At 42.8% G+C, this 71281-nt stretch overlaps 5 protein-coding genes across 6 annotated transcripts in view; 2 read left to right on the forward strand and 3 right to left on the reverse strand.

Moving 5' to 3' along the window:
- Positions 1-682: 682 nt before the first annotated feature.
- Positions 683-32633, forward strand: afap1l2 (actin filament associated protein 1-like 2). The gene is made up of 19 exons (XM_079182234.1): positions 683-793; positions 11364-11492; positions 14950-14994; positions 16787-16878; positions 24060-24171; positions 25912-26123; positions 26651-26830; positions 26932-27018; positions 27170-27254; positions 27375-27479; positions 27844-28055; positions 29272-29417; positions 29507-29618; positions 30246-30500; positions 30595-30880; positions 31277-31450; positions 31530-31717; positions 31823-32002; positions 32156-32633. The coding sequence occupies exons 1-19, from the start codon at positions 778-780 to the stop codon at positions 32180-32182; spliced, it is 2643 nt and encodes an 880-aa protein (XP_079038360.1). The 5' UTR covers positions 683-777; the 3' UTR covers positions 32183-32633.
- On the reverse strand, positions 17504-19506 carry LOC306712813 (kelch repeat and BTB domain-containing protein 13). The gene has a single exon (XM_079182235.1). It carries the CDS (start codon positions 19433-19435, stop codon positions 17918-17920), a length of 1518 nt encoding a protein of 505 aa, XP_079038361.1. The 5' UTR covers positions 19436-19506; the 3' UTR covers positions 17504-17917.
- Positions 32634-33092: 459 nt separating the features above from the next.
- Positions 33093-43196, reverse strand: vwa2 (von Willebrand factor A domain containing 2; the record flags this gene model as incomplete). The annotated part of the gene is made up of 12 exons (XM_079183112.1): positions 33093-33723; positions 33945-34067; positions 34252-34803; positions 34990-35559; positions 35658-35765; positions 35876-35931; positions 36844-36979; positions 37121-37452; positions 39026-39135; positions 39219-39352; positions 40008-40082; positions 43145-43196. The coding sequence occupies 12 exons, from the start codon at positions 43194-43196 to the stop codon at positions 33593-33595; spliced, it is 2379 nt and encodes a 792-aa protein (XP_079039238.1). The 3' UTR covers positions 33093-33592.
- Positions 43197-46845: 3649 nt separating this feature from the next.
- On the reverse strand, positions 46846-57396 carry tdrd1 (tudor domain containing 1; the record flags this gene model as incomplete). Its single annotated transcript, XM_079182917.1, has 24 exons — positions 46846-46917; positions 47110-47153; positions 47934-48338; positions 48422-48589; positions 50031-50159; positions 50246-50362; positions 50452-50805; positions 51037-51201; positions 51329-51436; positions 51591-51722; positions 51954-52214; positions 52912-53082; positions 54098-54205; positions 54292-54468; positions 54801-54884; positions 55004-55169; positions 55304-55447; positions 55568-55747; positions 55839-55919; positions 56008-56074; positions 56216-56330; positions 56874-56934; positions 57024-57061; positions 57231-57396. The coding sequence occupies 24 exons, from the start codon at positions 57394-57396 to the stop codon at positions 46846-46848; spliced, it is 3513 nt and encodes a 1170-aa protein (XP_079039043.1).
- An 872-nt stretch (positions 57397-58268) lies between these two features.
- Positions 58269-71281, forward strand: part of ccdc186 (coiled-coil domain-containing protein 186) — a 22909-nt gene continuing 9896 nt past the window's right edge. Inside the window, exons 1-13 of one of the 2 annotated variants that reach the window (XM_079182620.1) lie at positions 58269-58385; positions 59857-60856; positions 61297-61423; positions 62290-62418; positions 63594-63806; positions 64159-64278; positions 65241-65345; positions 66108-66206; positions 67627-67713; positions 67817-67959; positions 68915-69170; positions 69465-69654; positions 71058-71156. In XM_079182620.1, the coding sequence (XP_079038746.1) occupies positions 59877-60856; positions 61297-61423; positions 62290-62418; positions 63594-63806; positions 64159-64278; positions 65241-65345; positions 66108-66206; positions 67627-67713; positions 67817-67959; positions 68915-69170; positions 69465-69654; positions 71058-71156 (2548 nt within the window). In that variant the 5' untranslated portion in view covers positions 58269-58385; positions 59857-59876. The remainder of the gene's footprint in view (positions 58386-59856; positions 60857-61296; positions 61424-62289; positions 62419-63593; positions 63807-64158; positions 64279-65240; positions 65346-66107; positions 66207-67626; positions 67714-67816; positions 67960-68914; positions 69171-69464; positions 69655-71057; positions 71157-71281) is intronic. The other variant, XM_079182621.1, reaches the window with a different exon arrangement.

Genomic DNA, 71281 nt, shown 5'->3' on the forward strand with positions numbered 1-71281 from the left:
GGGCTTCATATAAAAACACTCGCATGTCATGCGTAATCGATTTGTGGTAAAACTGCACCGCATTCCTCTCATACCTCCACCACGTCACGGTGCTCCCACGGATGTGTGATCACTTTTCTGTTGCGTTACCAGTGTTTTTTAATAAAGTCACTATATGTGTAACAATAACATCGATATGTTAGTTTTATCCTCAGACACCGTTCTCTCTGTTTCCTTCTGATCCGACACACTCATTTGCGGATTATCTGTGTTTTGACAGATACAATCTGACCTACATGTCAGTCAACAATCACACAAATCTGCAGTCGAACCAGTCAAAGATCGCACGTGTTTGTCTTAAAAACAGGAATTTAGGAAGTCATGCATAGTAGTAAACAAACCAAATCTGAAGATCGCCTAGACGCGCCCCCCCCCCCCCCCCCCCCCCACCTCAGAGTGAGACTCTTCCTCACTTTGTTCCGGGTCCCCGTGAGTGTCTCTGACTGACACCTGAAAAACAAGTCTCCGTCACTTCTTCCAAGAGCAGCCGAGCTGCGGCGCGGATGCTGCATGCGCGAGGAGGTGCGGCAAAAAAAAAAACTAGATTAGGAAGACGAGGAGAGAGCGCTGTTGTTGCGTCAAATCTCGTCAGTGTTGTATTGTTGAAAACGGGAGCGTCGGGGCTGCACTCCGCAGAGTTTCTCCGTACCAAAAAAACTTCTCCGCAAACTTTTTTGGGATTGTTTGATTTATATGAGAGGAGGGAAGCGAGGGCTACGAAGGTGAAACAGCGAGGGAATGGAGAAGCACAAAGGTAAGAGGAGGATTTCTTTTTATTACTTTGTGTCAATAACACGAGCTGCTGACTGCTTGACCGTGTCCATGTCATCGCTGATGAAGCATCTTCATGGAAATGAATGCTTTACAACTATTTTGCAAAAATATTTGACAGTAAATGTTGAAAACAAATATACCAAAATATGACATTTATAGATTTTGGATGCAGAGTCTTTTGTATGTTGCCAGATCCGGATAGAAAGGCTTTTGTTTTTAGTTCAGTTTTTATACCATGGACATATAAAGACATATATATATATATCTCCTGATAAGTACATTTTAGTTTATATTACCTGGTCACCTGTCTCTAAAATGATATAATAATTTATAGGTAGCCTACCAAAATAGTCTGTCATGTCAAACTAGTGAGCTGCCTTTGGGCAACAAGTCCTCAGAGTCAGAGTTGAATGCATCCTGTGTCACCAACGAAATGAGGATGTGTGGCTTATCCTATAACCGCCCCGCCATCCAAGTGGGCTCTATAAAATAGTTTACACTGTGGCCACTGATGAATTCCAATAGCAGCAACATTGTTCCCACAGCATTCCTCAAATGCCTGCGGTTATTTGTCCATGAGGGATGAGCAAGGCCGTTTAATACTTCCTGATTGACAAAAAACAAAGAGTTTGAATGTTGTCAGTAGAATGATTGGCCATGCAGTGCAGTCTCACCTTGCCCGTCTGATCATGTAAAGAAAACAAGCACAGAGGCCAGTTAGAGGGGAGGTTAGTCATCTTTGGAGCTCAGCAACGTGACATGTGGACCAGCATAAACACAGTATGAATCCCCCTCACCGCCACTGGACCGGGTGAGGCAACTGGGTGGACTCGCTGGACTGAAAACAATGAGCGACTAGTCTAAATGGAATGGGATCACCACAATTTGAAATTCTTGCTGCAGCATTCCTGTTCTCCAGCTGACTGGACAGCCCAGTCTGTTTACTCCCACACTGTCCCGGAGTAAATAGCCATTGTTGCAGTTTCTTCATTCATCTATCCATCACACGGAGAGCTGAATAAGACAATAACTTAATCCGCATGTTTGAGTCATTTTCAAGCAAATATTCCCCTGGTTCCAGCTTCTCAAATGTGAAGATGCGCCATTTTTTCTCAGTTTTATAAGATTGTAAATTGAATATCTTTGCGTCTAGGGAATTGTGATGGGGATGTTCCACTCATTTCTGACATTTTTATAGAATAAACCATTCAACGATGAGAAGTTGCAGCCCTAATCATGCTCAATATCTCAGCGTGGAGTGATTTTGACAAATAGTCGGGAGGAGTTGTGCATCTTTTGATTGTTGAAACTAATTTGTTGCGATGGATAGCCTATACGGCACGACGCAATATTGTAAAGTGGTTTTCAAAGGTGTGCATTGCAGCATTAATTTGATTCTGATCAACTGAATAGGGTTTGAATACCTATGGTTCCACTTTCTAAATCACTTCTATCAGTTGAAGACAGGAGCTCCAGTTATGAACCAAAGACATGTAGATCTGAGTTAAGAGGATGTAATTCATAGGAGAGATGGAGACCTGAGGGCAGGTGGAGTGATGCAGGGCAATGATCCTACACCTGGTAGAATGCGCCGGTGTGTGTGTGTGTGTGTGTGTGGCTGAAATAAAGACCGGAGTGTACTCTTTTGGCAGATGTATGCAGCAGCACCGGGACACTGAATTAGATACTAACAGCCACAGGCAGCCAGTGGAGGAGGTACAGTGAAGGGAAACCTGGGAAAAGTCAGGGGGTTGTCAATGACAAGGAGAGGCATTGTTTAGTATTCTGGATATGCTCCATTTGACTCCAACCTGACTCACGCAGGTTTCATTCGAGAGGAACGACTTTTCAGCAGCTCATGTCGCTGATTCTCACACCTTCTGCCAGAGATGAGGATCAGATTAGTGAAACCACCTGGAGCTGTGTTTGGTTTGAGAGTCCTTTGGGCTGTGATGTTTGAGAATCATCGTTGCAGTAGAGGACGTACTTCAGTAGCTCAGCAGACAGATTCATGGCTCATTGGTTACTTTCACCATTTTCAGAACAATAGCCTAAATAACATACAAGTACATATATAGAAATAAAAGAGTGTATTTTCACTAAATATTCCGATGAAGGAAATGGAAATGTTTTTGTATTGTTTTACAAGATCCTCTCCAATATTTATTATCTTCATTTCCTTGTCAGTCAGTGCCTTCCTCCTCATGCCCTTGCTTGTTTTGCTTTCCGTGTTATTATGGATCCCACCAGTTGAATCCACTGTGCCGGCTGCAGGCTCTTTGTCAGCTGGGTTTCACCCAGAAAAGCAGTGATGGGGGGGGGGGGGGGGGGGGGGGGGGTGTTTGTGATGATGGCTCCTTTTCTCGCCTCCAGCGTCAGCCGTCTTCTCCAACAATAATCTGATTCTGTGACCACTGCCAAAATAAAATGCAAGACAAATGGAGGCCGACTGACAGATGTGTTGATGGACATTTTTGAAGTGGATTGTTCGCTTGACACACAAGCAACTGATTAAAAAAACTGAATCTGTCGGCCTATTGATTTGTCTTGGCAGGAAGATCAGGACTGTATTCAGACAGCTTCTGTTGCATGAACTAAATAATGTAAAAATGCAGCTTTCAACCAATTGCACCACTATTTTTATGGTTATGTTTTTTTTCAGCAGTACATGTTTGTGTGCACAGTATTATTTGATGTAGTGTCAAAAACAAAAAACACTTGATCCTGAAAAAGTTATTTTCACTTTTATTATGTGTGTCCCAAGTGCTGGCAATAGTTTCAGAGCTGCTGGTGTTTTATTTGGCCTACAGTCTGTGAACGGCAGGATCCTGTCAATCAAAATGACTTTCAGTCAAAATAAATTGTGCAGTTTGGGTGCTATCAGTTGAAAGTTAAGAGTTTAAAAGGCGCTTTACAGTGTAGCATGACAATGTGACAGAGTCAGTGGGTTTGACCTCCCATGAGCTCAGCAGAGGCAGGCTGAGATGAAGGCCATCAGCGCTGGCATGGGGTCTCCCGGTTCACTTGTGTGTGTGTGTGTGTGTGTGTGTGTGTGTGTCATGGGCTGTACTTGCCAACGGGGTCGGGGAGTGAGTGGGGTAAAGTGCGGGTAATTCAGGAAGCTGGGGCTATAAAAATGATGAAAGAAAGACGGTCTTCCTGATCTGTGGCAGTGCAGCGCTCCGTGTGAGTTTTGGCCCGTTTCGCCCTCTGGGTCTCGCTCCTGTTCATTTACAACACATCAAACATGGCTTTGTTTATTGGATACAGGAGCTCTGGATAAGACCTGTATTGTGTGTGGTTCTTTTCTTTTTTTTTTTCTCTCACCAGGTACTCTTTTGAAGGAAATGGTACTCTCTTGTAATCACGCACACATGCACGCTCACTAGTTGTTACTCTCCCTGCAGCCCTCCTGGCCACTTATCTGTGGGATAATAACCAAGCAGAGAATCTTTTATGTGGGTGACTCTGAGGCGGCATTGCTAGTTAGTTTTTATTTGTCAGCAGCTGCTTCTAGTCTGTCGCTTTCTTTCTCATCAAGCCAAGACTGCGGAGCCTTGTAAAGCTTCACTTTTCCTCCCGCGTGAATCTGCATGGTATATACATACATACACCCCCACACCACACACACACACACACCTCAGAATATCTAGAGGACGATGCCTTTGACTGGGGTCCTGTGGAGCGAGGGAACGTATACAGAGAGAGGAAGATTTAAGGAGGGATGTAGGCAGGGAGCTGCATTAAGAGGAGGAGGTGGAACCACACTGAGCCTCTACTGCACCATGGCCCGAGGCTGACAGAGTTTTCATCTCTGCGATGAGAAATACCAACGGGAGAGAGAAAAGAGTTATGGAGTCACAATATTATCTGTTCCTGGCAAAGTAGATCGCTAACATACATTGAGTTTTCTGCGCGTTGTACTGCACAGATCAGTAATGCAGTTTGGGTATTGACTTGTTTTGGATGTAAAAATATCTTATTTGCCTGGCTCCCATCGAGAAACTGGTCCCCACGTTACACATTTGATCCATTGTTAACATAAGAACATCAGAGCAGTATTCGTATATATTTTATTTATTATATTTCAAATGTTCACTTTCCAATCATGCCACCATTTAACATCGTTTAAGAACACTTATTGGCTTTTGTCCCACAGCAATTGTTAACATTCCTGTACAGTAATATGTAATATAATATGTGCTAACATTGTTAACATTTGACATTAAACTTAAGCTCAATAAATTCATCATAAGCTTCAAAAATCTTGTTAAAGAAATACATTTGTCAGTATAAATCAGTATAAATGGCAGATTCTGGCATGGTCCTTTTCTCACTTCTCACATCTTTGGCTTTTCTCTACACTCTCTCTCTCACACACACGCACACGCACACGCACACGCACACGCACACGCACACTCTTCATGTCATCAACTAAGCCAGAATGTTGAACCTTCAGCTCAAGCATCCATCTGCAGGGACTACAGTAGCATGCGCTGCATCCTAATCAAGATGAAGTTGCTCAAGTACACCAGGGCCCCTTCCTATAAAAAGAAAAAAAAAAAAAAAAAGATTTCCTTGGCTTTTTAGAGCCCATTAGAATGTTTCAGCTATAAAAACTGCCTGATTTCTCCAAGGGCCGAGCTGTAAGCCTCGATATCACCAAGACAGCACAGATCTGAAGAAAGACTGGGAGAAAGAAAAGGCTGATGGGGAAAGATAAAGCGTGAGATGAATAAAGGCGAGATTCAATAGTTGGAACAGAGGGAAGATGAAAGAGGAGAAACTTAAAAAAGAGAGTGGAACTATGCTTTTTAAGTGACTCCTTTACAGCGTGATTGTTTTAACATTTGCAGTCCACATACTCTCTCTAGTCTTTCTTACGTGCAGTGTTTTAAGCCTTCTCCACTCCTTTTTAACTTTGTCCTCGCATGACATAGGAGCTTCTAACCACATTGATAAAACCTGGTTAATATTTAATTGTGCCGTAGCTGCACGCCTCAAGCATATTTTTGCATCTGCCAAAAAAAGAAATTAATAATAATTTAAAAAAACAGTAGACACAGGATGTACTAATAGTTCATTATGAGACTGATTGTTTCAATTTCACCAAACGTACAGCAACTGATTCCGCCGACTTCCTCTTCTCTGGTGGAAGTTGTGTTGAACAGCACAAGGAGCAGCTGCCGCGTTCCGACCAGTGGATTTTACAAACTCTTTGGCCATGACAAAACCGCTGGACAACTCCAAGCTCCTCCTACATCACATTTTTTCCCACAGTGTAAAAAAAACACTTCCTGCCACTAGTAGATGACCTCCTTTCTGACCTCTAGTGACAACAAGACTGACACCGAGGTTTTATTTTTGAACCACTTTAACATTCTAACCATGCCAAAGCTGTTTCCATGATGTTTATAATGGAGGACAATGAGCCATCATTGATTCAGGAATGATGAGCCTGTTTGGCCTCCCCGTTGTCTATGAATGAATGAGTCCTCAAAGCGCTGCTGTATTTCACTCAGGTTGTCAATAACTCTGCAGAATCTGCTGTGTTGCCACAAGCGGATGAAGTGTGGAGGATCTTCTAAAAACCAACACGTCCCAGTGGTTTTTAATCACAGCAACGCACTAAGACAGGAACTTGATGACCGTGCACCTCAACATAAAAGTCACAGTGTTGCGTGTGTCAAGAATCTGAAGTGACACTTTGTTTGCCGTGAATGTGTCTTGCAACCAGAATTTAAACTGACAATGTTGCATGCTAATTTTTCCCACTATTTTCCCACTTTTTTAGTTTTTCGCAAAGTCTTTGTAATTTCTTTCCGCGTACATGCTGTATGCTGATAACAATATTTGCTAACTCTCATTATAGGTGAGGTTTCTTTATTTGCTCTCGCAAACTAATCAAACCTTTTTATGTGAAAACTCAGGGCAATGTTGACTTAATGCTGTGAGAAAAGGACTTCTGTGCTTTTACCTGAAATGTTTGATGTACCATGTTGCTTCAATATATTCTCTTGCTTTTTTTTCCCTCTCTCGTGCCACTTTGTCCACTTCTTTCTTTCCAAAGTTCCTTCAGCGCTGCTATCAGACACAGGCGGCCCCTTCTCTGAGGTCATCAAGCTGACACCCCGCTTTTTTTTGAAATTCAGGTTTCTACGGCAATAACACCAAAACACAGCTTGGATTAATCCAGCTGTGTCCACGTATGTCACTGCCTCACAGCTGAACCCAGTGTGTTGCATGGAGACAGACCAGCGTCTGACGATAGCGATCAAATCAAGTGTTTTGTCCTCTTTCTGGGCCTTGCCATCAGCCAATTATCTGCCACACTCAGCAGAGTCAGGCCAGGCTGGAACAAACCAATCATACGTGGCTCATTCTCTGCGTTGTATTGCATTGAAACTCACCCGAAGGTCATTCGGGTCCTTGGAAGTTTGGTGCGTAAGAGTCAAATGATAAGGAACAAATCTGCTGCTTCAGACAGTTTCTTTCCTGTCTGCTGAAGCAGAAACAGCTTGAATTTGTTGGCGTGTAAACGTTTTAATGTCAGTGTTTGGCCACTGGTTGCAATTCTCCTTCTTTCCACCACTTCCCTTTTAGGTGAACTTGGAGCTCTGTCATTGTTAGTCACAAAATGGCACTAGATAGACTGGGTGCTGGGTGTCATTTGATGTAACTTTGGTGTACTGCATCTACCAATCATTGGTTTCTTTGAAAATGGAATTATGTAAGTGTATTTCCTACCAGGCAAGACAATATTTCTCTTCATTTTTTTGTTGCTGTTTACCTTACCTTAACTAGAATATGATATGATCCCGACCCGTTATAATCTACTCTAGTTTTTTCTTTAATTTCGATGTCACTATTTGTTACTGATAGTTGTTAATGTCTTATACACATTGTTTTTTGAACTAACAGTAAATATGTAACAGCTTTATGGTAAAACTTGAGCTTTTTATGTCTGACACTGGGTCAAAATAACTGTATATTAATTTGGTCTAAAACTCAAACGTATTGTAAAAAAAATATTGTTGAGTCCCTTCAACATGTTAGAGTAAACACTGTAGTGATTTTGTAGGTTTTATGTTACCAATGCAACGTCAGCATCGTTTTCAGATTAATAATATCATTTTTAAATTGTGTGCCCTCATACAACACAGCATTTGCTGCATTAGCTATAAGACAAACATTGATACATTGTAAGAAGGAGTTGTTTTATCATTAATGAAAGGCATAAACATGCTTGAAAACAGCACAAATATTGCATCAGTGAAAAACTGGATATTTCCTGGAGCATAAATTTACATGCTGGAGTTGTTTTGAAAGTAGACAGATGGAGGAAGATGATGTAAAGATGAGTGAAAACATGGAAATTGAGCCTATTTGAAATGAGAAAGAACTGATAAAAGGTAGAAGTACACACCAGTCACATAGATTTGTGTTTGTTTTTGCCTTTTAAAGGACTTTGACGACATCTTATGGGTTTTGTGAACACGCTACTGATTCATTCTCACTGTGATGTCACAAGTTCAAGAGAAAGACCTGACTCTTTTTAGAGCTGAAGTGCCATTCCAAACACGCATTATCATTCAGTATACTGTAGGCACTGTAGGCTGTTGTGAGGGAAAGCTAATTAGATTCTTGTCAGATTATATTCGCCCAGCATGTTTTCCCACTGATCCGACCAAGCAGAGGAAGTATATCAGCAAACCCCATTTAACCTGGAAGCAGCCTGAGTGAAATGAGAGGCCATGCCTGACTCATTAATTTAATAAAGTGAAGATGCGACCCGTCAGTGTTGATGCTGGACCTCAAGCCCCGTCAGAATAAGAAATGCTGCCAGGATCTTGACAAGACCCTCTTGTTGCAGAATGCATGTTTAAATTTAACAAGGAGAATGGTGGTACAGACCCAAGTTCATTCCTCTCTTCTTTGAATGAAAAGCCTTCATTGAGAAATTATTTTGACATGGACTTTGTGAATGCAGTCTATTTCCTGTTTATTTCATTTGCTGACCAAATTTGGGGCTTGTTTCAGTAAGTTTTGGTTCTTAGTGAGACCTTGTTGTCATCTCCGTGACAGACAGGAGGTTAGCAGCTGTGCTTGAAGATTATTAAAGATTAAAGTCTAATTTGTAGTCCAGATGCACAGATAAAAGCACAGACATGCATGCAAAGACATTATGTTTGTTAGTTTTGGTCTAACACAAAAGATTTCCGCCGAAATGAAAGAATGATCCTTTTGTTTTACTGACCACAGTCAGGGTCAGACAAGGTAAACAGATGGAGGCCAGCACTGATAACAGGCTTCAGTAGATCACAACTAATATTGCAGGAAATATTTGTTATGTGTCTTTGATCTGATCTTTTTGCCTTTTATAATGTTGTAGTATCATGGTGGATTCCACTAAAACCTCAGCCAGTGTGTCATTGTTTTACATCCAAAATAACAGCAACAGTCCAAAATTAGTAGTTCTTTTCAGTTTCATACTTCTGTCTTCCTAAGCAGGCATTACGCATACACCTTACTGATCTGCCAACTTATTAGTGCACTATATCAAACACTGAGTGGGTGTCTTTGTGTGAGAGAATTCAAACAAAAACCTTTCTAGTAGCAAAGTAGGAAGTACAACCTCAGGCATGAGGAAGAGAAATTCCCCTAATGCTTGATGTTGTAAATTCTCAAATAGACTGATTATTGACTCAAACTTTATGCTGTTAGGTGTTCTCTTTATTACATTCTTACCTGCCTTTTTACTTTGTTTTGTTGCATCCCAGACATATATTTCTATAAATGACAACACTGTAGCGCTTTGGCTGGCTGATGGTGTCTCCGATTCCTTTTGGCCATTCTACAGAAGTGAATCGTTTATGCTGCGGTCACTCACTGGATGTTCAGTGGGCGTCTGGCCAGCCCGTAGCCCACAGAGACTGCCTGCTCCAGACCTCCCTGTCCTGTCAGCTGACTCTGTTTCCCAGGGTCCTCCAATCCAAAAGGCCATCAGAGTCAATCTCTGCAAACACACAATGAGGAGACGCTGGAAAAATGTTTAGATTCATACTGTGCAGGCAGACATCAGCAGCTAAACAATTACTGGAAATGTAATGAAAGGTTTTGATCATTATAGTAACGTATAACTTTCATTATTTTACATGCCCATATGTGTGTGTGTGTGTGTGTGTGATGTTTTCCATGGTGCAGGTCCTCCTAACGGGGCCTCTCAGCAGACGTTGACTCAGCTTGAGCAGGAGTCATTAAAAACAGCCCAGCTTGCTGTAGCTTTGGGAAAGCCTCTCGTCATCTCCGAGGGGCAAAGCGTACCGGGTTCTGACACCTTATTTTGCAGAAATTCACCCAGCTTTGGCCCTTTGATGTGTGGGAGTGTAGGAAGGAGGGGAGAGGGCATGAATGTACTTCCCCCGCAAGGCCCGGTTAGTGATCTGTGTGAGCCGGAAGGAGCCTCTAAAATAGAGTCGCTGACTGTTTTAAAAGAGTTCAAATGAGAAGTTTACTCTCTTTATAATAGTTGTGAGATTTGCTCATCTCTCTCTAAGCAACAAATAGTTGCTTACGGTGTTTGTTTTTTTATTCCTATTCATAGATGCATATTTTATGCTTGAGTTTTTTACTTGTTTTTAAGTTTAGTTCGAAAAGTGAATTAGACGAATTAAGGGATTTATAAATATTTAGCCAAAATACTCAGTATACAGTAGCCTACTATCATACACTGCTGATTGAAGGAAACTTTGGACATTCCAGTATCTAAGAACAGTATGACATCCCCTTTGATATTAGCCCCACCTTATCCTTTAATAAAGTCTCCCTTCTTTATCCCCTTTCTGTTTTCGTATTTTGGTGAAGTGCTCACACTGAGGCCCACTGTAGCATGGGGGTCTATTCATGAGGCCAAGAGACAGTGAAGGGAAGCACAAAGAGCTCCCCACACGGTGGAGAGGGCTGTGAGCTCAGCGATGACCCCTGAAGGATGTGTGTGGGCTGCACCCAGACACAGAGGCCCTGCCGACTCCAGGCCCAGACTCCTCCCTCCTCTGGACTTCACCTTTCACTAAACCCATGCAACTACCAAAACAACCTCAAACAGACTTGCAGCTGACAATAGCAACTGGATGAGAGTAATGACTCAATGACATAAAGTCTGAATGGTTATCGACTCGTTGCCAGCTCAAAACCTCTGAAGAGTCTCTCCCATGTTAAATGTTGGCCTGGCTTAAGGCGCAAAGGCCCAGCAGTGAGAATGGAATAACTAACAAACTTGCAGCTGAATTCAGTGTTAAGAGACAAGTCATTGAGTTTAACTCCCTGTTCTCCATGAATTAAAGTATAGTATTCTGCCTGGAAACGTCCCAGGATTTATATTGCTCTCAGCTCTTCTCTCTCTTGCTGATGGGAACTGCCACAGCTCTGGTCCAAAGCCATTGTTTTAATACTCCTAAATACTATCCCGCCAAGAAATGTGTAACACTCGTTAGCAAGTGATTTTATTTTTGATGTTCCTCTGAGACCGTCTCGTCTGTCTGTGCTTCCAGTGCTGGACCAGCTCCTGATGGAGCTCCACCGATTCCTGCTCATCCTGGACAAGGAGACCCTGAGTGGGAACGCCACCATCCAGAAGGGCTTGCTCTCTGATCTCCTCCAGTCCTACAGAGCATCCAATGGTATGAAGGAAATACTGTAGTCGATATACAGTACTTACAGTAGAGCACTTATTTGCATCAAAAAGGATTTTGACTAATAGGCTGCTCACTGGCTTAGCTTTGTAAACATTTCATTCAGGAAAGCGCCTGAATGAAGCGGAGCTCAACAGGTAGTACGGGCCAGATCAGTCAGTAAACTATGAGGAGTGCATACCCTAGATCATCTTTCAAAGCCCCATAACTTTATCAACAAATATTAAAACTCGCGGTGTAGATGTATAAGGAAATACAATTCTCAAACTGCTTAACTAAATTTATAGAAGAACTGATGTTGGTGGATATTTGGGGGGAATTTTATTTTTACAAGTGAAAGTGAAAGGTTAGAAACAGGCCGTATAGGTGTGATAATACCTATTTCTAAACCTATCTGGTTTAGATATAAGTGGCTTGATATACTTAAAAGCCTGAAAGAGAATAAATGTAATAATGCAAGCAAAATAACTGCATTGCAAATATCCCAAAATTAGAAATGACATGTGAACTGAGGAACTGTGACTTTTCTTGTCTTACTTCACTGTAAGACAATCTTTCATTCCTTAGAGTGATAGAATCTTGCCTGCTCTGTGTTATGCGTTGACATTTACCTCCCATGAAGGCTGCTGAATGTCTAAGAGTTACTGTGGACTTCCAGCTCCAAGAAATATGAGATAGCACTATTTTATTAATTAAGGCAGGTACATTGAAAAAGTCAACCATAGCAGGTTAGACTTGGTACATAGGGGGTATCAAGTTGAAGGATATTTCCACGAGAGCCATTGCTGAAAAGAAATAGTTAAGTAGTTCCTCAGTGTTCCTCATTTATATTTCTTCATGGTGTGGTATTTGTGATGACATGACAGTTACATTGGTTGAGGTCTAACCCACAAATCTTTAAACATGGATCATTCAAAAGCTTTTGACAAGCAGTTAGTCTGCCTTTATGCAAAGTACCTTATGTAACATGTGGTCAAGCCCTGCTTTTCCCACAATTCAATGAGCTTAGATTGTCGGCTATCAAGCAACCCACTCTGGTATTATTTTAAACTCTCAGTAACCACCATGTAATAATTATACTCTTGCATGCTTCCATTAACAAATACATTTGGGATCTTTTATCCCATTTTGATGGCTGATAACCACACTGCGGTGGCTGAATTTAAATATGTTTTGCCTGCACTTCTACTTCCCTTGCAAAATAATCAGATTGACGTTTTTTAATGTGGATATTTCAGTTTTGTCCTTACAAGCCAGATGCAATCAGAGTGCCTATTGCTTCATCGGGAAATGATGCATGGCCCGTTAACGTATCCTGTCAAACAGCTAAAGACAAGTTTGTTATTCTTGACACTCAACATGAAGATATGGTGACTATGCTGTTGTGCTGGTGTGATTTATGGTACATTCACAATTGTGAACCAGTGCTACACGGAGCCTCAGCTGAGCCTCAGCCCCAAGGTGTGTGATTAACTGGGATTAATAAATTAGCTTTGTGCGATACTTAAGCTATAAAAACATTAGACTGTAAAAATCCTTGTTTTAAGCTAATCTTTCTAACAGTATACTGGAAACTTTCGACCCAATTATGTTACATTCGCTGTCACTTTTGGATTGAAAAAGTTAGCATGAGCTTTGCTACTCCCTCCCTGTCTTTCTGTCTCTCACACACTGACACACGCAACTGCTCACCAACACACACACACACACACACACACCAGCAGTCATGCTTTTCCATGTTCAGGTCCTGGACTCGTCTCTCCGTACTTCCTCTCCTGGCTCCAGGCTGTATCATTTTTCCGAAGCTGCATTTATCCTCTGGGGACGCACACTTCCTTTGAGCAGCAGCTTATAAATAGCATTTCAACTCTGTTCCCCGAAAATCTGTTTTCACTGTGCAGGCAAAACATAGTTTCAATCTGCTGTTGTTTGGTTTCACCTAGCGATATCGATTTCAAAGGAGAAAGCTTCTCTAGAGGATCCCCCAAGGTTAGAGTTCTGTTTGATTTTCTCTCAGGGTATATTCTTAGTCAGCTGAAATATTTAATTCAATGAAACAACCTTCCTCAAAACTTCGCTGCAGCTCCGGAACAAATTCCCATAACAGGTTACAGTGTCCAGCTGGAGCCTTCTACCCCGAAACCACAGGGTTTATTGTCTGAGAAAAGACATTCATTCAAACTGTTTATGTGGGAATGTCATGGCGACGTTTTCGCCAACTTGTAATTACTCCACCATGCTAAGACCGACGTCAAACAAAACACAGTGCTTTTCTCACTGAGCTGACTTCAGCATTGGTGTATGACATGAGGTTTCATCATCTCCGCTTATTGCCTAAATGATACCGTTGCTCACACTGACTCGTAAATATTTACGTTTTAGTGCAAGGAGAAGTCAGGTCAGTCTCAAGTGACAGCCCTAATTAATTGTCTGGCGTTTAGCTGTTCACCATGTGAAGCGCTTTCTAATCACTGTTTTTTTGTTGGCCTTACAGGAAACCATATTGAGTTAGACTATTTCCTTATTTTCACTTCAATCAAATACTACTCTTTCTGGCTTTCTGACCTTTTATGCTTATATCCAAAAACTGAAAATAAACTGTTGTCCTAATCTTTGTTTGTGAAGATGAATTCCATGCAGACACTGAGTGGAAGTATGATTTCAAACTAAACCCCAACCATACCTTTGGTTATAACGTCGTTGCACATGGACCAAGTTCAGGAGCTCCATCGTGTGTTTAGTCGTACGATCTTCAAAGATAGAAGTGACACAGTGCCCTATCTGTGCAGGCAGGGACTTTTCTGACTAATGTTCGATGAATGCCAGCCACGGTGAGAGTGGGTGTCAATAATGGGCCCATCTGTCCACACAATAGGCCACTTGTTTGGGTCAAGTTCCCCCTTTTTATCCTGGACGTTTGACAAACATGATGAAAGATTGTTTGGCACCAAGGTGGAGTCAGATTTTTCTCATCAGAGCTACAAGAAATGTGCATGCTCTTCATATGATCACATACAGTTAAATAACTCGTGTACAGTATATGAAGAGGTCTTCATTCTACTGAAGTGTAGTACAACTTTCAACAAAGAAATTAAGTGTCAGATTTTGATCTTAATAACATCAGTTTCATTAAATGTACAGTATGGTATAACTGTGCATGGGTTACTTTGGATAGTTCCATTCATCTTTTACACATCCACCGTTTTCCTTTTATTATCATAATCAAATGCAGAACATTTGCCTGAATACTGTAATTGTTTACCACGAATGCAAAGCATGCATGCATCACTGTGGTACATGGTGTTTTCTCGAGCTGTATTCAAATGGCTTCTGCTAGTTTCTTCAGTAGAACACAATGTTAGTGTTTGTGGTAGCTACCCACCAAGTAAAACTGCAGAAGCGTTTTGATGTGAACCGTTAACCACCCTCTGTTGTCTCTGTGCAGGTGCTGATGAAGAGTATATCTACATGAACAAAGTCAGTGTTGCTGGTAAGGACACAGGCTGCAAAGGTGTGAGTTTTAAACTGGAAACAGGTGGCAAGTTGCTGAAATATAATCTATTAAGAAAAGGATTTTATGTTTACTATTGAAAACAAGGATAATGTGATAATACAGCGGTTTTAACTTTTTAGCAATGGAGGATAATGTCAGTCGCATCACCACTTTGGTCCAGACTGTAATATTATAACAAATGCTGGATGGATCGCCACAAAATTTAGTACATATCAATGGTGCAGACACGTTGCATGGTGCAACTTGTGAAACCAGCAGGTCAAAATTGCAATTTGTCCAATACTTTGTCCAAGACACTCATGCCTGCTAAATATCAGCATGTTAGCGTCGTCTTTGTGAGGAGCATGCTACTGTTGCATGCTGATGTTAGCATTTAGCTCAAAGAACAGCCTCACAGAGCCACCGGCATGGCTGTAGAATCATAGTAACGTTAGAAGACAGTTATTACAAAGTTATTTTGAACTGTAGGTCAAGGCCATATTCCCTAATTAGTCATATCCTCATCAGAAATATTATGCACTATACTTTGATATTTTGAGGTTGTCCAAGTCGCTCAAACACCAGTGCATACTTGTTATGTCATTGCATCGTATGCTCCTTAATTTGTCATGATTCAAGTGAATAGCAGATATGAGAACAAGCTGCCACAAGCAGCAGCCCCCCTCAGCTCCCCTCCCCTCACCATTTCCTGTCTGTTTCTGCGTAGCTCTTCGCCATCTGAGACTGACCTGTTTTGTTTGGACAGTGTTGAAGAATGTGGTTTCAGTGAGCACTAGACTTAACACACATATTTTCAGCAGCGACGCTAGCAAAGCCGCAGGTTTTCTTTCACATAGACTGAAGGCAAGTGGGGGCCGAGATAGCTATGTGGGGGCTTTTCAATCATTGATCCAGTGGTAAACCGGAACTGTCTTTTTCAGTTGAAGTGCAAGATAAAGATGTCACAGTAACACCTTGTTTATCAAAAAAGCTAAATAAATCACTGGAAATCTTGCTTGTGCTGAGCAACGAAGCCACAAACTCAACAGGTCGAAACCGCTTCAGGATGTTTCTGTAGAAGACGATGTTAAAAAAAGAGTTTAAAGTGACTGTGTCGAAGCACTGCCTTTGCATTGTTATGTCCACATATCAATATTCATGTAGAAATAAGGTAAAAGGTCGGAGGAGGCCTAGACACATTGGCCTAGACAATAGTATTGACATCGATATGCTCATCATCCCAACCTGCAGGGGTCCGAGTCTAAGCTAGCTGAACTTTAGCTTAGCTTAGCAGACAGACTACTCACCTGACTTTCTCCAAAAGGCAACAACATATGCTAACCAGCACCACTAAAGCTCAGTGATTATTAACATGTAACATATCTGAGAATGGGTTTGCCATTTCCCCTGACACTGTGAGAAAGGTTGCGAACCACAATTACATTTAACGCTGGTCATTGTTAGTGAAATGGCATATCCAATGAGAACCATAATTCTTAAATGTCTTATATAAACACTCTTCTCAACCTAGCATTGTGGTGTGTGTTTTGCACAGTAGGGTTGTTGCGACCATACAAATGCTCCCCCTTGATTTGGGTTATGCGGTTACTGTAATTTAAGAATGAAGGGGTTCTCAACACGAGGGTTAGGCTTAGCAGAAAGCGCTGATATGTACAGGAGACAATCTGGACATCTGGAAATAGTGTTGACTCAAAAATGGACAGAATTCTATTGTTTAGCTAATATATAGTTATTTACTGAGATCCCTCTGTGTACTTTGTTGACCCAGATGACAGATCAGATGCCCTGGTCAATGGAAAAGCAGCAAAATATGTCCCCGTTCCACAGAAGAGCCTCCCTGACCTGCCACCCCCCAGGGCAGTAAGTGACGACCAGTTTGTTTGCATCAGAGTGAATTAACATGTGAAATTATGAGATTTTTTTGATCCTCTGCTACTGTGGTGGGAATGGTAATAGCATCATTGACCCCAATCGGACTACTGAACTCTACAAAGTACGTGGGAAAGTTCAGTGGAAAATCTGATTTTCAACGGTATGCAAAAGGAGCCCAAAGACAGATTTTCGACTTTAAATGTAATGGACAGTATTTTGGTCTTTTGTTACGGTAAGAACATTATTATCACTGAGCATCGTAAGTATTGAATACAAAGGGAATTGATATCACATTTTGCCAAAGAATTTTATTGGTTTTTAATATACTAAAACAAATGCAGTCTGTGGTCATACAAGCCAAAAACATTTCCCACAACCCTCAGAGTCACAAGCTCGAGGCTATGTGAAATCTATTCTCCCACAGAAACAGGTATTTAATCAGTCATGGGCCAGAAAACCTGAGGAAGTCAGTATCCAAGAGTGTGTGCGAGGGCTGTGGTGTTAAATGTCGACTGGGAGGCCGGTGGCTCCTGAATTGGCCCAGTGTGACTTCGGGAAAAACGTAGAGAATGAGAGGTTTAGAACATCCCGTCAGAGCCTTTGAACTTTGCACACACACACACACACACACACACATGCACAGTGGCCTCCCCTAATATAAACTACAGTAGCAGCTGTTGCTAATCAGAACAAATGCGTAGTGTCAGCACGTGTGCATGTGTGTGTGTGAGTGCAAAAGTGAATGCATGGAAACGAAGAACGTTTGAGTCGCTATGCAATCAGAATCGTTTAGTATCAGTATTATTAGTAGTTCTTTATTCTTAGACTCGTATTCTAGCTTAGAAACCCTAAAAAACAAAACATTGTTTCCACTCGTCTTTCACTGCTATGTATTCATAGATCTATGTGGTTTCCAGAAGCAAACAAACATCCGCCTTCTTGCAACAGCACACGCTGCGGACTCTACAGGTCTTGTATATAAGGTTCTATATAATTCCATTCCACGCTTTTTTTTTTAGCAGTAATATCACATTTGCATTAGAGCTTCCACAAATCCCTCCGATTTGTCTGGTAAAGACATTTCGTCTTCCTCCCCTTCTGCATCCAGCTGTGGTAGAACTGGTCCCGTCTTGGGAAGCCTGAGTAAACACGTCCACAGCGAACCACTCTTTGGAAACCCCTTCATCTGCCTGCGGGGCTTCCATCCATCCCCGGCGATGGTGTATTCAAGAGTTAGCATGTGTTTCACTGTGAACACGGAGTCCCCCTTTATCATTGCGGAGAAGAGCGCCCCCTTGCTGTTGATGTATTGTCCGGGCATGGCTGTCCACTGGCCTGTCGTGATGTTGTAGCAGTCCATGAGACAGCGCAGGAAGTCGTCAGAAGGCCCGTTGCGCATCACATATAGATTATCTCTGTGGGCCACCATACAGTGGCCATAGCTTTGAGATTTGATCATGGTGGTCGCAAGTTTCCACTCGTCCTTCACTGGTATGTATTCGTAGATATCTGTGGTGTCTGGTGGTTTCCAGAAGCAAACAAACATTCGCCGTCTTGCAACAGCACAAGCTGCAGATGCTACAGGTCTCGGTGCGTTTTGTATAAATGTCCACTCTCCTTTCTCAATGTTGTAACTCTCTGCTGTGGAAATCGTCCGTTTTTGGAATTCGCCCCCAATGGCGTAGAGCCGGCCCTCGTGCCCCAGCAGGGTGAAGTCATATCTTAGTTGCTGAGGACCTGGAAGAGTGTTCCAAACTCCTGAGTCAGGGTCGTAGCAAAAGCTACTGTCCACTGTGTCCTTACCGTAACCATAAACGCCCCCTACAATGTACAATCGGTTGTCAAGCACTGCCACTCCAGCCATGGAGGTGCTACAGAGAGTTGGGAGGTTTGTCAGATGCTTCCAGTCCCCCTCTTTTTCATCAAGGTAGCAAATGACCCTAAAGGAGTCCTGTAGCAGTTCCATTGAAGGAGAGTGTGTGCCTATAGCAACATAAGTAGAAGGAGACAATGACTGAGAATATTGAAGGAGGTCTTCGGGAATCGTACTCTCAGCTGCTTCCTTCAAATCGTCAAAAGCATCGCAGAGGAAAAGAGCAGCATTGTGAAAGAGTGCATGCACCCCAAAGATGGAGGCTGCATGGTACAGCAAGAGGCAGTTGTCCGAGTCAATGATGTCACAAAGATGCTGCACCAAACACGCAACCTGCAGGAACGCGGCACACTCTACCGCTTCTACGAGCTCATCCGGGTCGCTGATAGAGGGGGCCTCCCCCCTGCAGACAGCGAGGGCGACGAGGAAACCCCTTGCTCGCACTCCTCCCTTCAGGTAGAGCTCGTCCTGGTGACTTTCTGTCATCCCAGAGTGAAAGAGGGCACAGAAGTAGTTGCTGTACCTTGCCAGCAAAGCCCGCTGCACAGTGAACCAGCTCTCCTCCACCCTCACTCTCACCCAGCCCGCCTGGTGCTCTCCGTCCTCCGGATCAAGGGTCGCATTCTCTGCATGCAAATCCTGGTTGAGTCCCAGGCCTTCAGGCACTTCCATGATCTCTTAAACGCTCTTAAACGCTCTCAAGTGACAATGCAGCATGCGACTCGTGTGTAGTAGTGCAGCCATTTTTCCCCCAGAACTGGAGGGTAAAAAAAGGTTTGTGAGACTTCCATTGCGTTCTGTCTGCATGGTCTGAAAATAGAGTCGTACTATAGATAGCAGCTGTGCCACTCGCAAGCGTCACGCAGGGAAAGGAAAACTGTTGGCATGCACACTAAGCGGTAATGTGGCTGCAGGCAACTGGGGATTATCATAACCGCAATATAATTGGCTAACATGAGTGTTTGCTAAATTATTCATGATTACGTTATCTGCCAGCACTCTCCCTTTAAATCCAGTTTTGTTTCACATGGCTGTTTCAGTTTTATACATGTGTATTTTCTTCATTTATGGTCAGACATTTTTTTGTTCATAAACATCCAGTCAGAGGTTTAGAGGAGGTTGAAGTGTTCCCAAGAAGACAAAATAATGGGAAAATAAATACAGCATGTGCAATATATATGTCCTCAGCTGGATTGTTTTTTTCCCATTTTCATTCATGCTTTGAATATTATTAGAATACTTACAGAAGTAGAGTACAGAAGTACTTCAAACTAAACAGATACTGTGATAAAAGTGGTGGAGAGACAGCAAAGGACCAGAGAGTTCTCCTGAATCTGACTTTCCAAAACTGATTATTTTTATCACTACCTTCTCCTCTGCTCTCAGCTCCCAGCAGGCTCTCGGATACACTCTGTGTGTGTGTGTGTGTGTGTGTTTTCGCTGTGCCGGAATCTTGGCATGGGAACCAGGGATTTTCCATGTTCCTCTGACTGTTCGTTTTTTGGGCTCTTTTTCCCACTCTTTACTCAAAGCCCCTCCACCACACCCCGATTCCTCCTCCTCCGCCGTCTCCTCTCCTTACTTTGTTATTTATGCTCTGAATCCTCAATCCATTCCTTCTACACAATGTTTCTGTGGTTAGGGTGTGTGTGCGTGTGTCTGTCTATGTGAGTGTGAGAAGTGAAAGGAAGGGGTTAACGTGACTATTAGAGAGTTGGAGTGATTGCAGAGTCTTCTGGGACAAAAAAAATATATAAGAAATACACAAAGAGACACACACCTGGCATGTTTGATATCAATCCAGCTGGTCTGAGGAATGGCTCACCGTACTCTTTAGCCTTGGACCAAACAAGAGGCAGATTTGTTTTTTTGGAGATGAGTGAAAAAGAAAGAAGATAGAGATAAGGGTGGGTGGGCGGTCGGGGGGGCTGCTGCTGCTGCTCTGGAATGCCTGGCTCTTTGTTTTAATTAATAACAGATGCCTGAACTGCTGTTTTTTCACTGTCAGTGCTGTTGTGTGTGTTCACTAATACTTTACAGTCTTTTTCTCAGAGGAATCACTTTTTCTTTTCAAGTTCCTGTCCGCTCTTGAGCCTTTGTGGCCGTTTTCTCTTACTTTTGAGGTCCATGTAATCCCCAAAATCTCTTTAATGGTCTTTCAAATAAGATGAAGTCTAGTTTTCAGTCATATCAAAACACACAAAATGACAACAACATACCCTATTCCTTATATTTGTTTAGTTAGTTTATCATTTCAATGAATTAATGTATCATCAAAAAAGTGCTCGATGAATAAAAACAAGTGTTAAAGTCAGTGACACATATTTTATTGGATCCCTTGACCCAGAGACTTGTTTACTTCTATCATTGTGAAACTGGCTTAAGTCCACTCTCTCCGCTGTGATTCGTGGCGTCGTCCGTCTCAGCCCTCTGTCTGAAAAAGCCAATTAAGCCGTATTGTCCCTTTAGCGTATTTATGGGGCTCCGTTGTGAAGGCTTCTTTGTTTTGTGGCGCTAAAAGGGTCTATCTATGCATCCCATTAGCTGAGAAGCCTGGATATAAATACAGCAGTATAAAGTATAGACGTTTCTCACGGCAGACATTATGGCTTATTAACGGTGTAACTGATAATAATAACAATGGCTCTGCTCCACTTAACTGTTGGTGCACCAGTGAGCCAGTATGCACCAAACTAAGGCTTTGGTACTTAACACACCTCGCAGCCTTTTTTAGAGTTATTAGTTACTCTGATAATGTATGCTCTAACCCAGGGAAATACGTTTTTTTTTAATATTTGCTTGACATTGCATTATTTTCAAGAGAGAAAGCTAACCCACATTACATTCTGATGTTAGTATTTGCTGATGCGTGCATTTTGAAAGGTCTTCATAACGAATAACTGATGTTACTCTCATTAAACCGCAGTGATAACATCTCCCGCCCACTCATTTCTTTGGGATCCTCTCCTCCACTGCATGCAGGCTATAGTCACACAAGCAAATCGTCGTCACTGTGATTGAATGAGCGCCGTGACATGAGGCCAGTTATTATGACGGCATACTGCATCTGCTACGAATTACTGGAAATGTGTTAGATATGATGGGAAAGGAGCTCACAAGCAGGGAATTCCCACTTTACTGTCTATTACAGCACACCTCAGAAATGATGATGTTGTGCTTTTTAGACAAACAGATTTGTTTTTCAGTATTTTGTTGGTCTGTAAATCTAAGCTGAAGCAGTAACTCCATTACCACTTTACTGCCCCACGTTGGTAACCAACACAATATATTACTGCCTATTCTCTCTTTAGTTTGCAAGCATAGCTACACACTAAACATTATCAAACTCCCAAAGTTGATTCCAGAGTTTTTGCGGGAAGGGAATAGCTTTTGCTGCATTAGACATTGAAGGGAAGCAGCTTTGACCAACTGATATCGACCTTTAATTAAACACGGATCTAAAACTGTGATCTGATCCACAGAGCCAGCCTCCCTCAGGCACGCTTTGCGTGATGAATGCAAGCTCCTCTGCTTCAGGGTTATATATTTCATATTTCTGTGATCTTGCAGAGAATGTGTCAGCCTTTGGGGAAATCCAGTGAATATGTAGGGATACAGAGAGAGTGTTCAGATCAGTGGCGGGAGGAAACATTAGACATAGTTAAGAAGTCGCTTGTTGTCATTCAGCTCGTAGGGTTTCACAGAGTTCACTTGAGAAAAACTTTTTTTAAAGTATATTCAGCAACATCAGACTTCTGCAGCATGGTGATTCATGGTGACTTTTCCTTAAAATTTAACAGAATAGATGAAATCATTTCACATAATAATCTGTAAGAGGGGGGATAGCTGTACCTTAACAAGTTCTTCTTTGGCCTCAGAAGAATCCTGGGCTTCCGTCTCTATCATCGATCTCTATGCGCCATAATGTTGTCTTTAGACTGGAAAGAATGCACCGATTTCATCTTCACTGGCAGCTGCTGGTCTTAGGTCTAGTATGTACCAAGACACAACTCGCATATCTCCCATCTTCTGCTTGGCACCATAGATAAGATAGCTCGAGAGCTGTGGTCACAAGTTGAGGAAATAAAAGAAGAAATTCCAACTTGGGGGAAGTTTCTGTTTCAACATACTGTGTCAGTTTGAGTCAAAAAGCGAGCGTTCAATGTCTTTAATATAAACACCCGATGATGTGATCCTAGTGTGACCTCTAAACAAACTGCAAACCAGGAACTTAATTGGGGGAAAGTGGGTTTAAAGAATAAAAATACAACATAATTTTAACTGGCTGCAGAATAGCCATTGGGCACAATTTCACAAAGAAAAAAACCCATCTGTTTGTCTTCCGAATAACTGACTGTATCTCTGAAATATTGTTTTTACTGGAACAGAATTTGCAGCAATTGCCAGACATATGGATGCATGACACCCGACAAGATGAAGATCAGCAATGTGTTGCCATTTAAAAGATGATGAAACACAAACCTGAAAGGCACCCTGTCGTTTAATAGTCCAGATTGTTTCATGTTTTCCTCACTGCTGAGGAATGCCAACATGTCTTTTGCATTTTTACATTTGTAACACATCCCATTATACTAAACAAACTGAATTCAAACATGCAGTTTTACATTTTAAAGGTTGTATTCAAATAAACTCTCCAAGATTCACAACTTAATAACGGCTACATTAGAAAACTGATGACAGATGTCTCCAAAATACATTTTTGGATCGTATAGCTGACTAAGTGACTTCAGTAATAGAGATATTTTAAATGAATTGAGACTCACTCAAGCTGCCAAAAAGCAGAGTCTGGTGCTTTCCAGCGTGTGGGAGGGGGCAGACAGACCGTCTTTACCACTCAGGAGATGACAAGAAAGACAGAAGTGATGCCAGACTGCTGATTGATTTGAGGACAGCCACAGGGCCCATACACACACACACATTAAAATACATGCTATCCCTCTCTTTTCCACGCTCACACACACACACACAACACACACTCTTCCCTGAAGGCAAGCATGTAACTCTCTAGTGCACAGGGTCAGACGAGGATTGGTTACATGAGGAATTCCCTACTTGCGCCCGAAGTGACGGCTGGATCAGCCACATGTTCAGCCTGGGGGATGTTGATAATGTGCGTGTCTATTTGCGTGAATGTGTATTGACGTTAACCTGGACATCTTCCTCATTCATTGAACATACTTGGATGGAGGCTCTATAGTTGTAAGGCGCATCACTGTAAATGAACGTTGCATGTTGTATTCCCTCACCACTCTGTCGTCCTTCTCTCATGCGTCAGGGTATGATGGGTCGGGAGCCGTTCCCTTTACCTGCAGTGCCGGCTCCAGCCTGTATAGACACTTCAGAGAGTTACTACGAGGAGGCTCAGCCCTATGAGGAAACCTTCAATGGTAAGAACTCTGGATCAACATTGTGTTTGCACACGATAAATAATATCACCTGTGATCTGCAAGTGTCTTGAGTTGTTTCTTACATTCCTTCTTCCACATACCTGTTTCACAGGAAAGCTGATTCATTACTTGATTATCGACAAAGTTTGTAATCCCTTCTTGTAAAATGAGATGCTGCTCATGTATATTGAAGCTGTATTTTTACACATGTATGTTTTACCCAAACCACACATGAGTTGTGTGCGGTATAAGCTTATCGGCCTGATCAGTCATCTGCTTGCTTCTTGTTCTTTAGAAAACCTGAACCTCTGAGCTGTTAACCATAATGGAAATAGCCTGACCCCATAGTGACACTTGCTTACGTGCATACTATTAACAGAAAAAAAAAAATGTTTCTGCGGTTTCACTCCAAGTTGTACGTCAAGATGCAAACACCAGCTAGCTTTAATGCACTGAGACACCATGACCACATTCTATAAGAAACTTTGGTCTGCTGTGAGAGTGCAGTCGTGTGTTGGACTGTGGTAAATACGTTAATTGTTCTGCTTCTATGTAACACTGTGAGAAACGTGGGAACTTTCTGTGCAATGCTGAAAGCCAAAAAGCTCGAGGTATTTCTTCAGAACTGCTGCGTTGGTTGAACATCTTCACAGCAAAGTCGTGGAGTCACAGATTGGCCAGAGGGAACATGATGCTGTTCTTCAGACAACCTCATTTTACCATCGATGACGTGAACAATAAACAATACTTTTAATTATTGGCTGTCACAAATCACGATATCAGATTTTCACTACATGATTATGGTGTATAATACCATCAGTCTAATTCAGCTTTAGCTTTGTTTGAGGTGCGTTTTTGTTTGTTTTGGGGGAAATTAATTACACTTATTATACGAGTGTAGGGAAGTGGAGAGAGAGTCTGTAGCCATAATTGTATATATATATATATATATATATGTGATTATTTAAGAGGTGCTGGATTGACACATTTTGATATGTTATGACATACTCTCAAAGGTTAATAATTATTCAAATAATAAGGTTAATTAGGCCTAATTTAAAGTTTTCCTTTTCTTGCATTTATTTTCTCGTATTTTTAAAGGCATTTTTGCTTCGGATATTTTTCCCAATCTTGCTTCCTTCTTCTTCGTCTTCTTCTTCTTCTCTGTTTCCTTTGATGTTGTGTAGATCTGGACTGTTTTGGCCTCCTCTCAGGGCCCTGGATGCGAGTGCAGAGCTCTGACAGTGTGGTCTACGCTGTTATCACCAGGGGTAGCTACCTCTCTATCACTGGATGCGTGTGTTTATGTATGGCATGTGCACGGGGCCAATAAGCATGCCCTCAGTCCTCATTGTCCACCATGAACCAGCGCGTTGCATGTGGAGAAACAACTTCATGCCAAGACTTGTGACAATAGTCATTGATCAATCCCATCTTATCAATTTACTCATTTTGCTGTTTTCCTTTTCATCATATCTTTTTCCTGTCATCGTCTTTCATCAATACAATCAAAACGGCTCATTTCCAGCCTGGCTGTTTCAAGGAAATCCTCTTCCGTTGAAGAAGGTCATCCAGTTCAAGAAGTCAGACATTGACTCATCATTTGGTCCCTCAAGTTCATTTAACAGTGTAATGTGTGTTGTTGCTACTCATGCCCCCCTGCCACACACACACACACACACTTGTGACTTTGCCTCTTTGTTTTAGTTTCTTATCACGTCTCTGATTTCTGTTCCTTAGATGATGGGGATGCCGTTAGCAGTTCGTACGAGTCCTACGATGAGGAGGAAGTGATCAGAGAAAAGTCACCGTCGGCGCAGCACCAGTGGCCTTCAGCGGAGGCGTCCATTGAGCTCATGAAGGACGCTCGTATCTGTGCCTTCCTGTGGAGGAAGAAGTGGCTGGGCCAGTGGGCCAAACAGCTGTGCGTCATCAAAGAACATCGCCTGCTGGTGGGTAAAAGATTGCGGGAAAATCTGAATTAAAGCCCCATTGAGGTTTAGTGTACAACAATTAAGGTCAGGGGCACAGAGGTTTGTTTATTACAGCGGTTCAATGTAACTGAACATGGAAGAAAAACATTTTTAAGTCACCAAACCCTCGGAATAGATTATGAACTCTCTGAGACTGAGCTGTCACATACTGTCCCTGTTTTGAGACTTATTTTTAGAATGGAAAATATTCATCCAATCAATCAAACTGTAGACAAATGCATTAGTAGGACAGTCTATTATGGTTGTGTCCTCATTTGGGCTGAGAATGATGAGAATAATTCACCCTTAATGAATAATAAAATATTTGAGGAAATACCCTAATTTGTGTCCTTTCCAAGAGGATCAGAAGATGAATACAACTCTCATAGCTGTGCGTTAAAGCTAGCTTCAATAATCGATAAACATTTGGATAAACTTTTTCCTCTGGTGGCTGCAGTCAGCCCTCGAACAATCATAATGCTCAGTGTTATCCCTGCTTCTCGCAGTGCTACAAGAGCTCCAAGGAGCAGACGCCTCTGCTGGATGTGAGTCTGCTGGGCTGCAGTGTGGTCTACAAGGAGAAGCAGCTGAGGAAGAAAGAGCACAAACTGAAGGTCATTCCAGTGGGAGGGGAGGCCATCGTGCTGGGCCTGCAGAGCAAGGAGCAGACGGAGCAGTGGTTGAAGGTATCATATATTCGACTCATTTTAAAGTGAATTCTGCAGTGATGAAATAAAATATGAATGAATCTGAATACGTCGACACCAATCGGCTTCTTGTTTATTAGGTGATTCAGGAGATCAGTCCCAAGCCGGCTGAAAGCTGCGAGCCACAACACTCCGCGTCCGACTCCCCGAGGCTCATTTGTACAAAGGTAAGCTCACTTTGAACATATGTGCTTTAGAGTACCTGAGCTTTTGATTGGCTCTACCCAATGCCATAGGGCTCAGTTACGTTTTTTATTTTTTGTCATGAATTGTATTTCTAAAGAACATGCCTGCAACACTGTTGATCTGAACTTTCAGGGAGAACTGAGTGAGAGATACTCAGTGGCCTCCGAGAGCGGCAGCAGCACTGACAGCCATGCGGAGACTCCCGAAATCAAAGATGGTGAGGCTTTTTATTTTTCTGCTTTCTATGCATTCAGTCCAAAATGTGGGTTTCGGCACATGGTGCAGCTGTGAGTATCTGGAAAAAAAACGGTTTAGAGAATCTTTTCATCCCCAACAGTGAAGAAAAAATACGGTGCCGGGTTGAAGTTTAGCAACCTCATGAACATCGGCAAGAAAAAACCCTCGTCGTTGGAGAGTCCAGAGAAATGTGTGGACACCTCAGGTGAGCAGAGATCTACTGCATTCTAATTCTATGTATTACCACTCAGGTGCAGTTCCTGTCCTTTGACACAGTTACTGTCTGTTCTGCAACGCTCGCTGGGTGGGGGGGCTCTGGTAAAGGTCTCTAAGTGTAGTTATTTTATAACAGACCAAACATATCAATATTTTTCCATACGTAGCCTTCTGATTTAAAACAATAGCCATAATTATACACTCTTATAACAAGATACTGGTGCTCGGCATTCAATCTGGAGAATGGGCCTCGGAGCTATGAATGAAAAACAGAGATCATTTCAGTCATCACGACAGCATCACAACGCTCTGTTGGCTCTGACGTAAGCAATGTTTTCTCTCTCCTCTGTCAGGCTACCTCAACGTGTTGGTGAACAGCCAATGGCGGACCTGCTGGTGCCTTATAAAGAACGGACAGCTATGGTTTTACCAGGACAAGGGCAAGAACAAATTGAGCCAGCCAGCTGTGACCCTGGGGGGCTGCAGTGTTCTGCCCGACCCCAGCCCCGAGCACCTGTACTCCTTTAGGATCAACATGGAGGGGACACAGCTGGCAACCCTGGAGGTAGACAACCACAGTGCTTTTTGATGCTTTTATAATGTTTTGGATTTGGATCTGAATAAATTAGTAGACGCCGTTAAACCAGAGACAGACAGAGGAGTCACCCACTGAGAGACAGTTTCCTGTATATCCGTCTCGTGGGTTTCACCACTGCCCCGTCTTTTTAGTAGACCAGCGGCAGGTCCTGAGTCTGTTCACTCCAATGGGGGAAGTGAACGTGAACACAGATTATTTCTATTATTTCGCACAGTCCCCAAAGTGAACATTGGAGTCTTTTTTTCACAAGCCACATATTTTCCAATTTCCAAATGTTTCATTCTGACACTAAAGTGGCATTTTTCAAAAGTGGCAAACGCCCAAGCTAACTACTTTTCGTTATAGTAAACACGGCTTATAGCTGTCTAAATATCTAATGTTAGCAAAAGAAAATTACAAAAATAAATGCCAAAATAACCCACGCTGCTTTCATCCACCCACACGACATGGCGGAGCTTGTAATACGTCAACTTTGTTACAGAGCATCTTGGGTTTTACACACTGGCTTAAGTTCGCGTTTGTCTCCGATGAGAGCTTACTTCAGCGTTGCCCTGCAGGCGAGGACGGGTCGCTGTTGATCTGAGAAATAACCACAAGTCTAACGTGTCTGGAGTACAGCTTCTTATAGGAAACACTAACATGTCGTCATTTGGAAATCACGTTCTTCTGACATCCATCTTAGCCGGTGTAATGTATGTGAGCACGCAAGGGTGGTCTGCATGTTTGTGTGCATATGTGTGTGTGTGTGTGTGTGTGTGTGTGAAGGGTGTGGATGTACTGGGATTGTGGGGACTAATGTTACACCCTTTTCCATTAGGTTTCCAGTACCACCCTGCTACAGTGCATAGTTGGTCATAAGCCATGGAATCTAATGTTTGGTCTTAAGGGCTCTGACCGTTCTTCGGTGCAGTATTTACCAAGACAAACAAAAAGACAAAACAGACCCCAACAAGGTTATCACCTGTTTTAATTACAGAGACATGTGCCAAACCAACATGTGTTACTTCATACAGTTCCAGTAGATGAGCTGTTTGAATCCCCCGAAATAGTAATTTTGGAAGTAATTTTTTCAATACATAGTGACAGATGGTATGCATCATAAACCATGAGCTGCTTTCAAACTCATGATGTTGCAAGTGCACAGTTTGTACTGAATGCACTTTGGCCTACTCTCCTCGCTCAGGCTAAGACGTCAGCAGACATGGGCCATTGGCTGGGCCTCTTGCTGTCACAGACGGGGAGCAAGACGGACCCCGAGGAGCTCACATACGACTACGTCAACGCTGAGAGGATCTCCAGCATCGTCAATGCTGCCAAGACTTCCTTATAGTAAGATGCTCACTTCTGTCCATTTTAAGGTGTATGCATACTGTGGCACAATATTCAATTGGGACCTATCTGTGTATTTGTCTCTCTAGCTTGATGCAGAGGAGGTATTCAGAGCCAAACACCTACATAGACACCCCACCCTCCATCGCTCACAACTCTGATGAACTGTATGATGATGTGGCGTCTATAGCTGATCCAGAGGTATGTTATCTGGAACAACTGATCTTCTTCCTTGATCTTCTTCCGATATCAATACAGTACTCTTGTACATCTGTACAAAGAAGCAAAGGGACAAGAGCACAGCTGACGAGACTAATACAACACAGGTGATACACAGAAAAAAGGAGGGAAAACCACACAGACAGGAAGTCAAACAAACACAGGATATAAGAGGCAGGGAACTTAAAAAATGATATATATATAAAAATGTAAAATATAAATTACCTTTATACCGACTGATTGATAATCAAAATAGTTGCAAATTTGTTTTCTGTCGATCGACTAATAGTTCAATCAACTGTTTCAGCTCTAATAGCCACAAATAAGCATAATTTTAGAGTTAATGTTAGAAAGTTAATATTAGGTCAGGCATCATGTGCACAAGGGTCAAAAAATATGCAGGTCCTTATTTCAGCATCCATGTCGATTGATTCAAACAGAGAAGAACAATCAGTAAAATCATCTGGGGTGGCGTTTGTTTGTTTTTTGGAATAAAAACCTGTGTTGTTTTCGAATCAATTTTCAATTTCTGTTTCATTTTTACATGGACTCACCCAAATCTGGCCACTTCCCATCTCATCGCTCACTTCCTCCTCTTCTGCGATACAGGATGCTGAAGAGAGCGGCCTGCCAGACAGTGAGGACAACAATCCTCAGGAACATAATGACACATTATGTGCACAAGACACCAAGGACTCAGTGGGAACACAACAGGACACTGACAACAGGGTTTACCTGGACCTAATCCCTGTACGCTCCTTCCTCCATACGTCCGGTGGGAGTAAAGCCCCTGCCAAAGAAACTTCTAGACATTCCCCAGTCCCGGTAGAGGAGGAGAAGGACCCCTCATCTCAAATGAAAGAGGTTTGTACAAAAAATAGCCATTACATTCTACTTGCATGGCATTTATATCTTATATTTTGTGCTTTAATTCTATATTTTATGCCTCAATTTCCAGGTCATTTCAACTAACCGTACTGAGGCATCACCTGTGTCAAATGGAACAAGTTCGCAGTCTGTTACCAGCAAACCAGAACAAGAGAACCCCCTGACTCCCACTCCACCACAGCCCCAAACCCAACCAGTCAAGACCGTATCCCAAAGCCAGGAGACCCCCAAGAGGACGAGTGTGGGAATCCCACAGGCCTTCAGCTCCTCCGGGGTCCAGATCAACAAAGGACCCACGGGTTCTGCTGGGCTCCCTCACAGTCCTCACCCCCTGCGGCCCAAGGCACATACAATGGGTGAGGACAAAAATGCTTCATCTGTATCACTATCACTATCACCACCTTCACACACACTTATTTCAGATATTTGGAAAGTAAAGTTTAACATAAGGGGGAAAATGGTCTCACAAATAGTTAGTTTAGTGAGTAAATGTTGCTTTTATTGTTTTCCTTAACACTGAGATTAACTGCTTCCCTTTCTCTGTAATCTTACATAACCACAGCTCCCTCTAGTGAAACACTGCATCCTCTACAGTCAAATGCACAGCTTCACAGTGGAATGCAGATTTATATTACAGTGAAACCGGATTCTTTTTTCTTTTCATAATGAATGCATCTTTTTATTTCTCTTTGCAATTTTTTAGCAAATGCCAATGATAAATACTGGATGTATTTTCAATCTTTAATTCCCAGGGTGTCCCGGTGCAGTCGAAGTGAAACTGGGCAAGAACCGCACAGAGGCGGACGTGCGGCGCTACATCGACGAGCGCGACCGTCTGGAGAGAGAAAGGGAGGAGGTGAGGAGCAGTCTGTCAAACCTGAAGAAGGAGAGGAGGGAGACCAAAGAGGAGCTCAGTGCCTGCCAAGGTACGTCCGTTCTTCCTGCGACACTGCCGAAGGTTCACAGTGATCCGTGTGACTGACAGCTGTCTGCTATCCTCCTCAGACCCCAAGCAGCAGGCCTCATTGGAAGCCTGTTTGAAGCAGAGGGAGGAGGCGTGTCGGGACGCGGAGCACCGCAGGGTAGAGGTGGAGCTACGACTGGTGGAGGTGAAGGAAAGTCTGAAGAAGGTGGAGTCGGGGCCTTTCACACTGGGAACCACACTGGACAGCAGCCTCCAGGACACACAAACGGTTAGTGTGCAGGTCATCAGGGGGGGGGAACTCAGGAAGTTGATCACAAGCTTTTCACTCTCTCTAGTCACTCTCTTAACGACTCCTCTACCATTTTACCCTCAGCCTAAAGCAGCAACCCTGCCTGCTCCCCAGACTTCTTCATCATCATCATCATCGTCGCCATCATCCTCCCAACCCTACAACAGCAACATCAGTGCAGACCCAGTCAACTCTGCCTCTGCGCTAAAGAACAGACCTGTATCCATCATGGCCACCAAAGGCAAAGTCCTGCAGAAAGCTAAGGTGAGTGGGAAAAAAAGCACACGTGCATCAGTGGAACAAGATATTTCAGTTCCACGCAGCACACAAATGTATATTTCAGCAGGTATAATTAGTATTGTATCTACTTTATACTGTCAGAATACCTAAATTTCATCTTTTTTTTTGTATAAACAGGAGTGGGAGAAGAAATCCACCTCGTAGAGGGAAACCTGGATGCCCTTTGACCTCTCAAATCCACAAATTGATTTTGGTGTGGTCTGCTGTCCGCACCAGGAACCGCCGTGTTCACAGACCAGACAGACAAATCAGTGTTCTCACTCATCCTCATCGCCTCCTTTCCAAGACTATAAAAGGCCAATCGGAGAGATGCACAAGCCGTCTTCTCAAACACCCCTGGATAATCGTAGTTGTTTTTCTCCACTTGCTATAGGGAGGACATTGATGTAGTAGCATTTTGGCCAGTCTAACAATTGATCTTGATGATGTTGATGACAGAAAGACACCCCTCAACTAAATTTTGTACAATCTAGATTGTAGCTTGGTTCATATATGCTGGTAGCCAAGATGTAAATATATTTACACCATTATTCAGCCTCATTTGGTTGTATTGCTAGCTAAAAATGCACTTTTTATTCAAATAAAAATGTACTGACAACAATACTGGCTTGAAATTTGTTTATAAAAATGTCTCCTTTTGCCTTTTAATGTTACATCTGTCAGTCCAGCCTGTCTGTTGCAAATGGAGCAAGGTTCACTGTAGTTACAATGCTCTGACATTTGTGAAGAACACTGGAAGCGTGCAGCGTTCACATTTGACAAGGTGAACAGAGTCAACTCAGTCACTTCTCACTTATCGAGTAATAAAGAGTTGATAACAGGATGTTCGCCTGGCATCAAGTGTTTAAATTTGACTTTGGCTAATATTTAAATAGCTAGCCATTTCAAATACAGTTTTAGGGCTTGTTAGGTGTTTACAAATGGAATAATTCTACTATTTAAATATAGATTGTTTTTACTAAAGCTGGATCGACAAATTATAGATTATAGAAGTTTGGTTTCTTTCCCCCAGAAGTGATAGTAAAGTACAGAGTAAGTTAAATACAAAGGGATATATATAGTAAGTGTAATATACCATAGTGCTAACTAATCATGAAATACATATATACATATATTTATAATACAGAAATTATAACATTTTGTTCATTAGTGAGAGCAAACAATCATCTTTTTAACTTCTAAAAACCTCAGTCAGTTGAGAGAATTTAGAGGCGGCCTAATGTAAAAAAGATGAATTGAAACATAAAGAGCATTTGGTATTGAGCGTTTTTGGGATTATTCAATGGAAATAATAAAATCATGACACAGATATACACTATAAAACAATATAATATAATATAAAAGTTTACATCTTTGAATAGACAACAGAACCATATTGCAACAGTGAGTACAGTGACAAACTACGACACAAAGTAGAAATGCATACACTTTGAAGGCACTCGAATATTGAAACGGTAAAATTAGTTTTCCCTTTACTCCATTGTGAACCCGCAAACATCCTTGGTCCTTAGGGGTCCGTAGGTGACTTGTTTCTGTGAATAGTATGTGTGTTTATCAGGCAGCATGTCTCCTGTGGTGCAGTTTGTAGCGACGCAGGAGCTCCTGCTGACTCTTCTTCTGCCTGCTCTTCTTCCTGAGACCAGCAGGCCTCGGGAGATCTCCTCTGGATGAAGGCCTGCTGCTTCCTACGGACAAACCACAGAAAAACTCATATGCACATGCAAATAAGGCTGTTACTGCGAGGACTTTTCGGCAGCTGTGACAGTGCAAATCCCAACTTTAAAACATAGTCTTGTTGTGCAAGTACCAAGAAAATGTGTGAAATGATCATAAAAGGAAGGCAGGAAGGTGGAAGCTAAGGAGTGAACTAAGGAAGAAGGAAAGAAGACTCATTAATGCCACTGACTTCTTTCACAGTGTGGTCCTTCATAGCCGTCGCACTGACAGCGGAAGCTCCCTCCAGACAGAATGCAGGTCCCATCATTCATACATGGGTTGGGCTTGCACAGGTTTACCGGCTTTTTAACCTCTAATAGAAAGAAATGTATCATAAATCAGCCTGTTACCATAACATTCACAAATTCATATTTTGCCCAGGTCCCTGAGCATTTCCCATCTTTTTCTTAATCTCAACCACTTCCCCCTATATCCACAGAACAGGAGACAGCAAGCTGTCCTGAAAAGGTTTGGTGCTCTCCCTTTATTATTCTCACCTGAACACAGCATCTGCACCAGCACATCCTCAAAATACTTGAGATCCTCATAAGACGACACCGCAATCATGTGTTCCTCTGAACCAGCAATCTGCACCAGCCTCTCTTTCTGTATATCCCCGATTCCAATCACAAACACTGAAACTCCATTATCTCTTATCTTCTGAGCTGGAACAGCAGCGTCGTCCCCGCCTGAACCGTCCGTCACCACCACGACAGCCTTGTTGACTCCGGGCCGCGCGCCTTTGGCCACCGTCAGGACGTTGGAGTGGATGTGAAGTAGAGCGGCGCCCGTTGAAGCCACTCCGCCCATGTAGTTGGCGCCGTCGACGGCCTTGAGGATGGCGGAACCGGTCTCATGGGTGTCAAGGTTGAAGACGGTGGTGGCTCTCCGATTGTAGGCCACGAGTGCCACTTGGGCCACGTCTCGGTTGACGTCGAACTGGACGGTGAGGCTGCGCACAAAGTTGCGCAGGATGGCGAAGTTATCAGGGCTGACACCACCTGAGGCATCCAGGGCAAACACCAGGTCCACTGCTTGGCCAAGACAACCTGAAAACAAAAAAAAGACAAAAAATAATGTTGTTAATATAGACAATTAGTACCAAATAAAGAAGTGCTGAAGAAATGATTCTTAATGGATTTATGATTACATAATGATACATTTGGAACAACTGGATCCTAATGACAATTTGGATATTCTATGAGGTAATAAGTGGTCAGTCAATCAGTCAGTACCTTGTGTATCCACACTGCAGATCTTAGCCTTGAGCTCAGGGATCTTGGCACTGAACTCAGGTGGTGTGTAGGTGATAGTCCTCTGGGGATTTCCTGTGATATTATTCAGTTGTCCCCTGAGGTATTCTGGTCCCACCCCTATCAGGAAGATCTCTCTGTCTCGGGCATACTTAGAGGGCTCTACCACCTCGTCGACAGCAGGAGTGGCCGTGAGCAGCACCACCACGCGGGGCAGGTCGTCCGTGACGTCAGCAAAGACTGGCGCGCTCACGAAGCCTTGGCTTGTGACGTAGTGAAGTGCCTGGCCTGTCAGGGTCTTGCCGCCGACTGGTTGAAGTGCCTCCACAGCCCTGAGCAAACCCCTCAGGTCCCCTTTGAACTTGTCCACCGGGACCTCGACTCGGGTCTCTCCGCCGAAGACTGCCAGGCCGACTTTACTGGACCCGATCACAGTGCGCAGGAAGCGCTTTAAGAAGGACTTGAGGCGGAGAAAGCCTTCCAAGGTGAGCGTGGCAGAGCCCTCCATCAGGAACATCAGGTCTACAGAGCAGTCCAGCGATAATGCAGGAGCTGAGGAGGGACGGAGGGTCGGGTTAGTTTGACAGATGGTATGTGCAGCCAGTGGGACGATGCGAATATCTCAGTAGGTACAGAGACAGTGTACTGACCACAGTGTGGGTCTCCTCCATAGCCAGGTGGACATACGCAGTGGTAGCCCTCCTGACTGTCTGACACACATGTTCCACCGTTCAGACAGGGCTGAGAGTCGCAGGGATCTACAGTATAGTGGAGAGAGAGAGAGAGAGAGAGAGAGAGAGAATGGCAGGGTGTTACACAAACATCATCTCAAAGAGAGAAAGAAAGAGAGAGAACAGTGTGTTGTTACCTGGACAGAGAGTACGATGGCAGACTGTCTGGTGTCTCTTGTAAACCTTGTTGTACCTGCAACACACACATTTGGATTGACTCAAAAATTCACTTGTTTTGTCAGGTTGAAATTGAATAAATGTTGGCAGTTCTGTGACGTAAATACAAACATTGAGCCTTGCCTATTCCCACACAGGGAAGACATTGCATTTTTACATGTATTCATTTGACAGATGTGTTTGTCCAAAGTGACGTACAAACTAGCTATCTCACTTAGATTGCAATTTGTTAGCTAAGATTAATTTGAATCTTTGGATATTAGACAGACCCGTTTTACAGTATTGAACAAGCAGCACTTCTACTTTGTGCTGTACCTAAAACCTTAAAGTTTAAATTCGGCTTTTTTGGGAAAACTAATTGCTGGACAGTTCAGTGTTTTCATGAGTCATAAGATTTGAAAGATCAAATGAAAAGTTGTGATGCTTCTTCAAACTGTGAGCTCCGATTGGCTTCGGCCATTTCATGGTGGTAAAGTTGCAATGTGCTGTGAAATGAATTTCATCAAAGGACATTTTAATTGCCCTGGGAGGTTGTGACAGAATTGTTTTCATTGACACCCTCACACTGACACAGCACATTACCAGATGGGAGTTGCCCTGTTGAACAACCACAGTCTCGTGGTTCATTGAGCAGTGAAAACATGTTTCTCTTTTTGCCTCTTCCAGACCTGCCAGACGCTGCTGTGGGTCCATCATTCCTACCACATGTCTCCTCGTGATTTACAAGAATCTTATAATTCAATTATATCGAAACTGTCAGGGATTTTGATTTTGATGTGAAGTTGAAGCTATTAAAATCGTGTCTCCGGTTTCAGTGAATAGTTGGGTTTTCTCTCGTAAAAGTTCAGAAATTGATCTTCTCATGAAGACTTTGTGACCTCAAGTGAGGAAGACGAGCCCATTTGCGAAATCCCTGCATTTCATGTACACTTGCCTGTAGTATGGACAGAGAGACGTGTATGGGGAATACCCCTTGGAGCCTTTCCAACACATGTAATTCCCCTGCAACTCTTTCACAGTCTCCAGTGTTTTCCTCTCGCAGGGAAACAACTCCACCTGACAGCCTGGGGAACAGGACAGGAGGATTAGGGGAGGGACATATGGGGACATGAGGGAAGTTAGGTGGGGACAGGAATTGGAGTTAGGGAGAGAAACACAAAAAGTCAAGCCAGGGAGAGAGCTGTTGTGTTGCAGAGGAATCCCACCTGCAGGCGTGGCGTTGCAGACAGAGAAGGTGCTCAGTGTGGTGTACAGGCCATTGACAGCATCGTCGAAATCCTCGGCGAAGAACACGTGGCTCTCCATCGGCTCACTGGCCAAAGCATGTAGCTCTTCCCACCTTGGGTAGCGAATGCCCACGGCAAACAAGACCACGCCCGTCTCTTTGAGCTGTGCAGCCGCCTGCACCGTGTTGCCCTGAGACCTCCCGTCTGTCAGGAGGATGGCGATCTGTGCCGCGGTGGAGGAGTTACGACCGCCCGGGAAACCCTTCCTCAGCACGTACTTGAGCGCGAGGCCCGTCTGGGTGGCGCCTCCCCTGGGAGTTCAGAGATTGGAGAAGAGTAGTTTTTACAATGTTGTTGGTAGAACAAAACTGACACAGAACAATTAGAGAATATGTAATGTACTGCAGGAGCCAGCGGAGTTAATAATCTACCACGTATCGCTGCCAAAGTAAACCACATTCCTCTTTTAGTTCTTGGACTGAAAATGCACGTCGAATTGTCTGAGCGTTGTCTGAAGTTTCATCACCCCAGGGCTCAATAAACCCCGTTTAAAAACGATTACATTTTTTTTTCAAAAAGACGTAAATGTCAGTCAGAGCTGGAGCCTCTTTCAATCTCACCACTTGACACAAAATAAACAGATTCACAGCCTTTCGTGGTTATTAGGAGACAGAGCTGCTGAAACAAAGGTAGTGCAGGTAGGGAGGTGCTTAGATGCCATCCTATTATATCACTCCGCTGTGACAACAATGCTATGTCTGCTTGGAGCGCTGAAACTGCCTAAACAATATGGTGGAAGGTTCAAAGGCCTTCGGGCATGATTCAAATATCTTGGCTCCCTTGAACAGATTAACGTCAACAACACGAGGTATTGGTTTCTCAGCATTCAAGTGCAGATTGAAATGCTCTTTTATGCTCCACATGTTACATTTCACAAGCTGTGAAGAAATGTAGTTCTAGCTGGATACAGAAGCAGAAGACGTAGCTAGCATGTATTTGTATTTGATGATTAGCTTTTGCAACTTTTATCCCCTTTCAGACAATAAAATACATACTTAAAGTCTAAAGATGGCAAAATGTTACTTCCAAACCACACACACACACACACACACACACACACACACACACACACACATACACACACTCACTCACACACACATACAAACACAAACACACACACACACTTGGCCAAATTACCTTCCTCTTGCCTGGCTTATGCACTTATCCAATATCCAGTGACCACCAGTGGTGTCCCCCTCTAATCTGAAATTAATTTGTTTTCCTTTCCAGGGAGCATTTGCACTGCTTCTGAATGTGTGTGTAGTTCAGTGTTTTGCTGCACAATTTTTGGACTAAATCCAGTCCAGATCATGTAACATACAAATAAAACGTTTGCAATTTGGTTAATGCTCTGTTTTGCCATCGTTGACAACTCATTCATTCTGGATCTGTTCCTAAACCTACACTGAACAACTGTGACAAGTTTCAGCGTGCTAAGAAGTTATAATAATAAAGGTTACTACAGACATCTTGTTTGTATATAAATATAGTAAACACATAGACATTAATAAGACATTTCTATGGTTTCTGGCGTTGTTGAATTCCTTCTCATCTGTGATAGAGACTCGTATGAAAATGGGTGAATGGAACTGGCTCAGGTGTCATAAACATAAAACAATAAAAAACTATTTCACCGTCTTTCATTTGTTAAATAACTGTAATAGCTTGATTTGACTTTATGAATGACACACGTGCTTGTGTATCATCTTCTACCTATAAAAACAGATGTCCATCCTACCACCCACTCCACATCACACTATAATAGGTCTTTTTGCATCCCAAAACATCAACTGTCTTGACGACGAACTGAGAGGAGAAACACACCTGTGAGAAATCTTCTTCATGTGCTTCTTCAGCTCTTGTTTTGAGGTGTACGAGTCCAGGGCGATTTCCAGCCGAGGAGAGGAACCGAACTGAATCACGCCGACTCGCACCTGCAAGAGAGTGGGAACACATGAATACGATTGACATGAGAGAAAGAGGGCGAGAGAGACAGAAGAACAGAAAGAACACAAACCTTGTCTGGTCTGATGTCTAGTGCTTGACAGAGCTTGATCGCGTAGTGTTTGGACCTCTCAAAGCTGCCCTTCCCCACGCTGTAAGAACCATCCATGAGGAAGAGGATATCCATGGCTGCTGAGCACTGCATCACTTCCCAAGGAAACACACACACACACACACACACACGCAGAGGTGAACACTCTGGATATCTAGGTCCAAACTCATTCATTGTCTTCATTGCATTACTGGCAAAGAGTATATTCTATTGTTCTCTATGGGGCATTATGGGATTATCCCGGTTCGGGATCAAATTGTCTGCAGCAGATGAAAATAATACCTTGACATAATAAGAGAGAAACAGCGGAGCATGCCACAGCTCATTTTAATTTTCCCAGGAGCAAACTCACAAAACAATCACCGAGCGAAAAAGCACGTTTGAACTCGCCGGAGGCGTCAATAATCTGCAGTGTTGCTGTAATGTTAGAATGTGCGGCCCGATTCATGAAGAGAGCCATTACAGATGAGGAGAGTGAGCCGTCCGTCCGTCTGCATGTGGTAAAGTTGTTCCTCTATGACACCGAGCCAATAAGACCACCCACCACCTCAAAGTATTCATCCAAAGTCTTGCCACTTTACTTTACTAATTTATAAGCTAATTACAACAACTTCACTGCGTCGTACTTTAAAAACTCGGTCTATATCAGACCCTGCGCATTCTGTCTGTCTGAGTATTTTTGATTGAACTAAGATTTGTTCACAGAGGTGCTCCTCATTGTTCTCCCATCGGGCTCTTCTCTCTACTCACTTTCTCCGGCTGAGCTGATCTTTTGGATGTTCTCATGGCTTGTTTGGATCTCCTGCACCGAGGAGCCCTGCTGAACTAGGAGGGACAAACAACACAGAGATCAGTCAAATGTCTCCACAAACCGTATTTACACTGCATTACGCACATACATGACATTTAGATAGAGTCATCGGGCCCACCATAACAATGACTGCGCAACGAAACCCTTCACAACACATGCTGGTGATATTATTTTACAAGAATAATATTGGACACATTTCATTACACAAGCTGAAACGTGAGGAGTTGAAAGATGATTAACTAAAGAGGAAGTGTGTGGGGGGGGGCACACTAATCTTTGCAACACATTGATTCTTATTCCTCTAACTTTTCTCTCGTCTTCTCTTTTTTCTCACGAATTGAAAATCTGAAAATAAGCGCTAGAATTACTCACAGTGATCTGTAAACCTCAACTTTTGCCATTAACTGTGTCTATTCGGTGCCTTAAAAAATCATTAGAGCAATAAAGAGAGAAGTAAAATTAAAGGATGCTGCTCCTTATGCCAATACAGTTTGCTGACTCCCACATGACCCTCTGCGATGGATGATTAAGTATTCAAAGCTAACGCGAGTGGACAAGTGAAGAAGCCCATTCTTTGGCTCCATTCACTGAATGGACGTCGCTCTATTCAGGCACACGTACAGCCCAGAGAGGAGCGAGGGGATTCCTGATTTCCTGCTCAGAAACCCACGTGAACACGCCTTGTTGTCCCTGGTAACCCCAACGGGTCACAAAAGCATTTGTCCGGCGCGGGGACGAAGCGCTTGAGCGGTTTCACATACACATCTCCACATTAAACAGATTTCTCCCCTGAATGGCACGGTCCGTCTCTCCAATCACAACACGCAAATAAATTGTCAGATTGTTCCCGTCAACTTTGCTGTGTATGTTTCTGCCTCATTTAGTGGCTGCTAATCAGCTGGTGACGGTGAAGAAGGACACAACCATCCATCCAAGGTTCCATGTGCAAAAGCTCAATAGAAACAAGGGCATGTCTGTATGAGGATCATTTAGTGCTAACATTGACTTTGTCCTCCTCTGCTTATCTTTCTGTCACTGAAGTTGTACAGTGAGGATTGGGAGAGAAAGAATAGGGAAGCAGCAGTTGACAATGTTTTGCTTTTTGGGGGGGGGGGGAACAAAAATGACAGTAATAACATTAAAAGATTAATTCTGAAAAACATCAGCTGCAACTTAACAAAGACTACTTTTATCAGTTATCCTTAGGAGACTAGTGGTGTATGTGTCGTAAGCAAAAGGGCAATTGACAAGGAGTGTATAGGACTAAAAAACAACACCTGAAAGAGGGGCGCAACTGTCAAACTGCCTCGTCTATTTTGCAAAGCTGCATTGGAGCAACAATACATTTTGAGAGAAGCACACATACAATATGCACCCTTCTGCAAACTTGTGTTTACATACAGTCTTCCATCATCAATTCATTGGAGGAAAGGAGCAAACTACATGAGATCATTAAGGTGTAAAATCCACCAGAATCATGAAAGAAAAGTAACACCTGTAACTCCCTTAACTTTTCTCAATCCTGACCCTTTCATCTGCTCCTAATTCCAACGTCAGCCCCAAAGCCCTCCTGACTGAAGATTTAGGGTCTTGGCAAGCTGCTTGCTCATGGTCAACGGGGCCCCACTGCTCTGAACAAAAAGTCTGTCTGTTCAGCCAAACACTTCTAGCAAAATGACTGTGTAACTTCAATGTGAATGAAAGCGGGAAACAAGGAGCAAGACAACAAGCAGGTATACCCCCAATAGTCTGGGAGATATAAAGAATACTCCCTTGACATCAGAGTTAAAACTAGGATCAGCTCTGACCTATATGGGAATGTAACTTGACAGATTGCATAAATATCTAGCTGGTGAAATACTGCAACAGGTTATCTGTGTTGTCAGTACAGGAGGAAAAGGGGGCGTCCCGACAAGGTGAAACAATCTGTTTTTCTCAAGTTCAAAGTCTTAAAATGACCAGTAATAAATACTTCAGATGGTGCTAAAGCTGTCATTTTGGAAAACAACTCAGATTATATTGCTCCATGAATCCCGCCTCTCCCCTCAGGCAAATACCGACACTCTCGTGTCCGAGAGAGAAAATGACTACGATAAAATTTGAAGCAAAATTTGACTCGTCTAGAAACAAGCCAGCATTTTGAGCACAGGAAGAAATCACTTTAATTAAAAGAAAAGATAATGGGAATTCTTCAGCACTGGAGACTTGACAGGTTTAAGCTGTAGAATATCTTGTCAAGAATCTCAAGTTGTCCAGAAGAGCGTCAGTGAAGCATTGCACATTTTACACCACGCAGTCCAGCTACTTTGGCCTTAAATGTGCTCCCAAATGTCAACACACTGAACAGTTTACTCTCTTTATTTACAGCAGTCTCTCTTTGCAAACACTTACACCCATCAATATATATCTAATATTAACATTCATCTCAACAACATTAACCCTAAACACATACTGGCACCTTTGGACCGCTTTGCAAAGAGCCAGGCCTCCATTAAATGTTAGCTGTTTCCAACTTTAAGCTAGGTAACGTTAGGCTACGCTAACTAGCTGCTAGCTGTAGCATCATATTTACTACAAGTATGAGAGTGGTATCAATCTTCTCAACTACCTGCAAAAATTTAACTTATTATCCAAAGTGTTTAACATTTTGTAAAAACATACCACGACCAGCTCTACTCTGCTTCTAATTGGCTAATGCTTGTTTCTTTTCTTGGTTGGACTGTGGATGTACAAAAGGTCTAACTTCAAAAAGGTCTAACTTCACAACAAGTTATTCTCAGCTGAGCCCAAAAATAGTGTGTAAAGACGACAAGTTTGTGTACAGTCACATGTTGCATTACATGATAGGTGGATATACATGACCTTGTGACAACGGCATTCAAGTATAAATTGCAAGCACGGCTGTTCTCGGCCTCCGTAGTATATTTTGCCGTATGCTCCCTCCAAATGATTTTAAGTGACATTTGCAGCCTTATTGGTACACACATTGGTCAAAAGATTCTGAATACTTAAGGCGCAGAAGGTTATCATCAACTGAAACTGAATGCAAAAAAAGTAATAAAACCAATCAGCCAACCTTGAAGAAGCAGCAGCGTTAAGAGGAGGAAGAGATCGATATCAGGCTGCATGTCGAGAGACCTGGAATGATAAACAAGGGCACACACTTAGCAAAAAGAAGCAACAAAATACACCAAAGAGAAAAGAAGAGATTGTGTGTTAAGAGAGAGGAGTTTGTACAGAGGTCATGTGTGGGTTTTCATTCATATACTGTTGCATTTGAACTGCTTTGGCAGGCTTAAAGTGCTGAAAGTTTCCAGTATTCCACAAGAAAAAAAGCTAAGATGATAGAAAGGTTTTGTGCAGCTGAAACCTTTTTTTCTTTTTTATTCCTTCAATCATCTTGTGACCTGAAAAATGAATTGTCAAGTTGAAAGGAATGTCAAATTAAGGTTCACAAATCTGCAGGTGTTGTGCTAAGGAGAACGCTCAAATGACAGGGGAGAAGTGAAGTGTAGTCAGTGGAGTAGAAACCTGGATCAAGGACCCGAAGAAAACCCTCAACGTGTTTTCACAGCTAAGTGTGGGTCGAGTCCTTACCTTTTCAAAGAGGACTGAATGAAGAGATGCTTAATGACTGACACCTAACGTCACAGGAACACCAGGATGTTATGTGCAATATCTGTTATGTGCAATATCTGTTCAGTTCTGCACATCAGAATGACAAACAATGTTGTTGACACTGTCAGAAAGTTCTGGAGTCGACTTCCTTTATTGTCATTGTTGGGGCTGCATTAAAGTGTACTGGATTCCATTTAAAAATGCAAAAGTTCTCCCAGGGGCAACACAAACCAGTGCATTAAAACTAAAACAATCATTACAAGCTTCACAAAGACAGGACTCAATGCCAGGCTGCTAAATTAAATGCCATTCAATCACACAGGTGTACCTGATTGACTGTTCATTGAGTGAACTTCTGAATGAGGATTAACAACCCGTCCTGCCTCATTCTGTGTGTTCATCGCTCGGTACACATAAGAAGTTGAACGGCTGCAGGCGAGGTTTGATTAACTCTGGCTGCTGATAAGCTTGGCCATAATATCCTCTGTGTGTGTGTGTGTGTGTGTGTGTGTGTTGGGGTGGGATAAAGAGGACGGACGTGCCAGAGAAAGCCTCCCTACAGGTACAGCTGTGTGTATTCCTGAGACAGAGATAGAATTGTGTTCAGGCCGAAGCCTCACTTTAAGAGGAGTCTGTGTGTCGGAGATAGAGATCTGCAGAGCTGACATGCTGTGGCCGTCTGAGGAGCCGCGGGCTGATAAACATCACCAGAGGCTATTGATGCTCTATTTGTGCACTCGCTGGTACGTCACGAGGACAAGAGATTTCATTACTGCCAGGACACACACACACACACTTATGGGAGGAAGCAGTCATGCATACATATAAAACACACACACACACACACACACACACACACACACTTGTCTCAAAATTGGCTCCCTCTTCAAAAGCATTCTTCTGGAACCGTCCACCCCTCATCTCTCCGTTTTCCTCACTTTCTGCCTGTCGGTGAACACCTTACTGCTCTGTGTGGCTGCAAGTTTGGTCCTATAGCTGAAAATATATATAGTCTCTGAAAATCAACACAATTAATGACAAATGAGGGTCATTTTGTGAAGGTAACATTTCAGGGATTTCTGACTTGAGAAAGATAACTTTATACTTTGGGCTATCGGTATCGACAGAGACAAAAATAAAAATGCAAACTGGGACATTCCTTTAAATGTATTCACTATATTGTTTTTACAGGAAGTCCTAATAAGCCGTTGATGTGCCGTCTGCTTTTAATTGGTTGGCAGGTTGGAAAGTGCCTCCACTCTGTAGTCTGTCATTAGTAAGGAGGGCTTGTTTTTGGACCAACATCATACACAAATCCCAAGATCTCCTGGCCTGTACTTGGAGGTGTCAAACAATGGTTTGAATTATTTCAGGGTGAGTCACATGAAACTTTTTTTCCCCCAGAATAGGACTTTCTGATTAAAAGCCACAAGCTGCTATAATTGAACATGTCCTGGTATGCATGGGAACGTGTTGCACGGGCAAGCTGGCAACCACACACAGTCTTCAGTGGGTAGTTTTATTTCTTACACTACTAGGACACTGGATTAATAAAACGTTTTACATAGATTAAAACACCCCAAATTAAAAGACTTGTGTGCAGATAGCCTAAGTCATGCAAAACCACACACACAGTCATGTTCTTACAGGTAAACCTGAGCTACCACTTAAAATGACATCTCTCAAAACACCTTTTCAATTCTAACATGTTTATTGTCCTTGTTATCTTGCAACATCTGGTCACTTTTAAATGAGTCAAGGCAGGTTTAAGAGGGGGCCAGAGGTTATGACCCTGACATGCAACAGTAGAAGAGGTTTACTCAAGGAGACAAACAAAGCGCATACTTAAGTACTCGATAGAGTTGAAGTTGCTTTTAGACCCGCTGTTGATGGCCCCAGTTACACGTAAGACTTATTTTTGACCGGCCTGATGTAAATATCTTCACTGACTATCTTAAATGTTCACCTGTAAGTACACGGTAAATGTCACGGTTTCTTGCAATGCATCATACCGACTGACTTCATCACATTCCTTTCCATTTAGAAATGAATGATTGTACGATAACCCATCGATGCACAAAATAGAAATATCCATCCATTGCGGACATACTGCGCTACAGCAGGTTTAGTGTAAAATCTACGGCTCTCCAGCTTTTTAACCTTTATGAGCGACTAGTTTCACTTACCATGCGCTGTTCAGAGTTCAAAAATCCTTAAATGTGTCCTAACAAGACTCCTCGCACCTCTTTAGTTTCCGCACGGGTCTGGTCCACTGAGGCGTTCCGCTGCAGACGGCAGAGCAGCGACCCCTCCTCCTCGCCATGCCCCCCTGTGATGTACCTGCACCGGTCTAATCTGTCCTCTCATCACGCACAGGGAGGGGCCAAGACGTACTGTGAGCGGCTCCTATTGGTACTCCTATAACTATTTTCTTCATCTCCCACACAACTTTTTCCCTCCATTTAAATTGAATATAGTATTTACATTGTATTTTTATGTTACTGCGCATATTTGGCGCTCTGCAATAAAGGTTCATCTGATCATGAGGTAACGGTTTTTCCATCCTATTCCTTTGCACAAGGCAACATTTCCCAAAGAAATTCAATAACGACACAAAATAAAATGAATTCATTGTCACTGAACCTTTATGTAAAAACTGAAACATGTTGAACATAAATCAATGGGCAGGACATCCCATGTGAACAGGTGATTAGGACTGAACAAAGGAACAGATGGCAGCATGCTACAGCACACTGCAGGAGACAAAACACACACTTGATACATTTAGGTTGAACAATGTTTGTTGCAGAGTTTTCTAGCAAATCGAACCTAATACGTGCATTAAGATTATATATTTTTTAATGAAAACCTGCAGAAATATATATAAAATTAAAAAAGTACTGGAATTTAACCACAGGTTAAAAACATTAAAGCCCAGAACAGAGTGAGTGATTAGTGAAAAACTTAATTAGAGCTAAAAAAAAAGCCAAATTAAAACCTGGATGGCAACTTCTGGAATAAGGTGACGAAATTAAAACTACAAGCTGAATGGCTGCTTCTGGAGGCCGCATTCAGAGTTAACTTTGTTTTAAAGAAATATGGTCAGAAATAAAGAACAACATTTTAACAAGGACCATAACTTTTTGAAATTGGTTAATCTTATTTTTTCTTGTCCACCAATAGTGAGATGAGAGAAAACTGCTGCCGCAGCAGCTTTTCCATGTGGTCAATCTGTGAAAGGTAAAAAACAAAAACACGTTAACCTTTTGCACTTTCTAGCCAGATGCTCATCAAGTATGACACATCAATGTATGTCAAAGATGGTCACTAACTCCAAGCTTCACAAAGTAAACTCAATGCTCGATACAATTAAATAACACTAATTCAAAGATGCTTTCCAAAAATGGTGGAAGCAGCTCTGACCTTTGTCGTCAGCTTCAGACAGCAGCAGCCAGACGTCTGAGGATCTGGGATTCAAACAGAAAGCAGAGGAGATTCCACACAATCTTCATCAGTCACAAACTAATTGTTGAACAAATGTGTGACACTTCGGCAGTCAGTGTTCTAGTTTTAAAGGTTCAAAAATAAGAGTTTTATCTGACCTGTTTATTAATCTAAATGGTTTTGGTGTGAGTTGCCTAGTTTTGGAGATCTTGGCCATAGAGATATCCACCTTCTCTTGAATTTAAGGGGAAATCATGACCTGGTTACTCGGGATAATCCACAGAACTTGTTGTGAGAACTTTCATGTAGGAACTAAACCGAGTGCCTAATAGTCCCTTTATATAGACGAGAAGGTAGACACCTCCACGGCCAATTTCTCAGAAATTAGGCAACTCAAGCTAGACTGGTAAATAGCAGTACTCGTAAGAGGAAAACTGTCTTTTTGATTTTGGGGTGAACTGTCCCTTTAAAGCAATCATACTATTAGTATTAGACATTATGCATGGAGGCTCAATAATTAACTGAGGAGCAAAACATTACAACTGCAGCTCGTTTTCAGCCTCATGAGCCACCCTGGATCATTATTTAGTTTCAGATTCATTGATTAAATCAGTAAAAACGATTAGATTATGTATATTTGAATAACCATTACTTGCTGCTCTTCTTTTCAGCATTTTGAAACTAATTAAGCAATATGATGCGTACCATAAATCATGACAATATAAAAAACTACACTAGGTTTTACGGGGACATTTGTGTTGAATTTATGATGTAATAGTCACCACACTGTGAATTTGACCAACCATTGATAGTCACAGCAGAAGTGTTTTTCTCCTGTGGGGGAGTCTGGGGTGCCGGTTCTGGATTTATGGTAGCTGCTGGGTGTTCAAGCCCCTTTTGGGTTTCACATGTGGACGTGGGCAGGGGGCAATCAGGCACAGCTGCAGTGATGGCAGCAGACGCGCCGCTGTCAGTTTGGTCAACCTTCTGCGTGGCGGATGTGGAAGGATTACTCTTGGCCTGGGCCCGTAGTGCATCCAGGATCATGGCGGTGATGTGTCCTCCGCCCTTCTCAGTGGGCAGAGTGAGTGAGAGCTCGTTTTCAGAGCCATTGAAGGACTGGACAGTGGCGAGGACCTCACCGACCAGCAGGTGTTGAAACATCTGCTGCACTTCCTCTGGAAACTCTGCAGGGAAGTGTTCTTTACCTGGAAACCAAGAGGGGGCAATTACAAGTAACACAGTTGTGGTTAAGTTTTAAATAATAAATAATATAAGAAGAATTCCTCACCAGTGAGGGTGCACCGGGTGACCTGAAAGGGGAGCTGCAGCAGGTTCACGGGGATGGGCAAGATACGGGAGAATGGCACCTTCTCCGTGTTGCCGTAGTCTGCGTAGATGACGCTCATCTCCTTCTCACCGACCTCCAGGACAACCGCGCGGTACCAGTTATTGTCAGCTGATAATAAAAGTTCAAACAGGGTGTTTAATGCCATGTATTGGCAGTTTTGTGAGCCACAACAGAGGTTTTAATTTGATATGTTGCTGGGGAAATCTGTTAACCGTCATGTCACAACCTACAGAGGGTGTCCGTTCATTTCACTGCCTTGATCAATGATTTCAATTTTGGAAGAATTGTGAAAAGCCATCATTGTGCAAAACATTTTTAAGTAGACAATTTTCCATATTTTGGAATGGCAATAAATGATCCTTCAATCCTTATATAGGAAGCCTTGAATCCAGCTTAAGAGAGGACACATGGCTCTACCTACACAGATACCCTTAAAACAAATGGATGAGCCTTTTCCTGCTACAAACCATAGACAGCAGTCAAAACTCCATTAAAACTAACCCTGTTGTTAGCGGAGCTGCGGAATGTATGCCAGGCTTTAGTCTCCTACCTGTATACTGTGTTTAAAGAAGAACCGCTCCTACGCTCAGCTCAACACACACTGTGTAATTACATCTGCTAGCAGACACCAAATTACCAGCTTAGGTGTGCGGGGGCAACAACTGCAGGTGGGGTGTCAACAACAGTCAGAGAGGGAACATAAAACCTGGACGGGAGAATGATAGTGGGGGGATTCATGGTGGCAGATTGTGAGTGTAATAGCTCGATGATGGATCAGCTGGTCTGTGCTCATGTGGTCTCCTGCCTCTCATCATTTAATGATGTGGGTGAATGATACTGCCTGAGCGATGGGGTTTCCCCTGCTGACAGTAACTCTGGATGCAATTTCCCCATAAACCATGATGTTGAAAATGAACACTCAACTGTAATCTTATCACATGCATTTTCTTTTTTTTGGGGCATAAAAGCAAATAAATAAGTTTACTAAAATTCTAGATATATCTTTTATGATGTTTAAACATTAATATTGCAAAATAAAAAAAAATTATATTTGCTATCTAAAGATATAGTGGAGTTATGGCTACCTGAGCAGAGTCTGATTGTTATCTGTGCTTTTATTGCATGTTCATGCATGTGAGCGTGCCCCACTGGCTAGCTTGCGGACGGCGCTCTGCACTGCTCTCACACAGCGTTCACAGCTGATGGAGCTGTCCCAACAGACAGCGTTGTAATGGACACGCCCATCCCCGTTATAAATGTTGCTGTTGTTCGCACTGAGGTCATGCCAAAGCTTACAAACACACGTTACTAGCCTTGCTCACTCACTCAATTAATGTCTAGAGTAGAGTAGAGAGCTTTGCATCAATTGTCTTTGTTACTGTCTCTGTCTCTTCGACAGCTGTGATGGTTTTTACAGCTGTGCATGTTACGGTTTGGGCAGACACCCTATGTCGATCTGGCAACGTGATAGACCACAGATTAAAGTTTATCTTTGCACTTATCCTTTCATGATGCACAGAATTTATTTCTGGAATAATAAGTTCCTCACCAGAGAACTGGGCACAGCAGGCCGCCCCAGGAGCTGGTCTGCTCAGGACAGCGGAGGATAAAGAGGCCTGGATGTTGCTGCAGTAGGCAGCCAGCTCCATCATCACCTCCTGAAGCTTCTGCTGGTCCACTGCACGACAACACACAGCAATTACAACAGGAAGGAGTATAACATGTGTACCATTTGAGCATCTACTGACAAGTGAGTGTTCTGACCCTGGCTGGGACTGAGCAGGTAGAAGAGGGAAGGCCCGGTGACGGCAGCAATACAAGGCTGAAAGGTGTCGTTGAGAGGCAGCTCCACTGTCTTCCAGTCCACTGGGAAACACGGGGCTGAAACAAGATTTCAAGAAGAACAATTTCAACTGGACTCCTCAAAACACCAACCACTGCATCTTTAGGACACATGCTCTCCAGCTGACCATCTGATGGCATTGCAGTCCGCCCCTCAGTTGGCATCTCTTTGGAACTGGCTCCTGTCTCCTGGTTGGAGGAACCCGCATGTTTTAGGCTGTGCTCGTGTTGCTGTGTTTTCTCTTGGTGTGCGTGTCCAGAGCCAGTGGTCGCATGCGTCTCTGTGGGTAGCGCTCCAGGAGCTTTGGCCAGTTGCTCAGAAATGAGGGCCGTCGCCACATTCTGCCCTCTGCTCTCCAGCTCCAAACCGTAACCGTCTTCAGTGACAGAAAGGACACGCGCAGAGAGCTGCTCGCCATCCACCAGAGTCTGGAACCACAGCAAGGCTTCACTGCTCCACTCGGATCCCAGAGGCTCCACACCTGAGACCAAACACACACCCTTTGTCAGAAACTTATTGTTAAAACCTTTTGTCACGCCCCTTTTATCAAACTATCCAAGTCAAATTCAAAGTTTATTACTTCAATTTGTGCACAAGTTCAGTCAGGTGTTCAGACAGTCACAGCGAAGAAAATACTCTCATCACTTGGCTGAATGTGCCAAAGAACACATGGCCTTTAATAACATCTCTCTCACACACACACACACATTACCTGTGAGCCAGCAGCGAATTGCCTGGAAGGGTAGAGTCAGGAGTCTGTTTGTAATGGATCGAAGGACGTTCTTTTCAACATTCATGCTGTAACCGTAGTCCACAAAGTATACTGACGCGTCTTCAGACAGCTCGTTCACCACAGCGCGATACCACTCTCCATCACCTGGGGAGCAAAAAGCACATTATATACAACCAAATCCCCCAAAAACATGTATCAAGACTTCCATGTTTTAACAGTCTCAAGAGCTGAACGTGTTTAACACAACCAGTGGTACAATAAATAATCTCACCAGGAAACATGGCACAACAGGGATCCCCTACTTTGGGCTCAAAAGGTGACACCTTTGCCTCACAATGCTGTTTCAACTCCGTCCCCAGCTCTATCAGCCGCTGATGGTCTGAAAACACACAAACACATAAAATGAGAAAAGAGTATATCAAAGTATCAAAAATGATCATGACCATGGTATAATATCATGAACACTGTAGAGTTTCCCAAAGATTTGAAAGTGACTTGCATCATTCTGGTGGTGAGATAATCTACAGGCATACCTGTAGGCTCGTTGATGCGGCAGTAAAACTCTCGAGGGTTCTCCACGACACTAGCAAGCAGTGCCACTGTCTGGCCGCCACGGGGAAGCTCAGTGCAAGACCACAGCAGAGGCTCACAGGCAGGGGGGGGCACTGAAGAGCACATTCAAACACAAAGGAAGCACAACATATACTGTAGGTCTTGCTGTTTGCCCGCTTACTCTGTGTATTTTAGAGCCAAATACATAAAGATAATCATAAAATGATCCAATATAAAGACAATGGTAGGTATATTTGATAGAATGTAGACAGTCTCAAGTGAGTTAAATCTCATTGTGAGTTAAAACTTGATACCATTTTTCAAATCAAAGTGTCCTAACCCACCTTGTGGTTCCACAGCAGCAGTGGCTGTCTGGTCAGCTTGCTGGTCACTACTGGTGGGAACAGAAGCAGGTGCAGCGAAACCAGCGAAGCTCAACAGCTCGGCTACGTTGGCCTGAGGATCGCTGGCCTCATCAATCATGGCCACCAGAGCCTTGCCATCGTGTGCTCCCGTGATCTCAATGCGCAGTATTCGGTTCGATACCCTGAGCTGCAGAGCCAGCAGGCAGTCTTCTGACCAGCTCTCCCCAACTGGCTGCACCCCTGGAAAGAAGCCCAGCGACAGATGCTTGAGAGGGTGCGAGAGACGACTCGTTACAGAAAGACATAAAAAAAATATACATAATGCTTATTGAACAAGTTAAAAGTTTCAGGGGCATTCGGGAGATTTGCTCTAATAAAAGGGAAGGTTTAAGTACAGGCAGAGCAGTTTCAACTATCTGAGATTACAATCATTTTTCAGGTAAATAAACAGAAGGAACAAACATAATTTACATATACATCACCTCAAAAAGTTGATTACTTACATTAAAACAAATATTTTACAAATTCTCTGAAATTGTATGTTCAAATATGCAAATGAGGCATTATCTCATACTAACTTTTGGTGAATTTAAGAGAAAGACTTAGTAAATCAACAACTAAATGTGTATTTTGTATGTTTTCTTTCCACTAATCTGAAAGAAGATGTTATGAAAGCAAAATAACACAAAATCATGTTTTTGCCTGCAGTGTCTCGCCTTAATGTATACAGTATATTGGGAAGGCATTTCTGTACAATATAACCAACAAGCTAAAGCAGTTTTAATAGATTTCCTTTTAAAAGTTGAGTGACACTAGTGAGGAAACAAAACCAACTAAAGAATCTTTAGGCACGTGACTGAAAGCAGATCTGTCAAACACAGTTAAACACACTTAAGTTCTAACCATTTGCATTGCGCTTTAAAGGTGAATACACTACCTGCTAGAACACAAGGCAAACCTTGCATTGGCAAGGCCAGTAGTGAAGTGCTGATAGGCTGCAGGTTAGCTAAATCCACTTCCTCAGAGTTGCCAAAGTCCAGGTAGCCGACACAGACGCGTTCCTCTGATGAATAGCCCATAACTTTAGCCCTGTACCACTGCTTGTCCTCTAGAAGAGACACACACATCTGAGCGTAGGTTCACAAAGCACGTGTACCGAGGGAAAGTACTCATTTGATGTCAAACTGTATGACACCATGTTTGAAAGCTGAATGTAGAAACGTAGACACAAACAAACACTCGTATTGAATCTGTGAATCGGTCGGTTGGGTTAGTCATGGAAACACATTCATGAAGGAATAAACTAATCTTTTGGCAAATATCACTTTTTGTTGAACTGGACCTTGGCTGAAATGTTCACTTGTTAGGCTACAATAGTGACACCGTTTTACTTTAGTAGAGAACAGAACCAAAGCTGAAAAGTGTTAAAGCCTCTGATAACCCACACAGGTGTCAGTTATTCCAGCTGATTAGACCTCTGCTCAGGCTGAAATCTATAAAGTCACAAATATTCATCTACTGATAAGAATTGTGTAATTTTCCCTGCCTAATAGATTCAACAAAGGAGGGCCGATAACAATGCCTCCCCCTAAGGCCTTAAACCCTTAAGACTCCGGGATTTAACGGAGGTCCTCTAGTAAATGGTGTGAGAGGCTACAACAGCTTAAAATGGTGTAAACACGAACGGGACAGCACTTTGCGGCATCATATCATGTTACCCTTAATGACACCAAAACGTGTTTTGTACAATTGTGGGATTTTATTTTCTGTTTTTACTCCCTGATTTGAACATCTTCCAGGCTCTTGCCTTATGAGATGAGATGTCATTATCATATGCCATGCTGAACACCCATGTGCCATCTCCTTTGTTGTTGTTTTTACATCTCCGGTTTACCTCGGAAGCCCCATATTTAACGTCACAACCCTATGAATTGTAGGTAATTCAATCAGGCAAAATCTGCAGATATAAAGACTAACATTAAGAGTGCATAAACAGGCTTAAAATGTCTTCTAGAGAGCCCTAACACACTCGACATTTTGACAGTGGAACAGCCCTACCGCCTCACAGACTTTGCGAGAACGGGATTAGGCTGGACACTCAGGAATATGTACATGAGTTGTACCTGAGAACTGTGCACAGCAAACTGTGCCGGGGGCCGGCCTGAAGTTCTGAGGGGCTGAGACCTGACAGCAGTGTTCCCTCAGCTTCAGTTGCAACTCCTGAATCACTCCTGTAAACCGAAAGCTCTCAAGTTAAAAGATTCATGTCGAAGTCCAGAGGTTTAGGTTTACGTGTACCAGATCAAATACTGCTTACCGGCGTTCTCCACCTTCTGTACGATGATGTCACTGGGTGACAGGAGGTGGGTGATCACAACAGAGAAGGAGTCGCCCACTGCCACCGTCAGTGGCTCTGGTGGCTTAGCCCAAGTGTTGTCATCCTTCCCATCAGAGAGACGCCTGAAGTTTTCCAAAGACGTAGTCACCATGGTGTCTGAGGAAAATCTAACTTTAATATCGGCAAATAGATACGTTTCTGGAATTGTTCTAAATTGGTAACAAAAGCACAACACATTTCAGATGCTGAACAATAACATTTCATTCCTTGTGTTATTTTAGCCGAGGTACCTGTCAAATCTTTGGGTATAAATTAAATGACCGTCATGACTTTTAGACCCTTAAAAATGCATGCGTATATAATATATTTCAGCAAACTATGTGGTGTAACAATGGACATGTAGTTATTCTCCCCAGCTTTGTCCCGTATGTCACGTCCCTGGACTGCAGTCTGACTTCAGATGGGACGGTTATGTACACATGGCTTACTTATTTCCTGCTGAGTTGGTGCGATGTTGACAGCTTCCTCTTCTGCATAACCATGCTCAAGGAGGAATGTGCTCAATGTATTTCCTACAAGAAAAAGGAAGAGAGTTGTCTGTATGGCTTTAAAACAAATCCTCTGTGTATCCCTATCACAAAAAACACTTTACCCGTCACGTTCATCAGCATTCCCAACTCCTACAACCTACCCATAGAAAGTAGGATATCCACAGAATGCACGCGACCATTTTCTTGGGTTTCCACCAGCCTAATAGTCACAGTCTTGCCGGCCAACAGCTGTTTCACTGAAATACAGCACTCGGAGGACCAGCTACCAGTCGCTGGCACCACCCCGGTGATACGGCACTCCATTGCCTGGAAGTAATAGATGCGAGGGCTAGTGTCACAATGCCAGCTGTAAGACACTGCAAACTGTCTGCGTGAATGTAGTGGGAGTTTTATCATAACCATGAAGAAACGTATTTGAAACGGTGTGAATATGCACTCACGCATGGACAAAATGGCTGGATATTAGCAGCTAGGGGCTTGATCCTGCCGACGGGGACATCCTCTTCATTGCCAAAGTCAATGTAAAGGATATTAGCAGTCTTCTGGTCAGCAGCCACGGTCTGGACAAGGCCTCTGTACCAGTTCTACACGCAAAAAATATGAGCAAATAAACAAGTGGCACAGTCAAAGACTAAACAAATATCAAATTATTATTGCATATTAACATTTGTGTCTCTTATCAACTTGTTTAAGAAAGGCCTCACCAGATCACAGGAGAACTGAACCGCGCAAACCTCTCCAACATGGGGAACATGTGTCGTCACTGATGGGCAGCTGTATGTTTTCTGAAGCTCAGTGATGATGTTTTGCAGAGCTTTCAGAACCTCGGGGCTTTGGGCAAGAAGGAAAAACCTGCCAGGGCTGTAGAACTCCACAACAGATGCCTAAAAGCCACACACAATCACAAAAAGACATTTGTATTCAATAACATTGGCTAGATCTGTCTTAACCGTTGGAAAACCATGCATGTTGTACCTGGATGTCTGTTCCATTGATGATTTTCGTCATGTGCAAGTCCTTGAAATAGACCCTCTGGAGGCTGGGTGCATCACCTTGCTTCAATAAACAAAGGTTGTTTCAAATAAATAAAATGTAAAGCTTGACTTCCTACTTACATTAGAAATCTCCAAATCACTGCAATTACCTTGGACTCAATCAGGCCGGCTCCGTCTCCTGTCCCTGGTGAAGCTGTGGTTTCCTTAGGTTTCTCCCTTAGATCAAAAGAAACAAATGAGTGAACATCATCTATTGGACATTATATAATGAGTCAACTCTTGACTGGTGTTTCACTAACTGGCTGTTCATTAAATCAGCTGACAGCTGACAGTGGGTGGTACTCAGGGTTAGCTTACTTTACAGGTTCTGGATCAATGGATTTGCAGATGTGCTTGTGTGCCTTCCAGTCTGCTGTCTGACACACCACAGAGCAGTAAGGTGTCTTCTTGCAGCGCTTGCACCGAAGAATTCCTGTCAAGTGAATACTGGTTAATTAGAGACGGCTAATTGTACCCAATTTAAATACAATGATGGGTTGAGGCTCATAAAATCACCATGAAGAAATGGATTTTTTTTATGCTGTCACTTTTCTATGTTGAGAAGAAATGATCTAAAAGGGTAATCAATATTGTAATTAATTTAACATTGACAACTCCCGACCCATTTGTGTATTCATCATCAATTATTCCTTTAACCAGACAGGCATCTTGTCATAGCTGAGATCATGTGATCCGAGAACAAAATCCTCACATGTGTTTGACCTAATGTCAACAGCTAGTCAGCATGGTGTCCTCCATGAGTTTATTATGCATTTATTTTAGAAGTTGATTATAAAATATGTTTAACATGGTTTTTGGAGAATGCAATGCTCCATAACTGCATCTTCACAATGCCACTTTGATGTGGGATGAGTTTTGTTGAGGCAAAAATGCACTCTAAAACTAAAAATACACATTTAACTGCAGGAACTTTATATAACCCTTTTACAAGCATGTAAAGTTGTGTCAATATTACCTTGCTGACGACAGAAGTTGCATAAATACACAGTCAGTGCTGGCGGTACGGATCCTAACACCTATGAAAACAGAAGAATGAAATTGTGGAAAAAATGGCAATGTGGAGCAAAACACATTGATTTAGCCATCGATGAAGTCTGTGACATACTGCAGATTGATCCCTGCTGTCTGATAATTTCTTCAAGTCTGCAAAAAAAGAAAAGAGGAACAAAGATGGCGAGGAATCAGATCCGATGTAATATGATTGTTGCACTGTTGTAGTTGCTATTCGCACTGTACAGTTGTCCAAATTAGGAAAATCAAAACGTATGTCTGGCATTGGACGCCCCGTCGGGTAATACTGGTATTGGTTTACCGTCTCCAATGGTGCCTGACGCGCTGCCCACGGTTGTTGCTTTGGGCACGGAGTGAGGTCCGGGAGGAGCCGGAGGCCTTGGGGTGGAAAGAGCCATGGGGCTCGATGACGGCTTCCTCAAGGGCAGGTTGGGTCGAACCAGGTTTGGAGAAAATGAACGATACATGGCGGCAGCTGCAAACGTCATGAATTGTGGGTAAAGCCAGAGAGTTTAACACAATATAACTTTGAGCATGACACGTGCACAGCAATGTCGCTTTAAAAGCTAAAAAAAGCAATAAGCTAAGCTAGCTAAGCGAAGCAGCTAACGGTACGTGGTTAACGTTACACTTCACGGTGATTGATGTTAGCTTACTATGTACATTCATATTAGCTTAGCAATCTAATGCACACGGCGACAATTAAACTAAACTTACAAGAAACGTAACGTTAAATAATGGTACGAGACAACTTAATATACAAACCCAAACAATTAATAAAGCGTTATCTGTACTTTATGGTTTTATATGGCACAGTCAATATGTTTACCTGAGTGCACGTGTCGGTGGAAGAGGTGAAAGGAATGCACATGCGCAGTAGCTTCAATTGCGGTTAGGTCAAAGGGTCGTGATGAAAGTAATCCTCAAGTTCTTCTCATACTTCTGTCCCAAGAATAAAGACACATTCTTTAATTTAACTATATTTATATAATGCTGCGATATTGTCCCGTGACATTAGTATCCATAACTGATCCATACATTTTATTTGTAGATGTTATTTACCTTATTCCAAATTATATTTGATAAATGACACTTGTGTTTTTGTCCTTTAAAATTAATGAGAGTATAAAATACCAAAAATCAATGCACTGGAGAGACGGCAGAGAAGGAAATAATGACATATTTGCCTTCAAGAGTTGTGGGGTGTGAGTAAAAAAAACAAAAAAACAGCGGAGGTCTACCGCTCGTGTGTTGACATCAGACTGACGTCATTTCTCTCTGGGCTCTCATTGGTTAATATCGCCTCGTCGTTTTTCCCGCAGCGGCCATATTTGTTGATGTGTCATATCAAAGTGACTTGTTGGGGGCTATCAGCTGGTAGAAGGTAGAAATCCCAAAGTTAACTCTTATCCCGGTTCTCTCCGCGTTGAACTGCACCATGGAGTTTTCGCTTACGGTGGGTGTAAATATAACCATGCTTTATTTGTCATTAATGCAATAGATGGTAGCGTTAGCTTCGCTAGCTGCGGTGTGAGCTAACGCCTCTCTTATCAACGTTAGCTTAGCTAGCTAAAGTAAGCAGTGCCTCCATACAATATGTCAGTCAGCAGTAATGTGTTAAATCTGTTGTAACCACCCGTTTTTAGTTTGCTGTTTTGCGTTTGGTAACGTTGACGTGTTTTCTTAATTCATTGTCGCGGTGAACTAAGCAGCTAGCAAGATTAAGTCAGCTTTGGCAAGGCTAGCGTTCAATGAACCGAAGTGTTAATAAAACGGTAGTAACGTTAAATACAAATGGCACATTGGCCTACTGTTCGCTAACTACACATTAACCAACCCGATGCATGGGCACCTAAAGGGCGTCTTTTAACACGACTGGCTATTGACGTTACGTGAACTACTTATGACAGTGTTCTTGGATGACACCTGTCGCAAGGGCATCAACGCCATTGTAACGTGAGGTGTTTTATAGGTTGTGCTTTCACTGCTTAACATGAGAAGCTTGCTTGTGTTGCTGTATGTGCTTATGATCCATGTATCACAATAGGATAATGGTCAGCACAGGGCTTCTGAGTTTTATTATGAGTGATATGTACTATAAGTGTAGTGGGTATGTGCTGGGGGGGGATTTCGGGTAGGGAAACATGGTGTAACATATCATCTTTCAAAGACAACAACTCATTGAGCTGTATTTAAAATGTCTCGCTGCCAGCTATTCGCAGTCTCTGTGATTAATTACACTGTAGATGCTGACAAAGCCCTTTTTTCCGTCCTAGGGAATTATGGCTTCAAGTCATGACTGGATGTTTGAGACTGAGACAGGGCTACTCTGTTTATTGACCTTTCCCACAGCTTTAGTGAGCACAGGCTTAGTGGCTATTCATATCCCTAAGATAATGTGAACACGAAAAGTGTCTTCAAGCTAATCCAAAAAAGGTTGTATTTCTTATTCTCAAAATGAAACATGAGAGCGTTGTACAGTCCTTTTCATAATTGTCATATCCACCCAAGTGTGTTTTACCATGCCCTCTGAATGAATTGGTGATACCTTTTTTAAATGATATGCAATGAGGTTGTGTAATAATCTTAAATACTTATGACATTCTGCGCCACACTCTTGCAAGTGTAACTATGCCACCGGGGTTGACAGGACCACGCCTCTGAGTGTGTGTCTGTTGGTTATGTCTTTGAGGTATGTGATCCTTCTGAAAACAGATAAATAGAAAACAGAGAACAAACGTGACGCTCAAGACATCAAGGATAAGATTGTATCTAATGACCAGAAAGGCACAGGGCTGCTCAACTGGTGACGTCCAGGAATTTTAGGCTGTTCACAGAAAAACTGTTGTCCCATGATGTGTGAAAATCCCAGTATTGTTTTTGTCTTGGCTCCATCTCAGTCTCCCTCTCTACTCTGTCTCTGCCAGATTTGAACCAGAGAGGGACCATGGAACAGCCTGGTCCTGCGTCAGATACACACATGATGGACGGATCAGAGGTTGAGTCGGTGTCAGAGGGGAATCACAAACCTCACAACAGCACATCTGACGTAAAAGAGGAGGAGCAAATCTTTCACGACGCTGCAGATGTGGCAGAAAAGTGCAGTGAGGCAGAAGACGAAGCAGAGCCTGACAGTGAATTAATCAGTACTGCGACAGATGTACCGACAGACATAGAGACAAAGTCGGAAGCTCAAACATGCAGTCGGGAACATGAAGAGGGGAGTGAGCTGGATGCTGATGACAGCTGTGATAGAAGTGCCGTTGTCATGGATGGCGGGATACCTTCACTTTCCGCTGAGGCTGGAGGAGCTTTGGTAGCCCCCGTCACCACGTTGGATGATGTGGTAGAAAGCTCTCCTCCTGTTCTTGAAGGAACAATAGTAACCATATTGACCTTTGATGAAGTGAAGGATTGTCACGCCAGCGCTCCGAACGGCAACGAGCAGCCATCGGTCTTGATTAGAAGTTGTTCCACAGAGCCATCGCCTGCCGATGAGAGTGGTTCAGCTGAGAGTCCGTCATCCTTTTCTGTCCAAAGTGCTTCCGAAAACTCCTCCACCGACTCGACAGCCACCTCCGGGTTCTGTAATGGCCCTTCTACTCCCAGTCCCGACACCATCGGCTCCTCCCTTGCGTCCAGCCCACAAACCGGTGCCGACACCTCAGCCCCCTCGCATCCATTGTTGAGTCCGTACGACACCGATTGCAGCCGAAAGCTTATCTCCCAAATCCAGCGCTCGCTGTCACAGGAGTCGCTGCTGGATGAGCTGGAGTCAGAGCTGTTGGCTTGTCAGCTGCCTCGGGGGGAAAGCGGAGGGGAGACGAAAGGGAGCGCACCCGTCAACGGTCTGCAAGAGGACTGCATTATGGTCTTTGAGAAGTGTGCGCAATACAAGTATGCACAGCAGGAGAAGTCCATTCATAGGTAAACTGCTATTTAAAATAGATGCACTATGTTGTCAGTTATTAGATTCATCTATTTCTCTGATTTACTTGCTGCCTAGTGTCGCTGATCATGTACTAGGTAGGCCACCTTCATTGCCTCATTTTAAACTATTTGTACAGTACTTAGCTTCCATTGTAATGAGTCAGTTTAGCAAGAGATTAACAAACTTTCTGTTGGCTGTTGCTTTTCTTTCACCTTTTAATCTGTCTTGATTAAGCGGCCATACAAGAATAATTGTTTTAAAGCCCAAGCAGTGTTTTATGCAGTCGTGAAACAAGATTTTTGGCAACATTCGCAGGAATTTCCCATCCTGCTATTTCTTCTGGCCTTAATAACAACAGTCTTAATTCTTCAGTACTTTGACCTGATCGGTATTGTATGCTAATGCGTTTGTGTGTGCTGCTTGTTTGTTTATACAGGCTGCTTGAGGAGAACAAGAGGCACCAGGAGCTGATCCTGGGTATCTGTTCAGAGAAGGACAACATGAGGGAAGAGCTGAAAAAGAGGGCAGAGACGGAAAAGCAACACATGGCCACCATCAAAAAGGTTTGTCTCATTCTCCATGTTCTATTCACATTGTTCATGGTCATATGGCACCAACTGTTTTGGAGCACAAACAAAAAGCGATATGCTCTGTATCTGTGCCTCGGTCCAAAACAAGAGTATTCTGAAATATTGAGCTATGTTTGTCCTGCATGTCTCTCCAAGCTATTTTTAATCACTCTTTGAAAAACAATGGAAGCCTATTTAAAAAATGCTTTTCATGAACAAGGAAGTGTTCCTCTGCGATGTTTTGTCTGACTTCCTGTCTTCTGGCATTGACTTTTGCTAATTGTGATAACATAGCACCTGCCTTTTTGCAAATAGTTTCATTTTTTTGCTCTACAACGTTTCGTGTTGAGGACCGTAAAACGTTGCTCCACATCAGCCTTAAACACCGACGGCTTATCAGAGCATTGCTCTTGACCTGCTCCATGACGATATTCTTCAACTTTTGTTTCTTTTGTGTGTGTGTGCGTCGGATTTGCCAAGCTAACCATCTACCTACTAGCACACCAAAACACAAGTATTCTCTATGCGTTGGATCTGGGCTAGCATTGCTGTTGCCATAGAAGGAACAATAATTGAATCGTGCTCTCTTGGTAACGTTTGTGTAAGCATTGTGTAAGCAGAAGGGTGTAGGAGGGGTTTTCATGTATGGGTTAATCCCTTTTCTTTTACAGTAAACGTCTCCTGGAACACAATGCTTCTCTGCCTTCCTCTTCCTGTTCATTTATTCATATTCATTTATTTTAGCCTCCAAACATTTTGCATCCGCCGTCATCCCGTGAAGCAGGTTAGCCCAGGTGTGGCCCGAGTCTCAAATGTTGCCCAACAAGTTGCTTATCCTTTTATACTCCCTGTTTCTGCAGTTGGAGGGCAGGGTGGAGGAGCTGCTGAAAGAACTTAAGGAGTCGCGGGATAAACTCATTCACCAGGACCAGGCAGCAAGGGCCGCCCTCCAGCAGATGCAGAAGGACATGTCCTACAGGCTAGAACAGGTAGAACTGGATCTTTGATGAGCGGCCACAGTCTAAACCTTATTTGCATGTCTGGCCTTTATTACAACATACCCAGTCCAAGGTTTGGGACTATGGTAGAAAAACTAAAGTATACATTTTAATGTAATTTCAATCTCAGTTTTGACCAAATGTATTTATATATATATATATATATACTGTGTTTACACAAGAAAATGGATTTTCATTTAAGAATGTTCAGAGACAAGAACCAGTTGTCTGAAATGCACTAAAGAATTGCACTCATGTGCACACACCCCTCTTCAGTGTCTGTAGTATCTCTATGTACCGAGATTATCATTGAGAAACCTGTACCACCTTACAGAGAGGAAGGTTGTATTTATCTTCAGATTGAAGTTATTGCTAAAGCTGAAAAAGCTCAAAAGAAAGGTTACTCACAACTCGCCACAAATACATTCCTTTGATTTTTGCCACACATTGAGGCCGATGTTTGTACAAAACTAGCAGCTGAGTCTTTGCACACCAAACTTGTTATTGCAGATTTAATCACAAGAGTGCAGGAGAGCACATTTTATATCCAATAGATTTCCACACCTGGTAGAAACCATGTTGGGCACTTCTCTCTTGACAGTTTTGTCACACTCCACAACTTTTAATTTCACTGTTCAGTGAACAGTAAGAGGTACATTTTGCACTCAGTTGTCCTCTTTTACCCGTTCCCTTAAGATGGTTACCCAGTCCTAATCGACTGTTGTCCCTGAGGTTTGAAACATTTGTTCTGTTACTAAATCTGTGCCACCCAACTGATAATGTCTTAGTTTTTTAAACTTAGTTTCTTTAATTTAAGGTGCACATTGTGATGCCTGATGCAAGTGCAACACAATCACAACAACTCTGATACAGTTTCTCCCTCCTTCTCTTGCTCTCCTGAAAGTCCAGCTTGTTGGAAGATTACTCAAAAACTATTAACTGACAAAAAAAGAAATGGCACATGAGCATCTCATTGGCATGAGGAATGAACACACAGGTGTGAGAAAAGCAGTAGTGGGTGCCACAGTGTGCCGTGGTCAATGAAAGGAATGTGGTATTAAGAAAGTCTGGGTGCCTTCATGATCCAACAGTACAAGCAGCTCACTGACTGAAGTGGGGGGGGGGATTCTTTTAAAACTAATTCATGATACAAACGATCATCTCAGGTGGGCAAGAAGTGTGACGAGGCACGCCAAGAGAAGGAGGCCATGGTGATGAAATATGTGCGGGGGGAGAAGGAGGCCCTGGACCTGAGGCGAGATAAGGAGGGTTTGGAGAAGAGGCTGAGGGAAGCCACCAAGGAGGTCGACCGCCAGGCCCTCCGAGGAAACCAGCTGGCTCAGGATAAAGGTCGTCTGCAGCAGCTGTACGATGCGAAGGTAAATACTGTGTCCGTCTTAAGAACCTCGCTTAAACCATTTGTAGCAGGACATAAAAACTCAACAACGGCTCTGCTTAAGGTCACCTCTGACTAAAGTACAACTTTTATATGCGACACATCAAAGATTGTATCTCGCTCGTCCTTATTACACTGGATTGAGTCATCTATTTTTGCAGTGTTGGATATCCCACCCTGACCTTATTATCATATAAATATTGGGGAATTAGCAAGGGGAAAAACATGAAGCCTGGTTATTTAATAAGTATCTCCGCTCAGCCAAAGATCCATTTGCCGTCCTCTCCTCCTGATGTTGTTCTTTCACTCATCTCTCTCTCTCTCTGTGCTCTCAGGAAGGCGAGGTGAGCCGGTTGACTCGAGAGGTGGAAAGGTTGAAGGAGGAGATCAACTCGCACCTCATCAAGGTGAAATGGGCCCAGAACAAACTGAAGAGTGAGGCGGAAGCACACAAGGTAATGTATCTGATACGTCGTGTTCAACATGTTACTTATCAAGCAATGCTGCTGACATTTTTTAACAGAAAGGCGGTCGAACAATAAGAAACGATTTCACACCGCAAATGTGCTCTATAATCCGAGCAATGTTTTATAGGCAAACATAAGGAAACACCATTTTTTTGAATCACTTGTTCATAATATCCCGATGTTATTATTGATGAATCTGAACATACTGCAGACAAATCTCTACATTTACGCGTCTAATAAGGTTGACTACATGAAGTTGTTTCGTCTCCAGTATATAGTCGATACATTGCCCGTATCAGTTTGAAAGATGCAACTTAAATTTCTGGTTAATTTTCTTCATTTAGTCTAGAAAGCACGCCCGTTGTTTGTCAAAGATGCAGAAGTATTTCCAGCGAACACAAATGACATCCCCTTCGGTCATTCTATCTGCAGCCGCCTCATAAAAACCACGATTACTGTAGATGTGTCTTCAGATTCAGGGGCAAAATGAAATGGGGTGAAAATGGTACAGTAATGATCCTGCAAGGAAATCATCATTAACACTGTTGCTATTTTTGAAAATGTCTATTAAGAAATAATGCTTTTGATGTTTACCTGCCTCCAAGCAAATGCACAACAATGAACAGAGGAAAAGGCAAAAAGCTCAGTCGTTGCTCAAGGCCTCAAGAGCTGAGCCACTAATGTTTCTCTTTGTGGTGGTTTGAGTGGTTGATGTGTATGTATGTATGTATGTGTGTGTGTGTGTGTGTGTGTGTGTGTGTGTGTGTGTGTGTGTGTGTGTAAATCACTCCGTCTGCACAAAATCCATTTGCCAGGAAAAGAAGTCAGAACAAAAACATTTTGCAAATCATGACATGGCTTTATACAATACAGGCTTGGCTTTGAAGTGAAATGCCTGTTGTTGTTTTTTCCGGTGTCATGATTACATCGTTATGTTTAACTGTGTGCAGGAAACGAAAGACAAACTGAGAGACACGTCTTCCAAGTTGGCGCAGGCCAAAGAAGAGACTGAACAGATCCGCAAGAACTGCCAGGACATGATCCGAACATACCAGGTCTGTGATATTTCTCACGTAGAAGTATTAGTTTGCTCATGACCAATAATGTGAGCGAATGTGAAACATCTCTGTGCGTATGAGAAACCCGGTATGTCTGGATTTGTTGGATGTAGATAGAGAGATTTCCTTTTTTTTTGTGTCACTTATTGGACTGCAGTCGGTTAGCTCACTCACTGAAGGAACCAATTAAATAATTACATTAATCAAATCTGATTGGTCAGTGACACATGAGGTAAGAAATACAACAGCTGTATCACATACTGTACTCTCACATACACCAACTAAAAACATTAAAGGAGAATATGAACATGAAACTGATCTTGATTGGTTCTGCTTCAGGGGAAAGGCAGTTTTCATTTATACCTTGTGATGGTGGTAGAGAGCTGCCTCAGAGTTCTCTGTGTGCTAGTTTGAGCTATTGTATTCACCAGTGGTGTGTTATACGCAGAGCATACACAGACAACAGGGACAGCATACGACAGAAGAAGACATCAGAATGAAACGACATGTCGAGAAGGTGGTTAAAAAAAAGTGTTGAAAGTTAAATAAGACCAGAAAAAGCCCCAGAAGTCTTTGTTGCAAAGATGGAAATGATATTTTGCGGTCTCATTGTTATTATCAGATTCTCTCTCCCATGCCTTATATTTCACACACACCTCTCTTTCTTCACGTCAGCCCCTCTTGACCTGCGTATTCTCTCTTTCACCCTCATTATTGTTGTCTTGTTTTTTTGAATCTTTCTACCCCTCCCTCCTCCAGGAATCGGAGGAACTCAAGTCCAACGAGCTGGATACTAAACTGAGGGAGACCAAAGTAGAGCTGGAGAAACACAAGCTGGAACAAACAGACCAATTAGAGGTGCCAGCCACTGTGCACACATACAAACACTTTCTCACACGTCTTATCACAATAAGCTAAGCAGTAGTAGTAGTAGTTTAGCGATGTGCTTACTGCTTTCTATTGTCGGTGAATCATTTTTCTATTTGCATCCGTGTGTCAATCAACCAGAAATAGACAATAATACAGGTTTGCTGTTGATTCAAAATGACACGTACATTTTGTTCTGTTATTCATCCTTTTATTGATGCTCTTGAAGCTCTTCTAGTAATTTTCAGCTGTTTTGAGAGGTGTAATTGCCCCAAATAGGAATGAGTAACAAACTGGCACATAGGCTCTACAGGCAGGGACACATGCACACGGGCACAGACTCGATCCAAACACAATGGCCTGTTTTTCTCTCTGCTTCATTCTGAGGGGAATCACACTTTAAAAATACATGGCCTGGAAATAATCAATATGAAGCTGCGGGTTTCAACAACAACCCAGAGGGCGTCATTAATTTCTTGCACATCCTGGTTCGTTTATCCAAAGTGTTTACACGTCCTTAAAATTGAAGTCACAAATATCGGGTCAGTAGCTTGTCTTGAATTTGAGTTTTGATGGGTTAATTTTCGCTGAAATGTTTGATTTTAACCTATAAATTTGGTCATAAAAAGATGAATCTGATGGAGTTTGACACTGGATGGATATACAGTATGTTGTGGGTCCATCACTGTGTGCGGATTGTTTTACAACGTAGGACCTCAGCAGATTTTGCTGCCCTGCTGATGAATGAATTGGTCCAAATATTTGTTAATTTTACTTTATGTGTTTTGCTCAAGTGATGATACAGCTCAGTCATAAATAATACAATAAAAAAACAAAACGGTTGGGTTTCTATTACTGGGTGGGTGTTGACATTAGAATGCGATGAATGGAGGCACCAGACAGTAAATCTACCAGCATCTCCATTACTGACATGTTGTCTTGGATACCACAGGCTACTAATAGCTTCTTGGAAAAATTGTGCCGTTAATGGCTTTGTTCAAAAGATGAGACGGACACATTATTAAGCTTTTGCCTTTGCATGTATAATGACTGCAGAAGCAAAATAATGTTAATGAATGCCACACATGGATTACCAGGAAACGCATTTGCAATGAAATGATGCTAATGTAAGATTCTTCTCTTCCCCCCCCCCCCCCCCCCCCAGAAATAAATGTGTGAGTGAGCGTTAAGTTGATGGCTAAAACCATTGAACTGAATTGCTAATGTGTTTTAAATCTTAGCAATCACAACTGGAATTGGCAGAGAGAAAAAAAAACTTTTTTTAGAACTAGGTATGCTTTTACAATCAGGATTTAGGTTTAGAAAGAGATTTTTGCCTTTTTAAGCAGACTCAGAGTAAGAACCGTAACAGTGGATACATATCTAATGTAGAACTTAATGCATGTGGCAGGTGCACCGAGTGAAGGCCAAAGAGCTGGACGACCTGAAAAGGAGTTACAAAGAGGGCATGGATGAGCTCATTACTCTACGAACCAAGGTTTGTCATGCAGATAAGTCTCTCTCTCTGTCTCTCTGTCTCTCTGTGTGTGTGTGTGTGATCAGAAGACGTTAAGCTTAATCAAGGGTGTGTTGTTGTGTAGTTAAAGTGTCTTGAAGACGAGCGTCCACGCTGGGAGGACGAGCTGAACAAGTACAGGGAGATCATCAACCGGCAGAAGGCAGAGATCGGGCGGCAGAGAGAAAAGCTGGAAGAGATCACTGCGCTCCAGGAGCAGCATGAACGGTACCAACACGCACTCTCACACTTATCATGCAGGAGCTGTGCTTAAACTTCAAACGTAATTAGTTTTGATACTACAGAGCACACTGTAATTCAGTTCTCCCCCTTTTTTTTTTCTTTTGCAAGTACCTTTATTGAAGGATTTAAAGATAGGCCAGGGACAGATATAGCACACAAGGCAGGAAGGGTCTCGGGTCCCTCTGTGGTCGTGTGGCTCTGCCGGCCACGTGCAGAGGACTCGGTGGAGAAGCTTTCCCCTCTTTATCAAAATGAAGCTTTCTGTGTGTGCCAGAGTGCCAACCCAAATAGATTTATGCAAAAGATTCTCAGTTTTCTTCTTCTGGCCGTCACTTTGAGCAGCAGGACATTTTTCCATCACTCGGCACCAACATTTTTAGCTGTTGGCAAGTAAAAAGTTCTTTTGGTCCGTAGGCAACTTTACTACCAGTGAAGCTGTGACTTCCGTCCTGACAAATTAAATTATGTACGGCTCAAGTTTCTATGAATGAATGCCAATGCAACAAAAGCTTTCTTGTTTGAGTTAAATGATGGATTACAATGAACAGTTAATTATGAACTTTTTTTTTTTCAAACATTTCGGTCCTTTATTCAATAATTTCTTTCTTGATTTTGTAATTCATACATTTTTTGTATTGGATAGTTGTCTTTATATACATATGATAAAACAATATTAAAATCATTAAAGATAAATTGACTCATCTTATTAGGTATAGTTTTCTGTGTCATACATATAGTCGTACCCTTAACAGTACATAATTCTCACACACACACACACACACACACACACACACACACACACACACACACACACACACACACACACACACACACACACACACACACACACACACACACACACACACACACACACACACGAAGGGAAGCTCACAGCCGCTGTCTTTATTAACACCTTGCCAATCATTCTTTTGTCCCGCAGTGATAAACAGGAGGTCGCGTCTCTTCGCGAGGAAGTGGACGGCCTGTCCAGCCAGATGGTCGACCTCCAGCGCGACGTACAAGGCAGCAGAGAGCGTGAGGCCGAGTTACTGGGCTTCACCGAGAAGCTGAGCAGCAAGAACGCACAGCTCCAGTCGGAGAGCAACTCACTGCAGTACCAGTTGGACCAGCTCAACAGTAGCTTCACAGAGCTCCAAGCCAAGCTGGAGGAGACCAACCGGCTGCTAGATGACAAGGTCGGGCAAGCTGGATCACACAGAGCTCTGTAGAAGTGGCACAAAGCAGCCGAGTTGTCTGACCTAGAACATGCAGCGTCCTTGAACTGATATTTGTTGGCTTAACATTCAGGAGAAAATCTTAAAATAGTTTGTGCTATATATTTTTTTTTTTTTGCCTTTTCAATCACAGGTTGCTAGAACAAGCAGCCGTTGTCACTCTTATCATGTCTGCTATTGCATCATTAGGCTCATTTAGCCCCCCCCCCCCCCCCCCCCCCCCCCCCCCCCCCCCTTCTCTTATTCATCCCACAGTCACGGCTGCTGAAACAGGAGGAGGTGCTGAGGCAGCAGGAGGTGCAGGGCCTGCAGGAGGAGCGGGCAGCGTTGCAGACAGAAGTGGCGCAGCTAAAAACCAGAGTTGAAGAGCTGAGGGATGAGCTGGTCACTCGGAAACGGAAACAAGCTGCCAGCATCAAAGACCTCACAAAACAACTAACACAAGGTCAGCGAACCGTCCTTACAGTATATTTCCGTAGCTCCTTCGCGGTAAAGTCAGAAAAATACTGCGATATTTATCTTTGACATGTCTCCGCTGAGAGAGTGTGCTTTTCTCAGGATGTAATGTCAGGTCACACATGCAGAATGAGAGGATGATGAATGCAGGGTGATTAGAAACGAGGGAGATGGGAGAGTACAGATGGGTGCTGTGTATAGAAAGCTAATGTTCTTCTCATGATAGGATTATACTTAATAGAGTGAGCCAGCTTCCCCTGCGTGGTTCTCTGTGGGCCTTAAAGGGATAGATGAGGTTATATGAGGTGCCATAGTTAGTGTGTTACTACCTACAGTAGATGGTGGTCAGCATGGGAGCAAAGCAAAAAAAAACAACACACTACTAGTTTAAGTGTATGCTCTATAAAATTACTTTTTTTGTCAAGAAGAGAGCATAGATAACAGCTTCAGTTCCCAGTGCGAATAGGCCATCTGACTTCAAGGTAAAGCATTGATAAATATTCTGAATATAGCTTACAAATAAATTCATAATGTATTTTTTTTTGGTGGCTAAAATACGTTTAGCTGCTGCCCCCGTCTGCAGCTCCCACGCTGGTTCTGCCATGTCTGCTTCTCCAAACTGGGGGCGTGCGTGTGCGTGGGGAATACACCGACTGTGGAAAAGTACCTCGTACAACCCACTTAGAATATCAGAATGATCCCTTTTTATAGGGCACACATTTCAGAGCTTTATTAACACAAGCTTTTCCCTTTTTGTTTGCAATACGGGACACAAGGACATTAGGAGAGCTCGTGGTCATTCATCAGCGGTGCCGTTACTGTCTCTGACTGCAGCACGGTCATTTTAAGCCTGAGATTATGCACGGAAGGTTTTGCTGAGCGTGCACTCTTGTTCTAAAGCAGCCTTTATTCAGGTGCACACCTTCGCAGAGGAAAACTCTTGAGTTCAGTCAAGCAGTGATGCTTAAGCTTTGACTTTCATCTGGCCTTTTGTCTCAAATAATTACTTTGTAAGATTTTATACGCAGTTAATTTTTGGCGATGGTGTGTTTTTGAAGACACGGTATTGTTTCTTTGCTCACACAAGGCGAGAGTTGAAAGGATTAGTTGAGGAATCCATCAAGTTAATCAAGAGACAAAAACTCTTCCAATTCTGACAGTTTTCACAATCAATTAAGTTATTTATTAAGTGAAAATGCCAAATATTTCCTCACTATAGCCTATTAAATACAAATATTTGCTTACTTGTTTTTTATTGTTATGATTTAGACGAGCAATGAGCCGATTTTTGTGTTTTAAATGTCAGTGTGAAACTATTTTTTTGTTGTTAAGAACATGCTTTATTTAGTTGATAGACGTTTGAAAGGTCTTTACTCGTTCTTTACTTTCCAGCCCGTAAGAGACTGGACCAGGTTGAGAATGGAGGCTGCGACCGGGATGCCAGCAGTATGGGCAGTCGCTCAAGTTCCTCAGGTACTGCTCCTGGATTTGGTTAGTATTTAACACGTGCAGAAGTAATATCATAAAAGACTTTGGTTTGTTCAAAATATAAAGAGTATTTTCTTATAAGAAATCAAAGCTCACAGGTTGTTGAAACGTGACCAAAGTCACAACAA

The sequence above is a fragment of the Pholis gunnellus genome (assembly GCF_910591455.1).
Source record: "Pholis gunnellus genome assembly, chromosome: 21".
Classification (NCBI taxonomy): domain Eukaryota; kingdom Metazoa; phylum Chordata; class Actinopteri; order Perciformes; family Pholidae; genus Pholis; species Pholis gunnellus.

Coding starts and splice junctions, on each gene's coding strand:
- afap1l2 (XM_079182234.1), top strand. Junction 16,879..24,059: donor ACCTGCCACCCCCCAGGGCA/GTAAGTGACGAC, acceptor CTCATGCGTCAG/GGTATGATGGGTCGGGAGCC. Junction 32,003..32,155: donor AAGTCCTGCAGAAAGCTAAG/GTGAGTGGGAAA, acceptor TTGTATAAACAG/GAGTGGGAGAAGAAATCCAC.
- LOC306712813 (XM_079182235.1), bottom strand. CDS start 19,435: ATGGAAGTGCCTGAAGGCCTGGGACTCAACCAGGATTTGCATGCAGAG.